At 39.6% G+C, this 72,089-nt stretch overlaps 1 protein-coding gene across 1 annotated transcript; it reads right to left on the reverse strand.

The window, feature by feature from the left end:
* Positions 1–8,767: 8,767 nt before the first annotated feature.
* On the reverse strand, positions 8,768–54,627 carry LOC128666808 (F-box only protein 27). Its single transcript, XM_053721603.1, has 6 exons — positions 54,558–54,627; positions 50,990–51,411; positions 34,765–34,876; positions 34,588–34,683; positions 16,649–16,787; positions 8,768–9,091 (listed from the first exon to the last, which is right to left on the reverse strand). The coding sequence occupies exons 2-6, from the start codon at positions 51,378–51,380 to the stop codon at positions 8,867–8,869; spliced, it is 963 nt and encodes a 320-aa protein (XP_053577578.1). The 5' UTR covers positions 51,381–51,411; positions 54,558–54,627; the 3' UTR covers positions 8,768–8,866.
* Between the last annotated feature and the right edge of the window lie 17,462 nt (positions 54,628–72,089).

Here is a 72,089-nt window from a genome sequence, read left to right on the forward strand (position 1 = left end):
GGGTACATTTAGTGTACAAAAAAAATATAAAAACTTTTTTTTAATAACGTTATTTTATTTAATAAAAGTCTTTAGAAAGTGTAATTACACACATAGGACAGGTGAGGCGCTGCCTCACCTGCCTCCTATGACTGCACGTCACTGATATATATATATTACAGTAAATGAGCACATACACTGAACTGCACAGGATTCACAGGACAACACAAGTAGTCACGTTTTTCAGACAAAGAGCTAATGTACCACACAACACCAGTCCCATATCTTACACAATCCAACATTAACATAGTTTAGATAGTAGTGTATATCCCAACCAACAGCAAACATCACAGACCACCCTGTATTCACAGGGTAAATATGGGCATTCAGGTTCTAATATCAAGAACTGATGCTCCTGACAATTACATCATATATTTTTCACTATTAAATCAGTACAGTCAATCTAAGCTTGGACTTAAATTCCTTACATCATATATCTGTGTCAAAATTTTATTCCCAATTGTTAGTATGAAAAGTGTATAACAATAGCCAAAAATACATCATTATAAATGGCACTTCAGTATCCTGTATGAATTGTGAAAGCATACCAATACAACGTTTAATCTATTGGAATTTTATTACATGCATACAATTTGAATGAAGATGTCCAACACTAACAGTGAAATTTGACACTCCAAACCAACAATTATCAGTTGTTTATACACACATATATACAGACTTCTCACTTCCAATTGATGAATCGGAATTTATATTCATTAATATGCTAAACGTGAGATAAATACAAAACCTGGGAATATTTGACAAGATTAAAGTGAATCTATGACAACCAAGAAACAAACGGATACAAACTGTAGGGAATATTAGAACTAGAGTATATATCCCAACTGATTTATACAGTGTAAGCCAATTGAATACGATGACTCGCTTGTCATTTTAGACTGTTTCCATCTGTAAGAAAATGTCCCCCTTTTTTAAGGATGTTTTGGGTATAGACTGTTTCCATCTTTAAGATACCGTCTTATTTATGAATATATTTATTCTGTAAATGTAAACTTGATAACCGAAGTACAGCCTAAATTACATCTGATTTTTCAAATCAATAGGCACAATCCAAGTGGGTAATAATACCCCTATGCGAATCCTCTTGCAGGTAACCTATACAATGCAACACCGTATCACAATTTGATAATAGGATGGCTCTGATTGGCTCCAGATTGAATGTGGAGGTGGAGCTAAGGTGATAAACACCCGTGGACGCCACTTAGACGGCGAAACATGTCGGGGGAGGGTGTTAAACTCTTTCAACCCTCATTTAATTTTAATGTGCATTAGAACTTAGATCATAAAAACTATAATTTTGTATTTAACTAAAACCAATGTGAGATAGCAGTAATACTCTAGCACAACCCAATAACAATTCCAACAACTGTTAGAGACGCCGAGTCTGATTCAGTTATAAGTACACAAACAGCGGTGAACAGTGTAAACTGTGAGCCGGATATATTTACTTTTTGTATCAGAGTGAACAACAGTTGTGGGAACTCTGTAATAATTTTATTGTATACGTTAATGTATCTATACTACTAGTATGTTAATAATTACTGAACCAGCCGTAACAACCAGTTATATTTACAACAAATTAGTTTGTATACCAAGCTGTAAAATCATTACTGCAGCAGCACAGATGTATTCTCGAGCCAAGCTCTTGCAATATAGTTTATAGATCTAATTCAGAGTGTATGATTATAATTTGAAGGGCAAGTCAAATCCTGGTAAACATACTGTAAAACTAATTCACAAAGCAACAGCTATACCTGATACGGTAACAACACAAATAGCTGATAAGCAATTCCAGCCTCAACTTTATACTTTATTAGATACATCAAAGTAATATTTAAGTGGTTAAAAAAGGCAGTGTATTTGTCAATATTTACTTAATGAGACTAATATTAATAGCCGCTTGAAATACTTGTGAACTTGCAATACGCAACCATTAGGAAAATCCATCATTCTCAAGCAGTGTGCACCAACAGTACATTTCAGTATCTATCGAATTTTTCTAACATTTACCAATATGTACTAACCGTGCAATCATCACAAGCAAGTTATTGATGCATAGTCATTTAATCCCAGTGATGTATACATCATCGTAATACCTCATGAATCTTTTTGAATTATAAGAACTAAATCTGCTATATTAATAGTTTATAATACATAATTACAATTGCTGCAAGGTATTTTGGATAAATTCCAGCTAACCATTAAATGTACTTCGTTATTGAGCAGTACATTTAAATATTCACATTATGAGCATCTGACAAGAAACCTATGTGATACTATTTATATATTACAGTATAGCATTTAGGTAATGCGATTTCAATAAATAAATCGTTCTATCAATACCAGCTATTAGGAATAAACTGTGAACTAACAGGTATTGACTTGAATATGGGTCTATGTAAATATTTTCACATAAGTTTAACTAAGTGGCCTTATAGAGGGAATGATGACATCCCAAGCATCTAGCATTCAATAATATATAATTACAATTACTGGAAGGGAATATCCATAATCCTTTCTGTATTTGCTCAGCAGCTGTATACATATATTGTTTATACGCATTTAATCTACAATTTCTATACTTACTAGATCCATTTAAAATATTTTAGATTGTTACAGCCAACTATTGGGGGCGTCTACATTGTTTTTCCAATGACATATTCAAATCCATGAACAATGTTAATTACACAATAATCAGGACTGATTATATAGATCAGTTTCCGGTTAAATCACGCTATATAATTGTTACCTATATCATAGATGTTTAGGTCCTATTCTAACATTGGACCTTTTATTGTGTTGGAAAATTACAACTAGACAGTAGAACTTCTAGCATTGGGATAATCTAAATTCTCACTAATCTAAACACTCTAATGTGTTTTTAATATTTATGTTGTTTGTGTTCCAAGATTTTAATATAAACCAATAAATGTTAAATTTTAACCCATCACCTTATCACATCTCCAGATAAAGATGTTATATTCATTATAAGTCAAAGGGAGTGTGAAGTGCTATCTAAATGCAACTTTTTGCCAAATTCTCTTTTTTTGACAAACCTACCTCCTTCCTTCTAACCCGTGTCACTAACTGTCTTTCTCACATCTCATCTTGGATGTCCTCTCACTACCTTAAGATAAATCTCTCCAAAACTGAACTCCTTATTTTTCCCCCTTCTTCCAATGTCTCCACCCCCAAAATTTCTATAACTGTTGATAATTCCATCATTACCCCTACCCCGCACACCCGATGTCTTGGGGTCACACTTGACTCAGATCTTTCCTTCACTCCTCACATCCAGTCCTTGGCTAAAGCCTGCCGCTTCCACCTTAAAAACATTGCTAAAATTAGACATTTCCTTACACAAGATACAACCAAGATTTTAATCCACTCTCTCATCCTTTCCCGCCTCGACTACTGCAATTCCGTCCTCTCTGGTCTACCTAGCTGCCGCATAGCTCCTTTACAATCCATTATGAATGCCTCTGCCAGGCTCATCTTCCTTACGCGTCGCTCTTCATCTGTTGCACCTCTCTGCCAATCCCTTCACTGGCTTCCTCTTGCCTCTAGGATTAGACATAAAATCCTCACCCTGACATATAAAGCTCTCAACTGCACTGCTCCCCCCTACATCTCAGAACTTGTCTCTAGAGACTCTCCCTCCCGTCCCCTTCGATCAGCTCAGGATCTCCTCCTCTCTTGTTACTTCCTCACATTCACGTTTACAGGACTTCTCCAGACTGGCCCCCATCTTGTGGAATTCCCTGCCTCGCTCCATAAGACTCTCCCCTAGTTTTAACAGCTTCAAGCATTCCCGAAAAACTCTACTATTCAGGGATGCTTACAACCAACACTAACCTTTCCTAACGCCATTGCTTTCCCATTGAACCCCTTAGATTGTAAGCCTATGGGCCCAGCTGTTTACAGATCACTTCATAAGAGCCGACTACAACAGTGAAACTCTCGGCAGGGCCCTCTACCCACTTGACCCCTACAAAAGCTATCCTGTACACCGACTATGTTTACAGCGCTGCGGAATCTGTTGGCGCTCTACAAATACCTGATAATAATAATAATATTGTTTTTTTAAGGGAGATGCCCTTGTGTGTTTTAAAGAGATACTCATTAAATAGTATGCTAGATTTATTTTTATTTCTGTATTAGTCTCATTTTACTATCAATATACTCACCTTATATATATATATATATATATATATATATATATATATATATATATATATATATATATATATATATTCACTACAACACCAATATTTGTGGTATTTTAAATACATATAGACCTGTGCGTGTTAGCGCTGTCACTTACTTTTGAACTTAGTTTTTCACTCAGATTTACTTGGAAGGGGTTAATCTTTAGTGACAGCAAGGTCCACTCCTCCCTATACTCACCTTGGGCGCTTTACCTGTAGACTTGCTATTTTAAGGTAAAATCATTTTCTTTTTTACATAGAGATGTTCAGGTGATATTTTCTAGTCAAGCCTTTTACAGCTATGCTGCATCACTAAATTTAAACATTTGGGTATCATGTCCCTTTAAGTGTGCAATAGCATTATATCTAAAAAACAAAACAATGTACATAACTTAATTAAAAAATACTTTATTGCTAAAAAATGCTATCATCTGAGCCTTTAGTCAGTCATAATCTTTTTGATGATGGTGTGTGTGTGTGTGTGTGTCTGTGTATGTATATATATATATATATATATATATATATATATATACACACACACTGTAGGTGTATATATGTATATTCATGCGTATTTATCTGTTTATGTGTGTATATATGTATATTCATATGTATTTATTTGGTTTATATGTGTATTCATGTGTATATCTTTTTATGTGTGTATATATGTATATTCGTGTGTATTTATCTGTTTATGTGTGTATATATGTATATTCATGTGTATTTATCTGTTTATGCGTGTATATATGTATATTCATATGTATTTATCTGGTTTATATGTGTATTCATGAGTATATCTGTTTATGTGTGTATATATGTATATTCATGTGTATTTATCTGTTTATGTGTGTATATATGTATATTCATGTGTATTTATCTGTTTATGCGTGTATATATGTATATTCATATGTATTTATCTGGTTTATATGTGTATTCATGAGTATATCTGTTTATGTGTGTATATATGTACATTCATATGTATTTATCTGGTTTATATGTGTATATTTATATGTATTTATCTGGTTTATATGTGTATATATGTATATTGATGTGTATTTATCTGTTTATGTGTGTATATATATATATGTATATTCATGAGTATTTATCTGTTTATTATTATTATACTTTATTTATAAAGTGCCATCATATTCTGCAGCGCTGTCCATGGATACAGATCATAAAAAAAAAAAAAAAGGTTGAAACTTCTAAGACTAACAGACAGGACAGAATTTATACACACATACAGGAGGAATTGAGGGCTCTATTCCCGTGGGAACTTACAATCTAGAAGGGTAGGAGGTTGGGAAACATGAGGTGAGGACTGCAAGATTGAGAAAGATGTTAATGCAGAGTTAGAGGAGGGAAATGTTGTTAGGTAAGAGAAATATTATTAAGTTGGGTGGTAGGCTTCTCTGAACAGAAAAGTCTTCAGAAAGTATTTAAAGGAAGACAGATTTGGGCAAAGCCTGACAGCACGAGGGAGAGTGTTCCAGAGGGTAGGTGCTGCATGACAGAAGTCCTGCAGTCTAGCATGAGAGGAGGTGATAGTCGCAGATGCAAGGAGCAGGTCATTGTTGGATCTTAGTGGGCGGGCTGGAGTATACTTGTTGATTAGAGAGGATAGGTAGAGGGGGAGCGGTGTTGGTGAAAGCTTTGTATGCAAGGGTGAGAATTTTGAATTTAATTCTGCTGTGTATGGGGATTCATGTGTATTTATCTGGTTTATATGTGTATATATGTGTATTTATCTATTTATGTGTGTACTAGTCCTAAAGCCCGTTCACACGGGCCATTTTTTGCAGTACAGCGGTCCCCACCCCTTGCGCTCTCTCCCCCTCTCTTTTGAGCTCTCTCTTTCTCCCCCTCTCTTTTGCGCTCTCCCCCCTCTCTTTCTCTCTCTCCTCTCTCTCAATCGCGCTGGCCAAGCCCCCTTCACGCCCGGCCATGCCCTTTTCACAGCCATTCACGTCCGGTCACGCCCCCTTCATGCCGGTCACGCCCCCGCTCACGTCCAGCCACGCCCTCTTCTGCCGAAAGATGACTGAATCAGCTAGGGAGTAGGACTCAAAGGCCAGGTGTGTTTGTCCTCGTGCTGTCTCTACTGCGTATGACAGCTTCGGACAAACACACTTGGCCTTTTATATAATAGGATATATGTATATTCATGTGTATTTATCTGTTTATATGTGTATATATGTATATTCATGTGTATTTATCTGTTTATATGTGTATATATGTATATTCATGTGTATTTATCTGTTTATGTGTGTATATATGTATATTCATGTGCATTTATCTGGTTTATATGTGTATATTCATGTGCATTTATCTGGTTAATATGTGTGTATATATGTATATCTGTTTATGTGTGTATATTTGTATATTCATGTGTATTTATCTGTTTATATGTGCATATATGTATATTCATGTGTATTTATCTGTTTATGTGTGCTTATATGTATATTCATTTGTATTTATCGATTTATATGTGTATATATGTATATTCATGTGTATTTATCTGTTTATATGTGTATATTCATGTGTATTTATCTGTTTATATGTGTATATATGTATATTCATGTGTATGTATCTGGTTTATATATGTATATTCATGTGTATTTATCTGTTTATATGTGTGTATATGTATATTCATTTGTATTTATCGATTTATATGTGTATATATGTATATTCATGTGTATTTATCTGTTTATATGTGTATATTCATGTGTATTTATCTGTTTATATGTATATTCATGTGTATGTATCTGGTTTATATATGTATATTCATGTGTATTTATCTGTTTATATGTGTATATATGTATATTCATGTGTTTATCTGTTTATGTGTGTATATATGTATATTCATGAGACAAATTCAGTACAGGACTGAACAAGGAATGTACATGAATAGCACTCAACAACTTAAACTAGAATACGTCTGTGTAGGACGCAGGATAGAAATGACCTATGCAAAGAACAAACTGTCTGCATAGAGGCGTTTTAAAACTTAACTTTTATTATGTATTAAAAGCAGATGAAGTGAATACTTAACTTTTATTATGTATTAAAAGCAGATGAAGTGAATACACTTCATCTGCTTTTAATACATAATAAAAGTTAAGTTTTAAAACGCCTCTATGCAGACAGTTTGTTCTTTGCATAGGTCATTTCTATCCTGCGTCCTACACAGACGTATTCTAGTTTAAGTTGTTGAGTGCTATTCATGTACATTCCTTGTTCAGTCCTGTACTGAATTTGTCTCGTATATCTCTCTCTATATATGTACAGCACCCGCCCTTTAGTTACTGATTATGGTACCCCCTATTTATGGGGTTGATTGTAATTAACTAGGGCAATAATCTTCGTAGTGCCATCGTCACTTTCCTTTCCCTTGTATCATATGTATATTCATGTGTATTTATCTGTTTATGTGTGTATATATGTATATTCATGTGTATTTATCCGTTTATGTGTGTATATATGTATATTCATGTGCATTTATCTGTTTATGTGTGTATATATGTATATTCATGTGCATTTATCTGGTTTATATGTGTAAATATGTATATTCATGTGTATTTATCTGTTTATTTGTGTATATTTGTATATTCATGTGTATGTATCTGTTTATATGTGTATATATGTATATTGATGTGTATTTATCTGGTTTATATGTGTAAATATGTATAATCATGTGCATTTATCTGGTTTATGTGTGTATATATGTATATTCATGTACATTTATCTAGTTTATGTGTGTATATATGTATATTCATGTGCATTTATCTGGTTTATATGTGTAAATATGTATATTCATGTGCATTTATCCGGTTTATGTGTGTATATATGCATATTCATGTGTATTTATCTGTTTATGTGTGTATATTTGTATATTCATGTGTATGTATCTGTTTATATGTGCATATATGTATATTCATGTGTATGTATCTGTTTATATGTGCTTATATGTATATTCATGTGTATTTATCGGTTTATGTGTATATATATGTTGGAAAATGGAGCTTGACACAAGGCTGCCACAAACCTTCAATTTGTAAAAAGAGCAATATCTGTGAAGTGCAATAAAGCGAGGTATGCATTTATATACACAAAAATCAAAAACTTTTTTTTTACTCTTTTTTTGTTTTTGTTAAAAAAATGTTTCTATACTAGGAAATAATCTGTTGTTAATGCCGGTGGGGCATGTCACATCCAACAATTAAACAGAAAGGGTTCAAACAGAACTCTGGAGCAGAAATGCTGATTCTAAACTGAACATGGGCTTGTGAACCAATCAGGGAAGGCATATATAAATAAAGACCAATCACAGGTCGTGTTCAGCTCAGGAATGGAAGTGCATTGCTGCTACAGAGCAAACTTTAAATAGTACACTTCCATATGCATTGTATACATTTTTAGTGAGAGAGGTTTTTTTTTTTGTCCCATTGATACAGAAACTAGTTCTTAGCTCTTTCTTCGCGTCACATGAAGACTTTACCATATCACTCTTAAGAATGAGTCCATTGATTGTCCATGAAATATCCTCTATAAAGAACAAGTCAGATTTTACCTGTGGTGGAAAACCATTGTTAGTGAACAATTTAATCACTTGAATGGAAATGTAATCGGTGCCGGCGATCAAAACTACTCCGAATCATTGTTTGCGACTCTGATCGGAAAGCATGTGTCCTGTTACACTTAATTGTTACAGAGGAGTTTGTGATACGTGCGCCGTAGTTGCCCTTCCAGAACTGGGTGTCTTTTCCTCTATGGGTAAAGCGCACAAAATGGACACCACGTCCATAAGTACGGAATACATGGCAGACCTGTAGTAAATGAGAAACATGGCATTAATAAAACAAATACATCACTAAATAGCTTCTGTAATGCCAACTCTGAAAATATATTTCACTTTGATCTGCATATATTATGAAATCACAAAGTGCAGTTACAGTAAGAAATATACTTAATAAAATACCCCCTTTTTAAATTTATATCTTAGTCTTAGTTGATGAATGAAGCATTATTAAATATGAAAAAAAAAATATGTATCTAATTCTATATAGAAGCTCTTATTCTCTAAGATTGCCATTATGTACCAAAATGATCACACCCACCCTGGCAAGGACAGACCTTACTCTATGCTCTATTAAAAAAAAAGGTGTTGACCCATGAAGCCTTGGCGAGTTTCCTCCCATAAAGAGTAATGAACTTCTCTAGAATTGAGAATCTCGCAATGGAGAGCACCAGTCATTGCTAATATTTTTAAGCAAATACAAATCAAACTGCATTGCTTTATACTTAGTTTACCTTGCATTTGATTCTAGTTTCATATACATGTTTTTCTACCTGTATAAGTATATTGCTTTATGGTTTTTTTATGACAAATTCTCCAGCACACATTTGGCAAGATAAAACAGCGAGAACCAAAAGAGTAAAATAAATGATAGAATATTATAAGACAACTTCAGGCACCCCCAAGAAATACCCCTGTTCAGCCCACTCACTAAGGATGCAACACTCATTTTACTTAAGAAAATTAAAGTGGTATGCTTCAATATTTCTGCTTCTTTGGAACTATTGTTATAACATATTATATAAAAACAATTTCATGTACTGAGTATATTAATTATGATTTTATTTTCCTGCATACTTTACATAATAACTTTATTGAATTATTTTGCTGAAATATTTTAATATGCATTTGAATGAGTACTATTAATACAATTTTATTGTGTACTTTGTGATTTTTATCGTCAATAAAAAATAATAATAAAGAACTATAATATTGAGCACTATACTGTAATGTGTCTCTCTTTTGCAGAAATGTTAGTGAATACCCTTAATACATACACAGCTCTCAAGATAAAATTTGCCTTAGTGGAGAGCTGTAGAGAATTGTACCCCAATTCTCTATATAAAAACTGAATATGGTTTATGAATTTTTGTAAGGATATTTTACTGCCTATTTAAAATGTATTGCTTTGAATGAAACAGAAGCACTTAAAGGGCCATGATACCCAAATGTTTAAGCACTTGAAAGTGATGCAGCATAGTTATAAAAAGCTGACTAGAAAATATCACCTGAACATCTCTATGTAAAAAAGGAAGATATTTTACTTCAAAATTCCTAATTATTCACACCCCACTGTAAAGAGACTTTAAGCAGCCAATCAGGATGCTAGTCCCAGGACAAGCTAGGGAGTGTGGCTCTGTCATGTGCTGCCACAGTCATGTTATTTTTCTATTTAGTTTAAGTTCTATCAAATCTCATGAGATTTTACTGAAATTTTATTTGTGTTTTTTTTTTTTTCAAACTTGCAGTGAGACAGAAGCTGAAGTATAACTGTTTACACAGCACTTACGCTGGTGAGCTGAGTAAATTGTGAAGTAAAATATCTTCCTTTTTTACATAGAGACGCTCAGGTTATATTTTTATGTCAGCTTTTTACAGTTATGCGGTATCAGTTTCAAGTTAATTAGCATATGCGTATTATGTCCCTTTAAATCTTTTTGGTATCCTTTATTGAAGCAGCAGCAATGTTTTATGTCCCAAATAAGTGTTCAATATGAAAAATGTAAACTACTTGCATATTTCAGTGTCTGGGTGATAATAAAAAAATGAAGAAAATTTACATAAATTTATTTTTCAGATCAGGGTGTGATTTTTACTTATCCTTAAAGGGATAGTCTAGTGAAAATTAAACATTCCTGATTTAGATAGGGCATGCCATTTTAAACAACTTTCCAATTTACTTTTATCATCAAATTTGCTTTGACCTCTTGGTATTCTTTGTTGAAAGCTAAACCTAGGTAGGCTCATATACTAATTTCTAAGCCCTTGAAGGCCGCCTCTTATCTCAATGCATTTCTAGACAGCGTTAGTTCATGTGTGCCATATAGATAACATTGTTCTCACTCCTGTGGAGTTATTCGAGTCAGCACTGATTGGCTAAAATCCAAGTCTGTCAAAAGAACTGAGATAAAGGGGTAGTCTGCAGAGGCTTAGATACAAGGTAATCACAGAGGTAAAAAGTATATTTATATAACCATGTTGGTTATGCAAAACTGGTGAATCGGTTACCTGATAATTTTCTTTTCTTCAGATGGGGAGAGTCCACAGCTGCATTCATTACTTTTGGGAATTCAGAGCCTGGCCACCAGGAGGATGCAAAGACACCCCAGCCAAAGGCTTAAATACCTCCCTCACTTCCCTCATCCCCCAGTCATTCTGCCGAGGGAACAAGGAACAGTAGGAAAAATAGGGTGAAAAATGTGCCAGAAGAACAAAAATTACAGCCACCCCATATAAAAAAGGTGGGCGGGGATCTGTGGACTCTCCCCGTCTGAAGAAAAGAAAATTATCAGGTAAGCATAATTTAAGTTTTTCTTCATAAACGGGGAGAGTCCACAGTCGCATTCATTACTTTTAGGAAAACAATACCCAAGCTATAGAGGACACTGAATGCAAAACCGGCGGGTACAAAAGATGGCCCATTCTGAGGGCACCATAGCCTGAAAACACCCAAACTCCGAAAAAAAAATGCTTCACCAGAAGCAGAAGGGACAAAAAAAGGAAAAGGCACAAGTAACTGCCCAACAGTTAGAACCAGCAAGGTCCTTGCTAGAGACCGCTTAGAATCACTAGACTTGACCGAGCCCAAAAGCCTCTGAGGAGACAAAGTCCCGCAGGCTCTCAGCCTGCAAATAAACTCACCTCCGCCCAGAAGGAAGGGAAACATCCACATTCTCCCTGAAGGGAAGAAGAGAGTAACCAATGATTTAACAGGCAAAACAGACGAAAAAACCCTACCCCCCTTGCAGAACAAAGGAGGAAAATCCCAGACCCCTATCTGCATGGATTCCAAGGGACTAAAGTAAAGCCCTGAAAAACTAAAGGGAGAAAGGTAGAAACCCTCCCCTACGCAGAGTGCTAACTCGCACCCAGGATAAAGCAACCGAAAGACAAACTGTCCCCGGGAGCCGTGAAAAAACAGCATCAGAATATCTGAATATACTCCTATGAAAGCCATAGGCTACCTGCTGCAAAGGTGGTCTAAGCGAACACAAGTCGCCAACCCTAGCTACCAAGCTAGTAAACTGCACAGGACCGTCTTCCGAAAAGAAAACTCCAAAGTAATGCAGAACAACACTTTCCCAAGAAAAGCAGGAAAGGAAAGCATAGTACCACAACCAGCAGAGAAAAAACTACCTGCTGAGGAGGGATCCACCGCAAAGCATCCCACCTAAGAAAGGCTCACAAGATCTATCCATGATCCCTGACCCTTACTCCGGGAAATGGACCCAGCTCCAAAATCGACTGGCAATGTCCGAAAAGACAAAGGTACTAAAAATTCCCCAAATCACCAAGACCTTCAGGAAGGAAAATGGAGGGGATCCAGCCCCCCAAAAAAGATTTTGTGTTCAAGAACCTAGTCGCAGCTCCCTTCCCGATGACTAAGGACACTCCCAAAAGGAGACCTTCAACTGAAACTACAGTAATGGCATGTCACAAGAAATCCAACCCTTCACCTGAAATCTTGCATGCAAGGCAGGGGGGACAACCCCACTGAAAAGAGGAAGAAAAGGAACACCGAACACCAGGTGGAATGCCAAGTCCACCCCAAAGGGAGGGGAATAAAAACAGAACAGCTCACCCGCACACAGGTATGGAGTGTAAAGCTGTAGATGGACTCAAAAGTTCAAGTACCGAATGAAAGAACCATCCGGCTACTAGGGTCGGCCCAGCAGAAATGTCCAATTCTCTGAAAAGAGAGAGAAAAATCCGCCCGTAGGAACAGAAGATGTCCCGGAACCGGGAAACTGGGCCGTCCCAAACCAGTCCTAAGGGATCTGGATACAGAACCCCAATATGTCCAGTCAAAGACAAGGAACAAAAAAACCCAGACACCCGGAACCCGCTTTAAACAAACTAACAACACCTGAGGAACCATCGGGTTACCCCATCCGGAGCAGACCTTATATCACAGGCGATGCAATCACGGTCATATCCAAGGCACCTTGGACACTGAACTCTCACGTAAGTATCCCAGACACAGAGTGCTTTAAAGACCACAGCGGGATTCAAACTCCCAACCTAAAGGGTGCTAGGCAATGATGAAAGCCACACAGCTAAAGGCTCTAGGGACAACACCCACTAAGTCCAGAGACTAAGGTAAACGTACAAGAGAACAGAGCTCAAACCTAAAAAATCTGGATTGAGAAGATAACAATAGTCTCAAAGATCCTCTCAGGATCAACTTCCCGGAAGCACCTACAGCTCAAGGATTTACAAATGAACGAGCATTCTAACCCCTGGCGGATGAAAACACAAAACGCCTAAGCAGGGGCAAACACGCAAAAAAAAGGAGACAACATAATCTGCCAAGCTCCAAAATTATGGGAGCAGACAAGATTCCCGAAAGTAGAAAAAAAAAAAAAAAAGACCCTAACTTCCTGAAACCGATTACCAGAAGGCCAGCCCCAAGGAAAGGGGACAAAAGGCCCAATTCAGCCTCGATCTGAAGGAAGAGGTATCGTCATCAAGGAAACAGAGTCCAAGAGGACAATCCCACAGGAAGCCTCAAAGGAGGAGACGAGTAAACGCCACCAGAACCTGGCACCACAGATTTCCATGGAATCCTCTATACCTCCGACCCACTATGGGAAGGAGAAAAAAAGCTCTAGCACCTGGACCAAAATAACCCAGGAGCCTACAGAGTATGCCTTAGCAGGATCCGAACCTTGGAAACCCCGCCGGCTAAGCATGGATAGGACAATTAGGACTGAGCATAATCCACTCTGATGCCCCCAGAAGAATAAACGAGAACCAGCCTGACATCTAGGAACGAAAGGTCACCTATAACTTGTAACGAAAAACAAGAAAACGAAACTCAAACAAGAGTGAGCCACTCGGCACCCCAACCGGACCAGCCAGGTATAACGGGCACCATGTGTCTGATATAGACCCCAAGGGACAGAAAACTAGTACCCAACCAGGACCAGCCTGATACATAGGGCACCCAAGAACTGTCCAAGGCCACAGAAAGTCGTAACCCTAGAAGGGAAAGACTAATTAAACAGACAAACAGTAGACATAACAATGTCCTAACTTTTCATGTAACTCCTGCAGAAGCGCCAATGCGACCACAAAATCGCTAGTATCAAATTCCAGAGAAGAAATGGTTTCCAAAAGGAAAAAATTATAACAGACAAGAGCTTTAAAAATTAAATAAAATACATCCTAACCGGATCAAAATAATAAAAAATAAAGAGGGCAACACCCGCAGGTTAACGCCCAAGAAGAACGGACACACTAACAGGACCAGCTGGTCAGAGATCCAATTCTCCCGAAGCTCAGAACTGGAATAAGATACCCCAAAGAAAAAGGTAAATTGGAGACAAAGAGATTAACTTCATCCCCCCCCACGTCTAACCCAGCTTGCTGTCCGGAACAGAAGACCGAGGACCCCTCAACCCATCAGGACTGGGATCCTCCAGCACCGCCAAAACATGCCACAGCAGGACACAAAGGCCCGCCAGTCCATAACGAAAAGACTTACCTCCATCGGGGCAACGGACGACCCTGACCCCGAGGATTGGGCCCCTGAAGCCTCAGAGGAAACCGCTTCCCCAGAGGGCTGATCTGACCCCGACGATCCCCCGCCTGATGAGCCCTGGTGAACAGAACACGGACAGTATCTCATCAACATCTCCTTTCCTGTTAGATATAAATGCGCCAATGCCATAAATATGGCCACGCAGAACCGTGCCGTAACCTCTGGAGGAAACAAGCCGCCTTCTGGAGAAGGGGTAACGGCATTAGGGATACCTGCTTGCGTAGCCAAAGAAGGTTCTAGGGCACTCGCCTCACGGGATATGGGGTCTCCAGGGGCGCATAGCTCGGCGGACTCAAAGTTCCCCGTTTCAGGAGAAAAGAGCATTCTAAAGCAACATGCGGAACATAACTGATGGGCATGGATTACCCAAGCTATTTCATACTCTTTCACAAGAAGTAGCATCTGACAAAAAAAGGCCGCTATGTTTGCGATATAGCCACGAGCCCAAGCAACACTACACATTAGCAGACAGAAATCAATGCCAATGCCATAAATATGGCCACGCAGAACCGTGCCGTAACCTCTGGAGGAAACAAGCCGCGTTCTGGAGAAGGGGTAACGGCATTAGGGATACCTGCTTGCGTAGCCAAAGAAGGTTCTAGGGCACTCGCCTCACGGGATATGGGGTCTCCAGGGGCGCATAGCTCGGCGGACTCAAAGTTCCCCGTTTCAGGAGAAAAGAGCACTCTAAAGCAACATGCGGAACATAACTGATGGGCATGGATTACCCAAGCTATTTCATACTCTTTCACAAGAAGTAGCATCTGAATCAGACATCCGTCTTCAAAAAATCAGAATCCTCCATAACTTGGATAGAAATTATGTATAGAAAAAATAAAAACGGCACTTTACAACTCCAATGGCCTAGTCACAAAGTACACCATGCAGGCCAGAAAAACCGCGCCAAGGCAACAAGGGCGTCGCGCAGCCTGACAAAAAAAGGCCGCTATGTTTGCGATATAGCCACGAGCCCAAGCAACACTACACATTAGCAGACAGAAATCACATAACAAACATGATTAAAGTACCCCCCCATTCAATAACCCCTCCTCAGGAGATATTAACCCTCGATTCCATAAGATAAAGGAGTCCCACTGAGACCCTGCTTCTTCATTTACATGACATTTCACAAATTGAAGTAAAATTAAACGATCTTACCGGAATCTACGGTGTGGAACAGGAACACGGCCTTTCAAGTGTGACAGATAGTAACCTTGCTTCTGACATGGACTTGAGTGAACAAAGCAGGCAGCGAAACTCGTCAACGCTGATTGCTAAGGAGCTGTTAATATGAGTCGGGATGGTTTCGCAGAAAGACTCTCTCTGCATCTCCGGACGCTAACTTTCATCCATGCTCTCACTGAGAGGCTGACAGGACTACTTAAAACTCCAGTCCCATTTCGGAGAGTACTACCCTCCATAAGAGACTATCTTTAATCTTCCGACACTTCTCTGCCAACCTCCTGTGACGAAAGGCAAAGAATAACTGGGGGATGAGGGGAGTGGGGGAGGTATTTAAGCCTTTGGCTGGGGTGTCTTTACCTCTTGGTGGCCAGGTTCTGAATTCCCAAAAGTAATGAATGCAGCCATGGACCCTCCCCGTTTATGAAGAAAAAAGGGATTATCTTTCTAAACAATAACAATCTTTGAGTAGACTGTCCGGCTAATGTGATCTGCAGAACAGATCTCAGGTGGTGTGTCACACTGTTTCAAAAGTATAACTAGCCAGTTTAGTAGTTTTTCCAGAGCTCTCACTCCCAGTACCTGTTTGTAGGTTGAGTCGTTCCACTGAGGAATAGGTTCCGGCCTTTGGGTGAATTCTGTTATAACAGTCACTCTGTCTCTGGCCAGAAGCTGCACTTGGATTTCATATATACAGCCACAGTCCTGCCGCCCTGCGTACCTTTAGAGATGTGCATTGGAGTAAAAAGTGAGATTCTCTAGTTATAGAAGAAATAGTGAATGGTTTGATTATATTCAATAGGCTTATTTTGAGAAATAATTCATATATATATTTGGTTAGTATTACAGTCGTGGGTATTCTATGACCTTATAACATTGTTCCTGGGTTAAATTTAAGAGGACAGTAAAGTCAAAATTAAAAGGGATACTGAACCTTATTTTTTTCTTTCATGATTCAGATAGAGCAGCAATTTTAAGCAACTTTCTAATTTACTCCTATTATCAATTTTCCTAGAGTAGAGGGGGGGAATTAGAGGGTAAGGGATATGATCTTGGAGGGGAGGGGCAGCTACACTACAGAAAAAATGTTTTTTTTTATTTAAAAAAAAAAAGAAAAATTATAGCAAATGGTACTGGCAGACAGCTGCCAGTACCTAAGATGGCAGAAATCAGTTATAGGGGGAAGGGTTACAGAGCTGTTGGGAGGGATCAGGGAAGGTAAAAGCACTGAAAAAATAATAATAATAAAAATTAAAAAAAAGTTAAACTGACCATTGGGGGGGGGGGGTCATTTAGCAGCCTAATTACCAAAAAGCAATGCCAAAGCCATATATGTCTGCTATTTCTGAACAAAGGGGATCACAGAGAAGCTTTTACAACCATTTGTGCCACGATTGCACAAGCAGAATGTAAATAATTTATGTGAGAAACCCAAAGTTTGTGGAAAAATTTACGATTTTTTCATTTGATCGCATTTGGCTGTGAAATGGTGGCATGAAATATACCAAAATGGGCCTAAATCAATACCTTGGGTTGTCTACTAAATAATAAAATATATTGTTTTGACAGGTAAATAAAAAAAAAAACACAACAAGGCTCTATTTCTATTTAAATGTAGTGATGGCAAAAATGCTAAAAATGCTTTGGACTTTTTGGGAAGTTTTAGTCTGAATTGCCCGGTCCTTAAGGGGTTAAAGCAGACTGCTCAGAGTTATCTAGCTCTTACTAACATTGTGAGGTGAATGAGGGTTGTAAGGGTTAAAGAAATATAAAAAAAGAAAATGCCAAGGACAATAAATTATAACCACTAAAGCGAGATTATAGTCCATTAAAAAAGGGCCTCAAAGAGCACTCTCTGAGCAGGTGCAGTGTCTAGCTGCATATCCGCGTATTCTCTGTATGTCTCATGTCCAGTAAAAGCTACTGCTAAAATAGCGTAGGAAAAGGGAACAAAACAGTGAATGGGCTCACGGAGACTAAAGGGCACCCAAAATAAATTACTGAAGTTTTTATTTAGCAAGTTGGGGTGGCTGATCCTATGGTAATTTTAGCTTTGTTTTGTAGCTGAACATGGGCAACAAAAAAAAACAGGTGAAGGAAGATGAAACAAAGAGGTGTAGCGTTACTAAGTTAAAGGGACATAATAATTAAACAAAATGACGTTCTAATTCGTAAGAACATGTCAATTTAAGACCAATGACCAAGCACTCGCAGAGCACAATTGGTCCCAAACAGAAACCGTCGCTGAAACAATCAGCAGCGCTACTTACACATCGATAAGTGCTGCTCATTGGCTCAGCAGTGGCTTCTTTTAAGACAATTATGGCCCTTTAAAAAAAAAAAAAAAAAAAATTATGCTTACCTGATAAATTTCCTTCTTTCCGGATATGGTGGGTCCACGGCTTGAGTAATTAATGTTGGGAATATCACTCCTGGCCAGCAGGAGGAGGCAAAGAGCCCCACAGTTAAACTGCCAAGTATTACTCCCTTACCCACAACCCCCAGTCATTCGACCGAAGGGAAATGGAGAAAAAGGAGTAACACAAGGTGTAGCGGTGGCTAAAGTTATAGTCAAAAGAACAACTATCTTAAACTAAAAGGGTGGGGCCGTGGACTCACCATATCCAGAAATAAATAAATGTATCAGGTAAGCATACATTTTGTTTTTCTTTCCTAAGATATGGTGAGTCCACGGCTTGAGTAATTACTTTTGGGAACCAATACCCAAGCTAGAGGACACAGATAAATAGGGAGGGACAAGACAGGCAGTCCTAAACAGAAGGCACCACCGCTTGAAGAACCTTTCTCCCAAAAGAAGCCTCTCCCGAGGAAAAAGTATCAAATTTGGAAAAAGTATGTAGAGAAGACCAAGTTGCAGCCTTGCAAATTTGTTCCACAGAAGCTTTATTTTTGAAAGCCCAAGAAAAGGAAATCACTCTTGTGGAATGAGCTGTAATTCTCTCAGGGGGCTGCTGTCCAGCAGTCTCATAAGCCAAACGAATTATACTTGTAACCAAAAAGAAAGAGTAGCAGCAGTAGCTTTCTGACCTTTACGTTTCCCAGAGAAACAGACAAAGAGGGCAGAGGACTGGCGAAAATCCTTAGTCGCCTGTAAGTAGAATTTAAGAGCATGTACAACATTCAAATTGTGACAAACGTTCTTTGGAAGTAGAAGGATTAGGACACAAAGAGGGAACTACAATCTCCTGATTGATATTTCTATTAGAAACAACCTTAGGAAGGAAACCTAACTTAGTACGAAGAACCGCCTTATCGGCATGAAAAATGAGATAAGGAGAATCACACTGCAGAGCTGAGAGTTCCGAGACTCTTCGAGCAGAGGTGATAGCAACAAGAAACAAAACCTTCCAAAATATTCTATGGAATGCAACGGCTAAAACTGAGCCAGCTGTAAAACTTTAAGAAGAAGGTTAAGGATCCAAGGAGGAGCAACAGACTTAAAGACAGGCCTGATTTTGACCAAGGCCTGACAAAAAGATTGCACATCTGACACATCTGCCAAACGTTTATGTAGTAAACTGATAAAGCAGAAATCTGACCCTTCTCCAGACCTTACTGAAGAAAAGATAAAATTCTAGGAATTCTAATTCTACTCTAAGAGTAGCCCTTGGATTCACACCAATAAAGATATTTACGCCATATCTTATGGTAAATCTTTCTAGTAACAGGCTTGCGAGCCTGAATCATGGTCTCAATGACTGGCCCAGAAACACCACTGTTAGAAACAATTAAGCGTTCAATCTCCAAGCAGTCAGCTTTAGAGAAACAGGATTTTGATGAAGGAAGGGACCCTGAATCAGGAGGTCCTTCCTCAGAGGTAGTCTCCAAGGTAGGAGAGATGACATCTCCACTAGGTCTGCAAACCAGATCCTGCGAGGCCGCGCATGGGCTATTAGAATCACTGACGCACTTGTGGAAGGAGAGCAAACAGAGGAAACAGGTATGCCAACCTGAAAACCCAAGGATCCGCCAGAGCATATATCTGAACAGCCTGTGGATCTCTTGACCTTGAACCGTACCTTGGAAGCTTGACGTTCTGACAAGACGCCATCAGATCTAACTCCACCACCCCCCCCCCATTTGAGGACTTAGCTGGAAAACACCTCTGGATGGAGTTCCCACTCCCCGGGATGAAAAGTCTGTCTGCTCAGAAAATCCGCTTCGCAATTGTCTACTCCTGGAATGTGGATGACAGATAGACAGCAACTAACCTCCTTCATGGCTAAGGAACTCAGAGTTCCTCCCTGGTGATTAATGTAAGCCACAGAGGTTATGTTGTCTGACTGGAACCTGATAAACTGGGCTAAATAAGTTCTTCAACATTTTACTGGAGATTACTGCTGATATAATAATAAATTATATTGTAAACCTAGAATATACTAACATTTTTATTGGAGGCACTGCTGAGATTATTGAACACATTCATACAATTTATTTGGACAGTCTGAGGCACATATTAAATATTTGAAAACTATATAGATAATTTGTCCAAACAAATCTTCAAGACCTTTATGCTTTCAAAGTACACATTCTGCTATTAAGATCTAAGCTGCCACAAAGTCTGGGATCTGTGTATTGAAAACTCAGCATGTACCAATTTGCACTGGAGTTTGAATGGTCACTTTTCCTGAAATTTGTCCCTTGGTTCAGACTTCTAGGCTCTGTTCTTTCTACAAGGGGGGTGGTGATCTGATAGGGAATATATATATATATATATATATATATATATATATATATATATATATATACACACACACACAGAAGCCAAGTTAAGTGCACTCACTGTAACCGTCCCAACTGCCAGGGTGCTGCGCAAAGATATGTAGTAGTAGCAATCCACCCACCAAGGGGAAGAAAAACGCTTCACTCTCCGGTCTTTTCCAAAAGGCTTTAATCCATATTCACAAGTAATCAGTCAAAAGACATCCCAAACGTTTTGATACCTACTGGTATCTTTTTCAATGGGTCTGAAAAAATTTCTGTGTCCCAAAAGCTTCTATCTTACCCCACACCACTCACCCTTTTATACCTCCCGGTGTTAGTGTGACTTCCGGTGTGCCGCGGCACCGCCCCCACATACGCGCGATATTCCAAACACTGAAGCGAGCAGGGAGACAACAACACAAGCGCATGGCTAATTAGCATAGCCCCACATGCACACTGACGGCCATCACGTCATTAGGCTTTCCCTTCACAAGTATCACGCATGCTGTGTGGCTTTTGGGACACAGGAATTTTTTCAGACCCATTGAAAAAGATACCAGTAGGTATCGAAACGTTTGGGATGTCTTTTGACTGATTACTTGTGAATATGGATTAAAGCCTTTTGGAAAAGACCGGAGAGTGAAGCGTTTTTCTTCCCCTTGGTGGATTGCTACTACTACATATCTTTACGCAGCACCCCAGCAGTTGGGACGATTACAGTGAGTGCACTTAACTTGGCTTCTGTGTATGATTATTTGAAGTTGCACCCTGCACAGTGTACTGCATACCTTTTGATCAATGTCATTGTGATTTTACTTCTTTTATTACCCAATTAATATCATTGCCTGCTTTTTGTCTCTGAGTGTTTTGTGCAGCTATACAAAATATTGATTTTGGCTGTATTGTTTTTATGAACTTAAAAAGGGACTTATCCTTGATCTATTCCAATACTGCATATGGGACATTACTAGGATTCTCACTGTATATTTAAAATTATAACCAGTGGCATTACACTATGGAGGCGTTGGGATCTACCCAAACCAATAAGTATAAAACTGGGGATGACAGTGTGAATAGAGAATCTTTTGTTTTTACTGAAGCTGACGCTGAACGTATTTTGGCGACCACTGACTTGCATGAGCTGAGGGGAGAAACACCTATTGATGTGTATCATAGATTGTTGAATTTGCAAAAAAGAGAGATAGACCACCATTTACACACTGTGTACTTATCCAATTACCACCGAAATAAGAACATACCACGGGGCTTTCGAATAAAAAATATTCCTACTATTGGTAGGTCTAACCCCGAATTTTGTAAAAAATGTTGTTCAATTTTGAACAAATGTTCGTACGATCTTATTTTACTGGTTATTGAAGAATCGAATAGGCTGCTACATCTGATTAGAATTGAGATAAATGAGGTCAAACTAATGAGCTACCAGACACTGATAGACGATACAGGTGAAGACTGGATAAAGAAGCTTCAGGGACAGGTTAACAAATATAGGAGTGACCTATTATCTTTTAAAAACAATAAACTAACTATTGTGGAAACAGACTATAGAGAAAAAAGAATCTATAGGTGGCTCTATGGGAGAGAGGATGTTAGATCTCAATTTAAACGTAGAAGACGTTTTAACAACAAAAATATATCTGATACAGTGGATAGCAGTGGGGGTGATACATCAGAGGGAGATGTTGCGGAAGCTAGTACATCAGGCAATAGTGAACACCCTTTAGGTGGAGTAACCGCAAGATCCTCCAAAAAAAAAAAAAAAACCCTTCCGGGGAAACGAAATGACATAGACCACACATTAGGAGGGGAGGATAAAAAGAAAAAAACAACCAAAAAGAAGTAGACATCATTTACAATCTCAGTGATAGACCTCTAAGTACTGATGAAACAAATCTGTTGAATAAAGGTCTGTCCTTTGTCCCGACACCTAGAGTGGATAAATTTCAAATGAATGTTGATATTTATAAACTACAGAGACAATTAAAAATTAAAGATTTTTTTAAGGACAAGGAACAGACCGCATTCAACAGATTTAAATCCCAGAGCAGTTTTGATCCAGTGAACCTTAACCCCTCTATTCAAAGTTTTTCCCGTATGATTAGTGACACATGTGAGCAAACTGAAGTGGGTAATATCTACCCCAATCTGTCCAAGGGAGAAAAATAGGCACTACGCAGCCTAAAGACAGATCACTCAATTATTATACATGCTGCAGATAAGGGGGGTTCAATTGTGATTCAAAACTATTCTGACTATAGGGAAGAAGCCTATAGACAACTTTCTGACAGTAAGGTTTATGTTAAACTTAGAGGTAACCCAATAAATTCCTTTAAAAAGCAGGGATGATCAATGAAAGTGAGCTGGACTTTATGACCACCTCCTTTCCGGTAATTCCGGTTTTATACCTTTTGCCTAAGGTGCATAAAACTCTGATTAAGCCTCCCTGTTGGTCACCATGGACGTGGACAGCCTGTACACTGTCATACCCCATGGTGGCGGTGTGCAGGCTGTCAGGTCTATGCTGAGTGAATCGTTGGCATATGCGGGACCACCCATTGAGTTCCTACTTGAATTACTCAAATTCTGTTTAGAAAAGAATTTCTTCAAATTTGAAAAAGATTTCTTTTTACAACTATCGGGGACTGCAATGGGTTCTAATATGGCTCCCGCATATGCCAACCTTTATATGTCTTGGTATGAGACCAAAGTGATGAACATCTTGAATGTGGATAAGATCAAGCTATATGTGATGTATATAGATGATGTATTCCTGGTATGGAGAGGGTCAGAAACATCATTGAAATATTGGATTGAGACCCTTAACATGATAAAGTCTACTATTCGCTTCAAATTTGCGTACAGTAATATTACCATTCCCTTTCTTGACCTAAACATCACAATCTATTCAGATAGTGAAGGATGTAAATTTTCTACATCGTTGTACTCGAAACCTACTGACAAGAACTCCCTACTATTATCTACTAGCTATCACCCAGAACATCAAAAGAGGGGAGTTGTCTCCTCTCAGCTCATGCGAGTAGCACGCAACAATACACTGAGAGAAACCAGAATTGTCCAAGAAGAGGAAATGAAGATTAAAGCTGAAACAACGTGGATATAAGGCAAAAAGATATTGAGCAGGAACATACTAAGTTATCACAATATGATCAAAAGACACTGTTGCAGCCACGAGATATAACAAAAGATGTGGATAATACCAAAAGCAATATAAACTTTGTTACAACATTTAATCCGTTATCACAAGCTCTGACGGAATCTGTGATAAAGAATTGGGAAATTGTGAAAACTGATAAGATGCTTCCCTTTGTACACACTACAACTCCAAGGATGGTCTACAAAAGGGCACCTAATTTAAAAGATATCTTGGTCCATAATGATCCGACAAGATGCTATGAGAAAGGCACGTGGTTGGATGCCAAGAGAAAATTAGGTTGCTATAGATGTGGAGACTGCACAACGTGCAATAGTATGCTCACTGGGATGTATTTCCATCATCCGCATACAGGGAGAAAATATAAAATCCTACACAGGTTATCCTGAATGAGCACACACGTGATCTACATATTGATGTGCCCATGTTCCTTGGTCTATGTGGGAAAAACCACCACGTTTCGTGAGAGGATGGCGAACCATCATCATGCCATCAGGACAGCTATAGATAAAAAGATTACGGATCAACCAGTTGCTCGTCATTTCCTCCAGGCAGGACATACACCTGCTAGCCTGAGGACAATGTTAATCGGTCATGTGCCCCCCTTGCGGAAAGGGGGGATAGAAATACGAAACTCCTACAAGTAGAAACTGCTTGGATCTACCGACTGGACACTGTGACCCCAAAAGGATTAAATGTGCAGCTAGACTATAATGTCTTTCTATAAAGAGGCTTCTATGATTGTTCGGTCTAGATTGTTTCTGGATTATCGATTTGACTTGGTCTGCAGCTACATCCAGATCACATGGGACCTTTATCCTTACAGATGGAGAAAATAGTGTATTGTTGCCATTTTCAGTGATTTCTACTATACTCCATTAGGCCCTGAAGAATGATTATGGTCTTTTTACATTTCCTGTTAATGTTTTCTTTACATTTCTATCTCTATATATTTATTTTTATTTTTTGATCTTTATTGATTATTCTTGATTGATTACACATTTTACTTATTTTTGCCTTTTAAATATTTCGTGTAATTTTTCTTTTTCTTTATTATTTTTTATTTTTTCATCTCTTTGTTTTTTATTATATTATTTTTTTATTTTATATATTTTTAATTTGTTTATTTTTTATGCACTTCTTTATATATTTACTTTGGTTATGCTAGTCATTTGGCTAATGTTACTATTGGCTATATACATGTGGCAAAATATAATGGGATTACTTCTGGCTACAGCAGAAAGAATCAAGTGAATAGTTCTTATACGGTATTGGATGTATTAAGGGATCCCCTTAGTGTTATTTTAACACTTTTCTTTAGACCCTGTTCTTTTAACATTTTATGGCTCTCCGGTGTGATCCGTCAGCACAACCACACAGCATGCGTGATACTTGTGAAGGGAAAGCCTAATGACATGATTGCCGTCAGTGTGCATGTGGGGCTATGCTAATTAGCTTATGTTGTTGATGTCCCCCTGCTCGCTTCAGTGTTTGGAATATCGCGCGTATGTGGGGGCGGTGCCGCGGCACCCCGTAAGTCGCACTAACACCGGGAGGTATAAAAGGGTGAGTGGTGTGGGGTAAGATAGAAGCTTTTGGGACACAGGAATTTTTTCAGACCCATTGAAAAAGATATGTTTGGGATGTCCTTTGACTGATTACTTGTGAATAAGGATTAAAGCCTATTGGAAAAGACCGGAGAGTGAAGCGTTTTTCTTCCCCTTGGTGGGTGGATTGTATGTATATATATATATATATATATATATATATATATATATATATATATATATATATATATATATATATATATATATATATATATATATATATATATATATATTAATTAATAACACTCACAGATATCCTGACAACCTCAGTCTCAGAAGAAGGAGTTATACTGTCCGAATCTGAGATTTCACCCACAGAAAGTCCCGATGTATCTTCCTCATCAGACTCATGAGAAAGGGCAACTTGGGAAGCAGAACTGGAGGACAGGCACCATACTTTCTGAATTTCTAGATTTCCTCTTGCGTTTTCACCTGTAATCGGGGAATGGCAGCTAATGCCGCAGATGCCGCTGAAGATACCTGGGCAACAATTTCTGCTTTTAAATAAACTCCCCTAGGAGTTATAGAGGAACCACAGGGCTGCATGTGACACCATTGAGGCTTGGGACGTAGCAAGAGAAAGCCAAGGTATTATTTTAACAGTATCATCCTGAGAGACATTAGGCTCAAAAATTTTACCTTTAGTTTGCAAAGTTTTCTTTACACATGAAGAACAAAATAGGAGCTGCAATTTGTGCATCTAAACATAATAAGCATGAATTCATGAGAGCAGGCTGTTGCTCCATATCAGGCATGTTGTGAAACAGTAAATAAACTTGTACAGATACGTTTAAAAGATTTTAATATTCAATTAAAATAAGCCAAGGAAAAAATACACTTTACATTTTATCCCAAATTAGGATCGATCCCCAGCCAAAATTATGTGAGAAAAGTTAAGGAAAAAAAAAAAATCAAATAAACTTCTAAAATACCCCTCAGGCAACCCCACACCTCAATTACTGAGGTACCATACCGCTACCAATCAAGACCAGATCACCCAGAAATATAGAAAAGCAACTTTTTTCCTCAGAAACGTTATGAAGTAAAGCCAGTCATGTGACCGCAACTGCGATGCTCAAATTACTGCTGCGACACAGAGAGGCACTAAAAATAGTAGCTTCCTGGTACACTGAATACCAGAAATATCCGTTTTATTAAAACCTGACAGTTTAAAATGTTGCATCGTTTTATTTTAAAGCAAAGGGGAAATTAATAAGCTGCTGAAATAGAACATTCATCCGTACTTTCAGTGTAAACTTGTATTGTTTTATCAAGTAAATATGTGTCAGAAAATAAAGCCTAATAAAAACATTTTACCCTTTCTGTTTAAAAGAGTTTAAATGTTAGTCTCACACATGCTACAGTGCCTGCTTCATGCCCCAGTGTAACCTATACAACAGGATTATCTATGTCCAATAAAAGTGTTTTTAATTTGTTAAGTGCATGGTCTCCCCAACTGGAAGAAAAAGCACTTACCTGCTCCGCTGTCCAGCATGTAGACAGTTACAAGGTATGAGAGGACACAGTTCTTGGAAAAGAAAGAACAGAGTAACCAACTCTGGCTTTCTAAACTAGGGCAGTAATTGTTAGGAAAACGCAGTAACTACCTCTTTATAAGTTCCTAACTGCTTTAAAGCCAACACTACCCGACTGCAAGCAATAACGTGGAATACGGCTATACCCCAAAACTTGCTTGTAGATGAAATCAAATTTTTTTTTTCAGACACCTAAACTTCACCTCCTCCATGTACCGAAGGCAAAGAGAATGACTGGGGGTTGTGGGTAAGGGAGTGATACTTAGCAGTTTAACTGTGGTGCTCTTTGCCTCCTCCTGCTGGCCACGAGTGAGATATTCCCAATAGTAATTACTTAAGCCTTGGACTCACCATATCTTAGGAAAGAAAAATATATAAAAAATTTAAATTCTGAGGCTTTAGCCCAGGCAAATATAATATTGGCTAACCAGATTATGCCTTCCACAGAGTTATTGCCCATATACCCTGCTTAAGAAACTTGCCTATAATAAGCAGTGTTCTCCCCAGGTCATATTTAATAATCACACCACACAGCTGATTTTATTGACCACCTGCTAAAATATAAGCCCAAAACTAAAGTTTTTTCAATGTTTGTAGCACAAATTATCATTAAAGGGACAGGATACCCAAATGTTAAAGCACTTGAAAGTGATGCAGCATAGCTGTAAAAAGCAGACTAGAAAATATTACACCAACTTTTCAATGTAAAAAAGGAAGTTAGTTTACCTCAAAATTTCCTAAGTAGCCACATCTCATTGTAAAGGGACTTTATGCAGCCAATCAGAATGCTAGTCCTGGGACTTGTGCATCTGGCATGTGCCGGCACAGTCATATTATATCTTAAGGAAGTTTACTAGGAAATCTCATAAGAGTTCAGTGAAATCTCATGAGATTACAGTAAAGTGTGACATCAGCACTGATGAAGCTGATTGGGTGTTTTTTTCCCCAACATGCAGCTGAGATTAGCTGAAGGATAACTCTACACCAAACACTTACTATTGTGTGCTGAAGAAAACTTCATTTTTTACATAGAGATGTTCACGTCATATTTTCTAGTCAGCTTTTTATAGTTAGACTGGATCACTTTCAAGTGATTTAGCATATTAGTATTATGTCCCTTTAAATACATTTATGTTAAATTATGCAATTAATCTGTTATTTGGATATCTTAAAGGGACACTAAACCCAAATGTTTTCTTTCATATGATTCAGATAGAGCAGCAAATTTTAAGCTACTTTTCTAGTTTACTCCTATTATCAATTTTTCTTTGTTCTCTTGGTATCTTTATTTGAAAAACAAAATTTATGCTTACCTGATAAATTTATTTATTTCTTGGCACGGTGAGTCCACGGATCATCCAATTACTATTGGGAATACCACTCCTGGCCAGCAGGAGGAGGCAAAGAGCACCACAGCAAAGCTGTTGTTAAATATCACCTCCCTTCCCTCCAACCCCAGTCATTCGACCGAAGTAAAAGGAGAGAAAGGAAGCAATAAGGTGCAGAGGTGCCTAAAGGTTTATAATATAACAAAAACCTGTCTTAAAAAAACAGGGCGGGCCGTGGACTCACTGTGTCAAGAAATAAATACATTTATCAGGTAAGCATACATTTTGTTTTCTTTCTAATGACACGGTGAGTCCACGGATCATCTAATTACTAATGGGATTCAATACCCAAGCTAGAGGACACAGATGATAAGGGAGGGACAAGACAGGGAACCTAAATGGAAGGCACCACTGCTTGAAGAACCTTTCTCTCAAAAGAAGCCTCAGCCGAGGCAAAAGTATAAAAATTTAGAAAATTTAGAAGTGTGTAGAGAAAATCTTCATTTTTGAATGCCCAGGAAGAGGAAACAGCCCTCGTAGAATGAGTTGTGACTCTCTCAGGAGGCTGCTGTCCAGCAGATTCATAGGCCAAGAAAATGATACTCTTCAGCCACAAAGAAAGAGAAGTAGCCATAGCTTTCTGACCCTTAAGTTTCCCAGAGAAAAACAACAAACAGAGCAGAAGACTGACGAAAATCCTTAGTCGTCTGTAAATAGTATTTCAACACACGCACTACATCTAGGTTGTGCAGCAGACGCTCCTTATGAGAAGAAGGGTTGGGGCACAAAGAAGGAAGCACAATGTTTTGATTAATGTTCCTGTCCGAAACCACCTTAGGAAGGAACCCTAACTTAGTACGCAGAACTACCTTATCAGAATGAAAAATAAGATAAGGGGAATCACACTGCAACGCCGAGAGTTCTGAGACTCTGCAAGCAGAAGAAATTGCAACAGGAAACAAAACTTTCCAAGATAACTTAATATCTAAGGAATGCATAGGCTCAAATGGAGCCTGTTGAAGAACTCTAATAAACAAGATTAAGACTCCAGGGAGGAGTAACAGGTTTGAACACAGGCCTAATTCTGACCAAGGAGTGAAAAAAAGATTGCAAGTCTGGTACATCCGCCAGATGTTTATGCAACAAAATAGACAAGACAGATATTTGACCCTTAAAGTACTCGCAGATAAACCCTTCTCCAGACCCTCCTGGAGAAAGGACAAAATACTAGGAATCCGAACTCTACTCCAAGAGTAGTCTCTGGATTCACACCAATGCAGATATTTACGCCATATCTTATGATAAATCTTTCTAGTCACAGGCTTACGATCTCAATGACTGACTCAGAAAAAACACACTTCGATAAAATTAAGCATTCAATCTCCAAGCAGTCAGCTTCAGAGAAACTAGATTTGGTGAAGGAAGGGCCCTTGAAGTAGAAGGTCATTCCTCAATAGAAGTCTCCAAGGTGGAAGAGATGAAATCTCCACTAGGTCTGCATACCAGATCCTGCGAGGCCACGCCGGTGCAATGAGGATCACCAAAGCCCTCTCCTGTTTGCTTCGAGCAATGACCCGAGGAAGGAGCGTGAACGGAGGAAATAGGTATGCTAGATTGAAATTCCAAGGGACTGCCAGAGCATCTATCAGTACAGCCTGAGGATCCCTTGACCTCGACCCGTACCTCGGCATTCTGATGAGATGCCATGAGATCCAGTTCCGTTTGTCCCCATTTGAGAATCAAGCTGGAAAACACTTCCGGATGGAGTTCCCACTCCCCCGGGTGAAAGGTCGGTCTGCTCAGAAAATCCGCTTCCCAATTGTCCACTCCTGGAATGTGGATCGCAGATAGACAGCAGTTGTGGGTCTCCGCCTACTGAATAATCTTGGCTACCTCTATCATGGCCAAGGAACTCCAAGTTCCTCCCTGATGGTTGATGTAAGTCACTGAAGTTATGTTGTCCAACTGGGACCTGATAAACCGGGCTGAAGCTGAGGCCAGAAGAGCACTGAAGAGTGCCCTCAGCTCTAAAATGTTTATGGGGAGAACAGACTCCTCCCAAGTCCATGTCCCCTGAGCCTTTAGAGAGCCCCAGACTGCTCCCCATCCCAGCAGGCTGGCGTCCATTGTCACAATCACCCAGGTGGGTCTGCGAAAGCAGGTTCCCTTGGAGAGATGTTCCTGAGACAACCACCAAAGAAAAGAATCTCGTCGCCTGATCCAGATGTAATCGCAGAGACAGATCCGCATAATCCCTGTTGTATTGTCTGAGCATGCATAACTGCAGAGGTCTGAGGTGGAAACGGGCAAATGGAATGATGGCAGCTACCTTAGACCAATTACCTCCATACATTGAGCCACTGACTGCCAAGGAGAGGACTGAAGCGCCCAACAAGAATTGAAGATCTTTGATTTTCTGACCTCTGTCAGAAATATTTTCATCGATAGGGAATCTATTATGTTCCCAAGAACACTACCCTTGTAGCTGGAATTAAGGAACTCTTTCCCAAATTCACCTTCCATCCGTGAGAGCGCAGGAAGGATAACAACATCTCCGTGTGGGAGTTCGCTAGTTGAAAGGATGGCGTCTGAACCAGAATGTCGTCCAGATAAGGCGCCACTGCAATTCCCCGCAACCGGAGCACCACCAACAGAGATCACAGGACTTTTGAAAAAATTCTGGGAGCTGTGGCAAGGCCGAATGGAAGAGCCACAAACTGGAAGTGTTTGTCTAGAAATATGAACCTCAGAAACTTGTGATGATCCCTGTGGATGGGAACATGCAGGTACGCATCCTTTAAATCTACTGTTGTCATGAATTGACCCTCTTGAACCAAGGGAAGAATGGAACGAATAGTTTCCATCTTGAAGGACGGTACTCTTAGGAACTTGTTTAGACTTTTGAGGTCTAGAATTGGTCTGAAAGTTCCCTCTTTTTTGGGAACCAAGAACAGATTGGAATAAAATCCCAGACCCTGTCCCTGCATTGGAATAGGAACTATCACTCCCAGGTCGGAAAGGTCTCGAACACAGTGTTAGAACGCCTCTCTTTATCTGGTCTACAGATAATCTTGAGAGCAGAAACCTGCCCCTAGGAGGAAAGGTCATGAACTCTAGTTTGTATCCCTGGGACACAATGTCCACCACCCAGGGATCCTGAACATCCCGAGCCCAAGCCTGAGCAAAGAAGGAAAGTCTGCCCCCCACAAGATCCGGTCCCGGATTGGGGGCAGACCCTTCATGCTGACTTTGAGTCAGTAGCGGGCTTCTTAAATTGCTTTCCCTTGTTCCATGACTGGTTGGACCTCCAGGAAGGCTTGGACTGTTCCTGCTTTGTAGAGGGAGAGGAAAGCTTACCCTTGAAGTTTCAAAAGGAATGAAAATTATTCTGACGTCCCTTCTGCTTATTCCTCTTATCCTGAGGGAGGAAATTACCCTTTACTCCCGTAATGTCGGAAATAATCTCAGCCAAGCCCGGCCCAAACAAGGTCTTACCCTTGTAGGTTATCGCCAAAAGCTTAGACTTAGACAACACATCCACATAATTCCACAGACCATGATTTCAACCATAAAGCTCTGCGGGCCAGTACTGCAAAACCAGAAATCTTTGCTCCCAAGTTAATAACCTGTAGGGAAGCATCCGTAATAAAGGAATTGGCCAACTTAAGAGCCTTGATCCTATCCTGGATTTCCTCAAAGGGAGTATCTGTGTGAATAGATTCAGACAACACATCAAACTAGTAAGCCGCCGCACTGGTGACGGTTGCAATACACACCACAGGTTGCCATTGTAAACCCTGGTGTACATACATCTTTTTAAGTAACCCTTCCAACGTCTTATCCATAGGATCCTTAAAAGGAACAGCTATTCTCTATGGGAATAGTGGTTCTCTTGGTTAAAGTGGAAACTTCCCCTTCCACCTTGGGGCCCGTCTGCCAAGACTCCTTGATAGAGTCAGCTATTGGAAACATCTTCTTAAAAATTGGGGATGGAGAAAAAGGGATACCAGGTCTCTCCCATTTGCAAGCAATAATCTCTGTAGCCCGGTCTGGTACCGGAAAGGCTTCCACCGTGGAAGGAACGTCAAAGTATTTGTTTAACTTACTTGACTTCTTAGGATTGACCACGACAGTCAGGTCAGAGTCTTCCAGAGTGGCCAAAACCTCCTTAAGTAACAACCGAGGTGTTCTAGCTTAAACCTGAAGGATAAAACTTCAGCATCAGTAGAAGGAATTACACTGTCTGAGTCTAAGACTTCACCCTCAGATGCTACCGAAGTATCTTCCTCCTCAGACTTCTGGGAGGAAACATTCGGAATAGCCAAGACTGTGTCAGAAACCTTACATTTCCTCTTGCGCTTTCCCTGTAGCATGGGAAAAGCAGACAGCGCATCAGTTACCACAGAGGATATGTGGGTAGCAATGTCATGCAAGGTAACCCGAACTGGAGTTTGAGAGGAAACGCAGGGCACTGCATGTGTGGACGATAATATTTGGGACCCTTGAAGAGAAAGCTGCAGCATATCTTGGACAGGGGACCACTGAACAGCATCCGCCTTAGCTAATGATGGCTTAGATTCAAAAAGCCTATCCCTGTAATGTAATGTTCTTTCATTACATGAGGGACAAAAATGGAATTGGGGGTTCCACATTAGAGTCAAAACACAAGCCACATGTAACATTTTGCAGGGCCTCTTGATCCATCTTAACTCAATTTATAAACAAAATAAACTCAACAACTTTATTTAAGTTTGAAAATATTAATACCAACAAAAAAAAAAAACGTTACTGTCACTTTAAATTTTAAAAGTAAAAATAATTTTTCTTTTATTCCTTGACTACCGCAAAAACAACAGTGTACAATAACCCTCAGGCAGCCTCCTCACCTCAGTACTCCTTGCTGAGGTGCCTACCTGTCCCCCTGTGAACCGGATTCCTCAAACTAGGATCCGGACTGAAGTCTAGCTGTTCAAAAAACGGCTTTGTATCACTTGTCACTGATTCCTTTAAGCAGATACGCAGTAACACACTCTGGATCGGAACGGCGCGCAACACTAATTGCCACCTCAGAAGCCCGCCCCTTCCTATTCGTGGGCGTAATCTAACTAGAAAGAAGCAATAGGATTGTTAGCGTCCCAAAATCAGGCTTAACTGAAAAAGTGCCACATTCATCAAGAAAATAAAATTAGGCACATACCTGAAGAACAATCTGCCCGGCAGCAGGGCAGCTCACATGGTATGAGGTGTCCTCTCCCTCACATGGACCCGTGGGAAAAATAAGAAAGACTGAATAATCCTAGCCAGGCTTTCCGGATAGGGCAGCAACAATTGTTTGGGAGGCGCAGTGAGGAATATACCCCACAAGTTTCCAACTGCTTAAAAGCCACCACTGCTCTACTGAAGAGACTGACATGGGCTACGGCTAAACCCCTGGAGGAAGCAGGACAATCTTGCTCTTCTTCAAAATAATAAAATCTTGATTGAAGAATCTTCTTTCAGACACCTAAACTTTACCACTTCCTTTCTTTTAACGTAGGCAAAGAGAATGATTGGGGTTGGAGGGAAGAGAGGTGATATTTAACACCTTTGCTGTAGTGCTCTTTGCCTCCTCCTGCTGGCCAGGAGTTGTATTCCCAATAGTAATTAGATAATCCGTGGACTCACCGTGTCATTAGAAAAAAAGCAGGAATTAAAGCTTAGGAGCCAGCCCATTTTTGGTTCAGTGCCTGGATGGCGCTTGCTTATTGGTGGGTACTTTAGCAACCAATCAGCAAGCGGTACCCAGGTGCAGAGCCAAAAATGCTCCGCCTCTTAAGCTTACATTACTGCTTTTTCAAATAAAGATAGCAGGAGAACAAAAAAAATTTGACAATGGGAGTAAATTAGAAAGTTGCTTAAAATTTTAAAAACAGAAAATGTTATAATATTGTAAAGTAATACACTGCGCCCACTTGACCACTTCATAAATGCCATTCAGATGGCAGCATTTTCTGAGAAGAACACTAAATAAGGACACCAGGGAAACATGGACTTATGAAATAGAAACACCAAATTTCTAAAGAACTAGGAACATTTGAAGGAATAAAGCAGAATACTCAAGTAGCCCCAACAAACACCCTTCAGAGAAGGTACCTACCAATCAGAGATACAGATCTCCGGCTGGTGTAGATCCAGGAATCCTTCATCTAGACCTTCCTTCAGCAGGTCTATAATCTGGGTTTTCTGGCACCAACTGTGAAGAGAGGAACACAAGGAATGAGACTTCTTTAAGTGTATGTAATGTGGTGAGTGCAACTGAAACACTGTCACTTACAAAAAAGATGTGACAAAGCAGGTCTGGCTTCCAGCACCCTGTAATATGCCATGGTTGTCCTCTACTACCCAACCGTCTCCACCGTTCACAAAATCCCAGTGCGTTAGTCCATCTGTAGAAGAAAAATAGGTCTAATGTGATGTACAGAATAGAAACCCACACTGCAGCTCTATTGTCCAACAATTCTTTCTCTTGTTAAGTGTATCCAGTCCACGGATCATCCATTACTTATGGAATATATTCTCCTTCCCAACAGGAAGCTGCAAGAGTCCACCCACAGCAAAGCTGCTATATAGCTCCTCCCCTAACTGCCATATTCAGTCATTCTCTTGCAAGCCTCAACATAGATAGGAGGTTGTGAGAGTCTGTGGTGCTTTCTACTTAGTTTATTCTTCAATCAAAAGTTTGTTATTTTTAAATGGCACCGGAGTGTGCTGTTTATCTCAGGCAGTATTTGGAAGAAGAATCTGCCTGCGTTTTTCTATGATCTTAGCAGACGTAACTAAGATCCATTTGCTGTTCTCACACATTCTGAGGAGTGAGGTACTTCAGAGGGGGAATGGCGTGCAGGTTTTCCTGCAGATAAGGTATGTGCAGTAAAATATTTTTCTAGGAATGGAATTGACTAAGAAAATACTGCTGATACCGAAGTAATGTAAGTAAAGCCTTAAATGCAGCGATAGCGACTGGTATCAGGCTTATTAATAGAGATACATACTCTTGTAAAAATGTGTTTTAAAACGTTTGCTGGCATGTTTAATCGTTTTTTAACATATGTTTGGTGATAAAACTTATTGGGGCCTAAGTTTTTTCCACATGGCTGGCTTAAATTTTGCATAGAAACAGTTTCCTGAGGCTTTCCACTGTTATAGTATAAAAGTTACAGTTGGTGCAGTTAAAATTACAAACAGTGACATTCAGCTTCCCTCAGCAGTCCCCTGCATGCTATAGGACATCTCTGAAGGGCTCAAAAGGGCTTCAAAAGTAGGAGCTGTTATGACTGTTTAAAACATATTTTTCGTTTTGTTAATCTGTTTTTTGTATTAAGGGGTTAATCATCCATTTGCAAGTGGGTGCAATGTTCTGCTAACTTGTTACATACACTGTAAAAATTTTGTTAGTTTAACTGCCTTTTTTCACTGTTATTTCAAATTTTGGCAAAATTTGTTTCTCTTAAAGGCACAGTAACGTTTTATATATTTGCTTGTTAACTTGATTTAAAGTGTTTTCCAAGCTTTCTAGTCTCATTATTAGTCTGTTCTAACATGTCTGACATAGAGGAAGCTCTGTGTTCATTATGTTTTAAAGCCATGATGGAACCCCATCTTAGAATGTGTACCAGATGTACTGATTTCATGTTAAACAATAAAGATCATTTTTTGTCTTTAAAAACATTATCACCAGAGGATTCTGTCGTGGGGGTAGTTATGCCGACTAACTCTCCCCACGTGTCAGACCTTTTGACTCCCGCTTTAGGGACTCACGCTCAAATGGCGCCAAGTACATCAAGGGCACCCATAGCGTTTCTTTACCAGGGGATTCTATCGAGGGGAAAGTTATGCAGACTAACTCTCCCCACGTGTCAGACCCTTCGACTCCCGCTTCAGGGACTCACGCTCAAATGGCGCCAAGTACATCAAGGGCGCCCATAGCGTTTATTTTACAAGACATGGCAAAGGTGGTGAATAATATTCTGGCAGCAGTATTAGTCAGACTACCTGAAATTAAAGGAAAGCAGTTAGCTCTGGGGGTAGATACAGAGCATACAGACGCTTTAAGAACCATGTATGATACTATCTCACAATATGCTTAGTCTGTGGGTGATTTTTTTTTTTTTTTTGACTCAGGGAAGATGATTTAACCTGATTCTGATATTTCTACATTTAAAATTTATGCTTGAGAACCTCCACTTGTTGCTCAGGGAGGCTTTGGCTGCTCTGAATGAATGTGTACAATCGCAGGGCCAGAGAAATTGTGTAGACTGGATAAATAATATGCAGTGCCGGTGTGTACTGATGTTTTTCCAATACCTAAAGAGGTTTACTAAAAATTTTTTTTAATAAGGAATGGGATAGACCAGGTGTGCCGTTCTCTTCCCCTCCTATTTTTTAGAAGAATGTTTTCTAATAGTTACCACCACACGGGACTTCTGGCAGACAGTTCCTAAGGTGGAGAGAAGAGTTTCTACTCTAGCTAAGCGTACCACTACCTCTGACGAGGACAGTTGTGCTTTTTAGATCCAATGGATAAAAAATGTTTATTCAACAGGGTTTTATCCTGCAGCCCCTTGCATACATTGCTTCTGTCACTGCTGCTGCGGCGTTCTGGGTTGAGTCTCTTGATGAGGCTTTACAGTTAAGCGACTCCATTGGATGAATATATTTGACAAGCTTATGCTAGCCAATTCCTTTGTTTTCTGATGCCTTGTTCATTTGACTAGACTAACGGCTAAGAATTCTGTTTTTTACTATACTGGCGCGCAGAGCGCTATGGCTTATATCATGGTCAGCTGTCGTGACTTTAATAAATAAGCTACTTAACTTCCCTTCAAGGGGCAGACCCTATTCGGGCCTGGTTTGAAGGAGATTATTGCTTATATCACTGGAGGAAAAGGTCATGCCCTTCCTCAGGATAGGTCTAAATCAAGGGCAAAAAAAAAAAAAAAAAAAAAAAGTCTAATTTTCATACCTTTTAAAAACTTCAGGGCAGGTGTGGCATCCTCTTCCTCTAAGGCAAAACAAGAGGGAATTTTTGCTCAGTCCAAGGCGGTCTGGAGACAATCGGACCTGGAACAAAGATAAGCAGGCCAAGGAGCCTGCTGCTGCCTCTAAGGCAGCATGAAGGAACGGACACCTATCCGGTAACGGATCCTATAGGGGGCAGACTTTCATTCTTTGCCCAGGCGTGGGCAAGAGATGCCCAGGATCCCTAGGCATTGGAATTTATATCCCAGAGATATCTTCTGGATTTCAAAGATTCCCCCCCAAAAAAAGGGGAGATTTCGCCTTTCACAATTATCTGCAAACCAGATAAAGAAGGAGGCATTCTTACATTGTGTACGAGATCCATCCAGTTCCAAGAGAGGAACAGGGACAGAGTTTTTACTCAAATCTGTTTGTGGTTCCCAAGGAGAGGGAACCTTCAGACCTATTTTGGATCTAAAGATCTTAAACAAATTCCTCAGAATTCCGTCTTTTAAGATGGAAACTATTCGTACCATCTTAACTATGATCCAGGAGAGTCAATAGAGGACTACAATGGATTTGAAGGATGCTTATCCTCACATTGTGATGCATAAAGATCACCATCGTTTTTCAGGTTTGCCTTTCTAGACAGGCATTACCAGTTTGTAGCTCTTTCCTTTGGGATATCTACAGCCCCAAGAATCTTTATGGAGGTTCTGGGGTCGCTTTGGCGGTCCTTAGACCGCGGGGCATAGAAGTGGCCCCTTATTTAGACGACATCCTGATACAGGCGTCAAACATCCAAATTGCCCAGTCTCATACGGACGTAGTACTGGCATTTCTGAGATCACATGGGTGGAAAGTGAACAAGGAAAGAGTTCTCTATCCCCAATCTCAAGGGTTTCCCTCCTAGGGACTCTGATAGATTCTGTAGAAATGAAAATTTACCTGACGGAGTCCAGGTTGTCAAAGTTTCTAAATTTCTGCCGTGTTTTTTTTTTTTTTTCTTTTTTTTTTTTCATCCCATCCGCGCCCTTCGGTGGCTCAGTACATGAATGAAATCGGCTTAATGGTAGCGGCAAGGGACATAGTACCGTTTGCACGTCTACATTTCAGACCGCTACAACTATGCATGCTCAGTCAGAGGAACGGGGATTACACAGATTTGTCCCCCTATTAAACCTGGACCAAGAGACCAGAGATTCTCTTCTCTGGTGACTATGTCGGGTCCATCTGTCCAAGGGTATGACCTTCCGCAGGTCAGATGGGACAATTGTTACAATAGATGCCAGCCTTTTAGGTTGGGATGCAGTCTGGAACTCCCTGAAGGCTCAGGGATAGTGGACTTAGGAAGAGACCCTCCTTCTAATAAATATTCTGGAACTGGGAGTGATATTCCATGCTCTTCAGACTTGGCCTCAGTTAGCAACTCTGAGGTACATCATACTCAGTCGGACAATATACACGACTGTGGCTTACATCAGCCATCAAGGGGGAACAGAAGTTCCCTAGCGATGTTAGAAGTCTTACAATAATTCACTGGACAGAGACTCACTCTTGTCTATCAGCTATCCATATCCCAGGTGTTTCCTCCGGAGGTCAAGACCAAGCAGGAGAGGGCTTTGGTGTTTTTGACAGCGCCTGCGTAGCCACGCAGGACCTGGTATGCAGATCTGGTGGACATGTCATCCTTTCCATCATGGTCTCTGCTTCAGAGACAGGTCCCTCTACCTCAGGGTCCTTTCAACCATCTAAATAGAATCAATCTGAGATGGACTGCCTGGAGACTGAACGCTTGATGTTATCAAAGCATGGCTTCTCCGAGTCAGTCATTGATACCTTAATACAGACATGAAAGCCTGTCTCTAGGAAAATTGAACATAGATATGGTGTAAATATCTGATTGTTATGAATCCAAGGGTTACTCATGGAGTAAAGTCTGGATTCCCAGGATATTATCTTTTCTCCAAGATGTTTTTGAGAAAAGGGTTGTCAGCTAATTCCTTAAAAGGGGACAGATTTTTACTCTGTCTATTTTTTTGCACAAGCGTCTGGCAGGTATTCTAGACGTTCAGGCATTTGGTCAGGCTTTGGTTAGATCCAAGCCTGTGTTTTAAAACTGTTGCTCCGCCATGGAGCTTAAACCTGATTCTTAAGGTTCTTCAAGAAGTTCCGTTTGAACCTTTTTTGTTCCATAGATATCAATCTTTATCTTGGAAAGTTCCTTTTGGGTAGCCAATTCCTCGACTCGTAGAGTCTCCAAGTTATCTGTGTTACAATGTGATTCTCCTTATCTGGTCCTTCGTACGGATAAGGTAGTCCTGCGTACCAACCTGGGTTTTTTCCTAAGGTGGTATCTAACAAGTACATCACTCAAGAGATAGTTGTTCCATGCTTGTATCCTAATCCTTCCTCAAAGAAGGAACGTCTATTACACAATATTGGACGTGGTTTGTGCTTTAAAGTTTTACTTACAAGCTACTACAGTTTTCATCAAACGTTCACCTTGTTTGTTGTCTATTCTAGACAGAGGAGAGGTCAAAAGACTTCAGCAGCCTCTCTGTCTTTTTGGTTAAAAAGCATAATTCATTTAGCTTATGAGACTGCTGGACAGCAGCCTCCTGAAGGGATTACAGCTCATTCTACTAGAGCTGTGGTTTTCACTTGGGCCTTTTTTAAATGTGGCTTCTGTTGAACAGATTTACAAGACGGAGTCTTGGTCTGCGCTTCATACTTTTCAAATTTAACAAATTTGATACCTTGCTTCTTCGGAGGCTATTTTTGGGAGAAAGGGTTTTTTACAGGCAGTGGTAACTTCCGTTTAAGTACCTGCCTTGTCCCTCCCATCATCCGTGTACTTTAGCTTTGGTATTGGTATTCCATAAGTAATGGATGATCCGTGGACTGGATACACTTAACAAGAGAAAACATAATTTATGCTTACCTGATAAATTTATTTCTCTTGTAGTGTATCCAGTCCACGGCCCGCCCTGTCACTTTAAGGCAGGTAATTTTTTCATTTGAACTACAGTCACCACTGCACCCTATGGTTTTTCCTTTCTCTGCATGTTTTCGGTCGAATGACTGAATATGGCAGTTAGGGGAGGAGCTATATAGCAGCTTTGCTGTGGGTGGACTCTTGCAGCTTCCTGTTGGGAAGGAGAATATATTCCATAAGTAATGGATGATCCGTGGACTGGATACACTACAAGAGAAATAAATTTATCAGGTAAGCATAAATTATGTTTTTCCTGTCTACTGGCCCTGGGAATTGTCATCTTTTACTATGTACTGACCTCAGTGTTCTCCCCAGGAGTTATTTAAAGGGACAGTAAAGTCATAATTAGACATCCATGATTTAGACAGAGCATACAATTTTTTTTTTATTATAATTTCACTTTTATTGAGGTTTAATATAATAAGTTGTACATAAGCAAAAAAAAAAGAAAAGCAAAAAGATAAGTCAGGAACATGACAATAACATTTTGATACAAGTCACTTAAATTTATTGCATCATAGAAAAAAGAAAATAACTTGACATGTCTCATTATAAAAATAATAACTCATGTTGCCATGTTACATTGATTGTGTTTGCTAACACATATAATTTATGTTAAACCTCTTTTCTATTTCATTAGTTGGATATCCTTTAATGAAAGCTGACCATTTCAGAAAGAATTTTCTTATGTCTTCCTCGTTATCAATATTAGTATCTCTTTGCTCGATCATACATTGTTTCTTCAAACAATTTTTTACCTCAGAAATTGAGGGAATCTTTGAAGACTTCCAATGCTTAAGAATCAAATATCTGACAGCTAATATTGTGAGAATAATTAATTTTTCCTGAGGTTGTTGCCGTGCTTCCAGTTGAACACAGAAAATAATCTGTGTCAAAGTGAGTGCCAGAGGAGCAGCCATCAGATTTTGTATTAAGCCAAAATTCGACTTTGTACCAAAATTGGCGTATTTTTGGACAATTCCATAGCATATGGACCAAGTCTGCTGCAACCAGGGAACACTTTGGACAGACCTTAAATTCCGAATTGTGTATTTTATAACCTAGAGCTGGGGTAAAGTATGTTCTATGTAAGTTTTTAAGATGTGCTTCCCTCCAGGTAGCAGAAAGAGTGGCCAGAGAAACTCGATTTATTGACCTCTGTACGCTATTTGACTCTACCAATCCTGAGGGAATTAGCCTGGACCATGTCGTTGCTATATGTTCCAGTAGAGAAGTTCCTTTTTTAGCGTTAAGAAGTGCATAGGAAGGAGTAATTGACATACGTCCAGCTTTTATCAGAATCAGCCACTTCTCCAGTTTTCCTAGGGTCCATGACCAGTCTGTGTTCCTATTAATCTCTAATCCATAATGTCTAAGTTGCAAATATGCAAAAAAATCCTTGTGTGATAAGTTAAATTCATTTTTCAAGTGTTCAAATGTTTTTATAACGTTTGAATCGTTTTTAAATATTTGTTTAACTTTTACCAGTCCTAAATGGGACCAAGAGAGCATACAATTTTAATCAACTTTCCAATTTACTTCTATTCTTTAATTTGCTTCCTTCTCTTGTTATTCTTTGCTGAAAGGTTTATCTAGAAACCAGTAGTGCTCCTTCAACAAATGATACCAAGAGAATGAAACAAATTTGATAATAGAAGTAAATTGGAAAGTTGTTTAAAATTGTATGCTCTACCTAAATCATGAAAGAAAATTTTTGAGTTTCATGTCCCTTAAATGAGCACAACACCTAGCTAACATGTAAGCCAATATTAAAGGGACAGTAAACACCAGAATTTTTGTTTTTTAAAAAGAAAGATAATCCCTTTATTGCCCGTTCCCCAGTTTTGCATAACCAACACAGTTATAATAATACACGTTTTACCTCTGTAATTATCTTGTATCTAAGCTTCTGCTGACAGCACCCTTATTTCAGTTCTTTTGACAGACTTGCAGTTTAGCCAATCAGTGCTCACTCCTAGGTCACTTTACGTGCATGAGCTCAATGTTATCTATATGAAACATGTGAACTAATGCCCTCTAGTGGTCAAAATGTATTCAGATTAGAGGCAGTCTTCAAGGTCTAAGAAATTAGCATATGAACCTCCTAGGTTTAGCTTTCAACTAAGAATACCAAGAGAACAAAGCAAAATTGGTGATAAAAGTAAATTGGGAAGTTGTTTAAAATTGCATGCTCTATTTAAATCATGAAAAAAAAATTTGGACTTGACTGTCCCTTTAAGCTAAAATAAGAGATTATTATGTTTTTAAAGTTTGATGCACAAAATATCACTTAAAGTGATGGTAAACTCTCCCCTTTTAAAATCAGATCCGGAATGTTAGTGATATTTTAGAAGTAGTTTAATTCATCAGTTGTAATGAAGTTGCGCTATAACTTACTTTTTAAGATAGATATAAAATTTGAATTTCCTGGGCTCCATCGCCCATTTCAAAAGTCCATTTTTCTATGAGTTAAAGGCTTGAATTGTTCTCCAATCAGTGCTCTCCCCATATGGCACTTGTGTTGTAGCTAGAGCGCTGATTGAACAACAATTCAAACCGTTAGCTCATAGAAAAAATGACTTTTGAAGTGGGCGGCGAAGCGCGGGGAATTAGAATATCATATCTATATTAAAAAGCTATAGCGCATCTTCATTACAACTAATTAATTAAACCCCATCTAAAATATAACTAACATTCCAGATCTGATTTTAAAAAGCGGAGAGTTTACCATGACTTTAATCACTGTCACGTGTGGTGTTCCCCAAGGTTCCATTCTCGGCCCCCTACTATTCACATTATTTATAAATGATCTGCCTAATGTCTGCAAATCCTCAACTGTACACATGTACGCAGATGACACAGTAATCTATGCAAGCAAATCCGATCTGCCGCAGCTTGAGGCAGTGCTCCAAGACCAGTTCACAGAGGTAGAAAAGTGGATCTCAAAAAACAAACTCTTCCTAAACACTAACAAAACTGTCACAACGATCTTTGGAACGGGACCTAAATTACACAAACTACAAAATTCCCATCTACGCATTAAAACAAAATCAAATTGGGGGGCGGAGCCAGCTCTGAGTCTGAATGGACGCACAATCACATAGCTCCTGTTATCTATCATTAAAAATTATATACTAGACTGTTTAACTCAACTGAATCGATCCTTATAGGCTACCTCATAGCTCAGGGATCTTTACGGAGCAGCCTGAAGATTGTGGGACAATAATTATCTATAGCTAGCTGGCAAGATCTTGTGGCACAATTATCCAGGGTCCCTGAAGGCAGCCATCTTTTAACTCCACAAGGAAACTCACGCAGGAGAGAGGAGTAACTTGCAGCACTTCTTAACAACAATTTGCCACACAATTTGAGCTTTTCTACTCAACATATCTGGCAGCATGTATACTGCACCTTCTTACCGCTCGTGAATTGAGCATTGACACCGCTCCAGTTGAGAAATGATGGACCGTGAATGAAAAGGGGCGCAACTGAATCCGCAGCGATAGTCCCTTACTTAGACCACGTCAGTTCAGCTGTCAACCCGCTACAAAAACAAGCGATCTTTAATAAGCGACATCACTTGCAAAACCAGCATGATGAATTGTGGGGAACAAGTAACTTCCGCGATATTTGCGGACATCAAGGAACATCTCAAGATTTTGGCTGCAGAAACGGAAGCATTCTTTGCCCATAGCCGCATTGCCCCTGTGGTAACTAAATATGCGCCATTTACCCAGAAGCCTCAAGAGAAGAACTCGCTCTTACAGGTGCGCAGCCCTGAGCCTCCAGACACCAGGCATCACATCTCTCACAGAACCGCTTGTACAGGCATGTTAAATCTAGCAGATGGGAACTACAATATCCACCCCCTCTTGCTTATAACTAACACCAAAGTATTAACTCTGACTGAGCCCTTACACATCCTCAGGCTGTCTGACTGGATAGCATGTACATCGCATTGCTGTGGCCTCCATGACAAACACACATCGTTGCCAGTGACTAGAACAATCACTAGTGGAAACGGTCCCGCAATAAAGAGATTTGATGTACTCCTGACTAACGAACTGATTTGCTCCCTAAATCGAAACTCTCCTGAAGTATGTGTCATACAGACTGGGGTTGGCTAGGCTGTATGTGGTCCATATCGTCTAGGACTCTCCTTGACAAGTATTTCATTCCCATGCTGTTTTTTTTTTTTTTTTTTTTATATATCATCTCTGATCCCACCGTATGTACTTTATTGTCCTCAGAAGTGTCGCTGCATATGATGAGGTTTTTCTGATATTTTAGAGACACTTAATGATTTTGCAGGACTCTAATTATAGTCACCTAACTACCAGTTAACACTACTGCCTATAAGTTACATAGTGAATTTGAGATAGCTCCTGTTATGGCTCTTTCTATTGCAATGCTTTTATATACCGTAAGTTAGATGTCCACTTTGCATCACTATTATTTATTAATAGCATTCAATGCTGTGCAGCATGTAGTGGGGAGAGGTATCATCCGGTCATTGTCTGTGAAATATATATAAGCTGGAGCTTATATACCTATAGGGTTAATTCCTTAACCTAATGACATAACTCTGTTATCTTTGATACAGTCTATATGTCTTATAATATGCAACAGTACCTCAACCTATTGCGGTTTATTACTCTAGCTAGTATTTTTACTTGCCTACTATATCTCAAGGAGCATCCCTTGTTCCCCTGTTTTATTACCATAGTCACGACCCAATGTTATACTTTTGTAACTACATAAAGAGAGGTGTTTGCTTTGTTAACCTACATTAGTTATTGCCCTGAGTAAACTTTTTATCTAGTAATCTATTGAAAAGCTAACTACTGACACCTACCACTTGAAATAACCACTCCTGTATTCTCAACTTACATATCTAGGTGTAGTATAGCCCAATGTCAATATGTATTCGCCTCTAGATAATACAGAACAATACCAGGTGTCAATGTTTTGCTATGACCCATCTCTATTGTTTTGTCTTCTCTTCAAGAGTATATGGTTTAACTGTTATATGTTTTTATTGTTTGAAAGGGACTATATGATTTACCTTTGCAGCTGCAATTCTTTAGTGTTAGCTAAGTTTAGTGCTCCTTGTACATTTAAACTGACTTACACACCTTGTTTACCCATTTACTGCCAAGATATGTAGGCAGGACTCTTATAAACCCCTCAGGTATCAACTGTTTATTGCTTGATCCCTTTATCTCTATATGCTCTTCACCTGAGGCTGACTTTATATATTTTCAAGACTTATCCTTGTTGTTAATGTCATGTGCAACTAAGTACTCTGAGTTGATATCAGTAGCTAAGCAACCTTATATGTATGGATCTAAAATGTGAGTTTATATGCTATTTTCATAAGTACTATTAGTATGTCAATTGTATCTGTTAGTTAGCTCATATATATATTTAAAAGTTTGTTGCTTGTTACATAGTTTGGAGTTCTGAATATCTAGTAATATTCACTATCATATTTAGCTTCATGTAATAACCGAGGGATTATCTCTTACTAGACATCTGTAACTGGCATGCACTGTTTCTGTATAGAAGGGTACTACTAGCCCATGATATTTCCAATGGGACCTCAATGATTATACCCTTCATTTCTATGCTTGACAGCTTAGAGGCCCAAGAGTATCTACTTGCCTGACAGCCTAACTGGCTCCGCCCTCCTCCCCCCTCCCCCCTTTTAACTCACTTCGAGCGGCTCTTGCCCACTGCTTTTCCCCTCCCCAAAACCCATAAAGCCAACCCCCGCCATGCCTCAATATTTCTCCGATAAACATTCTAATATATGTTTTACTAATGCAACGCGGGGTGCATCTTTAATTTTCATATTATACAAAAATACAAAACTGAAGTCTCAGTTTAGATAGTCCAAATTCCTTGTTAATATTTTAAATACAGGGGCTTGAAGTGTCCCTCCCATTTATTTTTACTAACTAGTCAACCCTATTGCTCTTCCATATCTATAGCCGATTTGGGCTCCATCACTCTGATAATAACTGCCATCATGTACGACTTTTTACACTCATAAATGTATAGTAGGTTGGCATAATGTATATTGGTTGACTAGGCGATAGTATCGTAATAGCACTGTATACCTTTTATTTGTCATTGTATTTGGATGTATCTCCTTTGTTACATTTGTTTATGACTTCAATAAAAAAAAAAAAAAAAAAAAAAAAAAATCAAATTGCACACTGACCGCAGTCCAGTCTTTGAAATACCTGGGTATGTTGTTAGACCCCAATCTATCTTTTGGCCTCCACATAGAAAAACTTGCATCTAAACTCTATCCAAAACTAGGTGCCCCGTACAAAAACAAATCCTGCCTCAGCCCTACAGTAAAGGAAAAGATTGTACAGCAAATGCTGATGCCTATCATAGATTACAGAGATGTAGTATATGCACCTGCACCGCAAACTCACCTTAATAAACTTAATACACTGTATAACTCGTTCTGCCGCTTTGTGCTACAATGTAACAACAGGACCCACCATTGTGACATGCTAAAAGAACTAAACTGGCTGACGCTGGAATCCAGGCGCACCCTCCATCTTTCCTGCCTTGTGTTTAAGAGCTTTTCTGGGAAGCTCCCACCCTACCTGAACAGAATGCTCTCCCCGGCTGTTCCCACCTCCTATAACCTCCGATCCAGTACCAGCACATTATTTAGCTTGCCTCCATACAAAAAGAAAGCAGCTCGATCCTCCTTTTCCTACAGAGCACCACAATTATGGAACGACCTCCCGCACACTTTCAAACCTTTCCCAAGCCTAAAATCTTTTAAGAGATCCCTCTCTGCATATCTCAAAACAGAATGCACCTGTCATGGTTGATTATATATTTCCTACCTATTCTATGTTAAATTTTGCAAATATTATGTAAAAAAAATTAGTTTTTTGTATTTTTTTTTTTTAAATATTTTTTTATTGAGGTTAAATAAAGCGATACAAATAAAGACACCCATGAACAAAAATTCCAATAAAGCATACAAACTTAAGATAAAGGTACAGTAGAGATGTGAGTCTATTACAGTTCTAGACATAAATTCTGTAGATCTTTGGAGCAGTGTGGACATTATGCTTACAGGGCTTATGATGTAGTCAGCTATTCTACCATCCAGTGATAGGATAAGCCAGTCTACCTCACAGAGCTAGTAGAAGGGAATTATAGTCTAAAATAAACTAACTTAGCATGTCCAAAAGGCTGTTATATAGGGTGAAGTGAAACCTCTTTTTTATATTCTGAAAATAAATAAACATGGTCCCCGTTTTGCAATGGGAGATATGAACTAGTTTAACTAGGAGAGAAATAAGAAATAGAGGCAAAAGGGGGAGTTAGCAGTATGGATGATGGGGGAAGGGTATGTCAGCGGGCAAGAGCCGCTCAAGCTGGGACAAGGGGAGGGGGGGGGCGGAGCCAGTAGTGATGTTAGGGTAGAGGGCAATTAAAGGGTACAGTGATTGTGAGTAGTACCGAATTTAACCTTTAAGATAGCATAGTAAGAGATATCCAGAGATAGATACCACATAATATATCAGTGCCCTCACAGTTAAAGTACCCATAGGATGATGATAAACTGAGACACTGAGTACAGGTGGATACGGGGTATTTTCATACCATACAACACTCTAGTAAATTTATCATTAGGCATGAGAAGGGTAAGCTAACCGGATAAGCCAGTATATAGTCAGATTCCTCTCTTGAAATGTAGGGTTACAAAGGGTATATGCTGCAATCTATTGTGGATCGGGACGAGCCATATATAAAAACATTACCCAATCCACTGAAGTATTGTCTGAGATACAGACCGCTAGAGGACACTATATTCCTAAACATGTAGTCACAGAATAAGTAGATGGACTCAGCATATTAGTACAGCCATAAAGCACTGTGATGTATAATACTTTCCTTTTTTAAGCAAAGGGTATAATAATCTGTTATATTAGTATGAGCTCTGGAGGACCCAAGTTATAATCAGTGACATGCTATAGTAAAATAGTGGTGAGCGTAATAACCTGTACTGACTCGTTGCACTTATTCCACTAGAGGACTATAGTTTGTCAATTCCTAACATTTCTAAGTGTAGCAATACTGTTCTGTTAGTATATAAATAAGGAGCCCATCTGAATTTAAGGGGGTGTCAATAGGGTAGGGAGAGGGACAGCAAACCACACATAGAAAATCCTGTGTGACAGAATAAAACTTAGTGAAGCTAGCCTACTAGTGAGGGGAAGCCACCCAGAGCACAAATTCTATTGCTCATGGGGAGATAGCTATTCTAAAAGGGTATATAGAGTTAAAGATTATATCCCCTGGAACCTTGTAGGCCAATTAACAGCTTTAGGAGTAAGAAGAAGTCAGAGCATGATATATCAACTTAACTGGGTCATTATTTATAGTGGGAAAACTACCTGCACAAGGTTGAAGTAGACCTGCTTTTAATGCAATATCGTGCTAGGCTTATGGTAAATAAAATAGGATATTAGAAGTGCACTGTGTGGCTTGTAGAGAGATGCACTGCTCGGCAGTAAGGGTGTGATAGCACCGTGAGCTATATGCTTAATGATAGAAAATGGTGCCACTGCCTGTGAACAAGCGTATAATTTTAGACAGTGCGTCACAGGAAAAAGTGGAGGAACATAAAACATAACAATGAGTCTCTCATATGTATAACAGATATCCAATGTCCAGTGTCCTTCACATTTTACAAAATATATTAATGAGATCCAATACATTAACAAGTACAGGGTAAGGCTTTCTACTATTGTGTGAATTATAAAGGGGATAGTCTTATAGACTAAGAAACATAAACAATGGCAACAAATAAACTGTTAAGCACAAATCATATAACATTTTTAGCCCGAGAGCTATAGATATAAATTGCCAATTTAAATGTCTAACATGCAGGGCTGGAGGACAAGTCCAGAGTCGGACAAAATGGCGCCTCTATGTGAAAATGGGAGAAGCTAGCCTATCCCCTTTCGCATCAGCTCCCGTACACTGCATATGTCCGAAATCCTAGCCTGGAGCTTATAGATATCACCAAGGGGCGTCTTAACTGCAGCGTTCCTTCCTGAGTGTAGAGAATACACATAGTGAACAAGATGTAAGCGAGTGCTCTGGGAGGCAATGAGAGCACACAAGTCCTGGTCTGATTTGTCCTTGTGTCTGGGCTGCTTGCGGTATAGTGAGTATGCAGACCCATTGCGAGCACCGCTAGATTGTTTTCCAGGCCAGAAGTGAGTTTCAGCCCCTCGCTCTGGGTGTCGGGCTCCCTCCTTGTTATAGGGCTCCTCTGTAGGAGGAGATAAGCAAGTAGCTGTTGAGTACCAGAGATCGGTGCACTCCTCCTGAGTGAGGGTAAATGTAGTTGCGTCTACTCCGGCTCCCGCTCTGGCCGGCCGCTCCAGAGCAGAAGCCGGAAAAACCACAGGGGAGTCACAAGTGCCCATAGGCTGCTGGGAAAGTGCAGCAAGGTCCTGCACAATCGGATCCGCTGCCATGTCCTGCTGGTACATACCTCTGACCGGAGAGGGAAAAGTATTAGAATCCATCTCATGTATGTCGGGGGTTGTCTCCGACATCAGCGCAATACACTGTGAGAGCATGCTGAACTGCTTATCCATGCGGGAGCTCAGCATAGCAAAGGCTTCCACAATCATGAAGTCCATCTTCCCAGCTCAATACGGTATCAGGTCAGGCTCTAGAATGTGGTCGGCTGTGTCCGTAGAAAAGTCTTATGTTTCCTATGTTAAAATATTATTTCAGGGCTATTTAAAAGCTATTTGAAAGGTTGTTAGAGCAGGAGCTCTCAGAGCCTGCGTCTGCTCGGATCGGTAGCTGGCTCCGCCCCCCAGTTTTTTGTATTTTATTGTACCCTATTGTATCAATGCAATGTTTTATGGACCAAGGACATACTTCAAAACGAGAGAAATCTCAATGTATCCTTCCTGGTAAAATATTTTATAAATAAAATAAAATTTATGTTAAATTATTCAATTCATTTGTGCTTCTGATAGCGTAGCAACATTTATAAACAACAGAGAAAATGTATATTACAAAGCAGTATACTGTCCTCATCCAGCTAGTTCATAAACCCACCATATTGACAACATTTTATGTGAAAAAAACACTGTAAGACAACATTTTCCATGATTCAGATAGAGCAGCGATTTTAAGTAACTTTCTAATTTACTCCTATTATCAATTTTTCTTCATTCTCTTGGTATCTTTATTTGAAAGAGCAGGAACGTAAGCTTAGAAGACGGCCCATTTTTGGTTCCGCACCCTGGATCGCGCTTGCCGGTTGGTGGCTACATTTAGTGAACCAAAGATGGGCCGGCTCGTTAACTTACATTCCTGCTTTTTCAAATAAAGATACCACGAGAAAGAAGAAGAATTGACAATAGGAGAAAAATTTGAAAGTAGCTTAAAACTGCTGCTCTATCTGAAGCACGACAGACAAAATTTGGGTTCAGTGTCCCTTTAATTCCGCTACTTACAATCTCATCCTTACCTTCCCCGCAGGGATTACGTATAAGATTTCGGGAGAGTGGCTCCTTCAAGCAAAATCTTTGCCAGTTGATTCTCGGATACACATGAGCAGCTTGCAGAATCTCGGCCTTCCTCTCTCGTTCACACTTAATCCTCCATAAGGTGGGAGAGTCCACCAGACCCTTCCATCTGCGGCTCACCAGCCGACAGCGCATTATCAAGTCCCTGGGTGGCAAGAAGCTGAGAATCACTCGGAGCAGATCATCAGGAAGAGGTTCCAGGTCCATTAAAAACAACACCTGCCGTAACCATGATGCACCCCTGATGACTTGCTGTGAACTTGATGCACCCCTGATGACTGGCTGTGAACTTAATGCACCCCTGATGACTGGCTGTGAACTTGATGCACCCATGGTGACTTACTCCACTGAGCGTTGCAATGTCCTACAGGGAGATAGGAAAACAATAAGTCCTGTGTAGCCTCTGAACAAGAAACTTACAGAAACTCAAATTTGTATTTCATGATTTAGATAGAGCAGCAATTTTAAGCAATTTTCTAATTTATTTCTATTATCAAAATGTTCTTCGTTCTCTTGCTATCTTTATTTGAAAAAGTAGGAATGAAAGCTTAGGAGCCGAACCATTTTTGGTTCAGCCCCCTACATTTCGCCCACAATCAGCAAGCGCTACCTAGGTACTGAACCAAAAATGGTCCGGCTCCTAAGCTTTACATTCCTGCTTTTCCAAATAAAGATACCAAGAGAACAAAGACAATTTGATAATAGGAATAAATTAGAAAGTTGCTAAAAAAAATTGTAAGCTCGGAGTCATAAATTAAAAAATTATGGGTTTAGTGCCCCTTTAACTACATTCCTGATATACAGACACACATAGCATTGTTTAACCACTTACACAATACATGATCCATAGAGCAGTGGTTGACCCCTTACATGATAAACTGACCTACAGAGCAGTTATTAACCCCCTTCCCTGATATGCAGACCCACAGAAAAGAGATGAACCCTTTCCCTGATAGAATACTTACAGAGCAGTGATTAACCCCTTCTCTGATATGCAGACCCACAAAGGGATAATTAACCCTTTGATACTGCTGAATAAAAAGTAAAATAACAAAACAGAAATACAAATGTCTCTTATATTACATGGAAAACAGCAGCGTACAGCCAGACGATCAGAAAATGAGACACTTAACAGGAAGTGTGTCTCTATTAGATGTTACACCAGAAATTCAAGCTAGGTAAGATGAGTGTCAAACAATGAAAAAACACACACCATTGACAGCTCTCTGAGCAAGCATGGGGTTAAATTCTGGCGCACGGCACTCACAGCATGTGTGTGTGTGTAAGTCCATAAAAAACAGCAATAACTTTTACTATATTCAAAGTATATGGCAAAAATACTTATATTTAAAGGGACACTAAACCCAAATTATTTCTTTAATGATTCAGATAGAACATGCAATTTTAAAGGGACACTCAATCAAAATTAAACTTTCATTATTCAGATAGAGCATGCCATTTTAAACAACTTTCCAATTTACTTCCATTATCTAAACGTGCACAGTCTTTTTATATTTAAACTTTTTGAGTCACCAGCTCCTACTGAGCATGTGCAAGAATAAGTGTGTATGCATTTGTGAATGGCTGATTGCTGTCACATGGTAGGTGTATGCATTTGTGAATGGCTGATGGCTGTCACATGGTACAGGGGGAGTGGAAAAAGACATAACTTAAAATTGTCAGAAAAAAAATCTACTACTCATTTGGAGTTTAGACTAAGTGCTATTGCATTGTCTTGTTATCGTGCATTTGTTGATTATGCAAATCTACTGTGTTGACTGGTCCTTTAAGCAACTTTATAATTTACTCCTATCATCAATTTTTCTTCATTCTCTTGCTATCTTTATTTAAAGGGACAGTCTAGGCCAAAATAAACTTTCATGATTCAGATAGGGCATGTAATGTTAAACAAATTTCCAATTTACTTTTATCACCAGTTTTGCTTTGTTTTCTTGGTATTCTTAGTTGAAAGCTTAACCTAGGAAGTTCATATGCTAATTTCTTAGACCTTGAAGGCCACCTCTTTTCAGAATGCATTTTAACAGTTTTCACCACTAGAGGGTGTTAGTTCATGTATTTCATATAGATAACACTGTGCTCGTGCACGTAAAGTTATCTGGGAGCAGGCACTGATTGGCTAAACTGCAAGTCTGTCAAAAGAACTGAAATAAAGGGGCAATTTGCAGAGGCTTAGATACAAGATAATCACAGAGGTTAAAAGTATATTAATATAACTGTGTTGGTTATGCAAAACTGGGGAATGGGTAATAAAGGGATTACCTTGTATCTAAGCCTCTGGAGACTGCCCCCTTATTTCAGTTCTTTTGACAGACTTGCATTTTTAGCCAATCAGTGCTTGCTCCTAGGAGCTTCACGTGCCTGAGCTCAATGTTATCTATATGAAACACATGAACTAACGCCCTCTAGTGGTAAAAACTGTTAAAATGCATTCTGAAAAGAGGTGGCCTTCAAGGTCTAAGAAATTAGCATATGAACCTCCTAGATTTAGCTTTCAACTAAGAATACCAAGAGAACAAAGCAAAATTGGTAATAAAAGTAAATTGGAAAGTTATTTAAAATTACATGCCCTATTTAAATCATGAACGTTTTTTTTTAACTTAATTGTCCCTTTAAGAGCTTAAGAACCTGAGTTATGCTTGCTTATTGGTTTGCTAAATGTAGCCACCAATAAGCAAGCGCCATCCAGGGTGCTGAACCTAAAATGGGCAGGCTCCTAAGCTTTAAATTCATGCTTTCTAGATAAAGATAGCAAGAGAACGAAGAAAAATTTATAAAAGGAGTAAATTAGAAAGTTGCTTAAAATTGCATGCTCTATCTGAATCATGAAAGAAAAAAATGTGGGTTTAGTGTCCCTTTAAAAATAAAAATGCTCCACCATGTGGATTTAATTTTTGAGCTTTTTAATCCTTTAAATGGACATTATTATTATTATTAATTATTATCCGTTATTTGTAGTCTATATGTGACAATTAACCCCTTCTCAAACACACAACAGTGAGTAGTATGGCCTTCCAGGACACCCAGCTCTGTAACCACTGACCCCTTCCCTGACAAAAAGCAGTAACCATTAACCCTTTACAGGACACCCAGCTGTAGCCACGGACCCATTCCCTGACACAAAGCAGTCACCATTAACCCTTTACAGGACACCCAGTTGTAACCACTGACCCCTTCCCTGACAAAAAGCAGTCACCATTAACCCTTTACAGGACACCCAGCTGTAGCCACGGACCCCTTCCCTGACAAAAAGCAGTCACCATTAACCCTTTCCAGGACAAACAGCTGCAGTCACTGACCCGTTCCCTAACAGTAGTGACCATTAACCCTTTCTAAAACACACAACATTTATCCCTTCACAGATACATAGCTGTAACCTGCGTCCCTTCCTTGACACGCAACCCTGACAAATAGCCTCTTTCCCTGACACACAGCAGTGACCATTAACTGTGATAAACTACTGTGATCGTTAACCCTTCCCCTGACACACACCGGTAAATACATCTGCATCAGCGCTGTCACGGGAAGACTGGCGGAAGTGAAGCTAAGAAAGTCACACATGCGCCATGTGATTACAGTGATCACATGGTGTTTATAGCCCAATAGTATCCAATATGCGCTCCTAGTAAAGTAACGGGTCGGGGAACTTGCATGTTAATGTTCTATAGAAAACTCATCAGAAGTCTATTCACTTATAGAACAAGCTGCCGATTACTAAATACACAGAACAACATGCGGGGACCATTACTAAATACCCAGAACAACATGCGGGGACCCCATGATTACTATATACCCAGAACAACATGCGGGGACCCCATGATTACTATATACCCAGAACAACATGCGGGGACCCCATGACTACTATATACCCAGAACGACATGCGGGGACCCCATGATTACTATATACCCTGAACAACATACGGGGACCATGATTACTATATATACCCAGAACATGCGGAGACCATAAGTATACCCAGAACAACATGCTGGGACCATAAGTACTATATACCCAAAATAACATGCTGGGACCACAAGTACTATATATCCAGAAGAACATGCTGGGGCCATAATTACTATATATACAGAAGAAACATGCTGGGGCCATAATTACTATATATACAGAAGAAACATGCTGGTACCATGAGTACTAAACACCCAGAACATCATGCGGGGACCCCATGATTACTATATACCCAGAACAACATGCGGGGACCCCATGATTACTATATACCCAGAACGACATGCGGGGACCCCATGATTACTAAATACCCAGAACAACATGCGGGGACCCCATGATTACTATATACCCAGAATAACATGCGGGGACCCCATGATTACTATATACCCAGAACGACATGCGGGGACCCCATGATTACTATATACCCAGAATAACATGCGGGGACCCCATGATTACTATATACCCAGAACAACATACGGGGACCATGATTACTATATATACCCAGAACATGCGGAGACCATAAGTACTATATACCCAGAACATCATGCTGGGACCATAAGTACTATATACCCAAAATAACATGCTGGGACCATAAGTACTATATACCCAAAATAACATGCTGGGACCATAAGTACTATATACCCAAAATAACATGCTGGGACCACAAGTACTATATATCCAGAAGAACATGCTGGGGCCATAATTACTATATATACAGAAGAAACATGCTGGTACCATGAGTACTAAACACCCAGAACATCATGCGGGGACCCCATGATTACTATATACCCAGAACAACATGCGGGGACCCCATGATTACTATATACCCAGAACGACATGCGGGGACCCCATGATTACTAAATACCCAGAACAACATGCGGGGACCCCATGATTACTATATACCCAGAATAACATGCGGGGACCCCATGATTACTATATACCCAGAACGACATGCGGGGACCCCATGATTACTATATACCCAGAATAACATGCGGGGACCCCATGATTACTATATACCCTGAACAACATACGGGGACCATGATTACTATATATACCCAGAACATGCGGAGACCATAAGTACTATATACCCAGAACATCATGCTGGGACCATAAGTACTATATACCCAAAATAACATGCTGGGACCATAAGTACTATATACCCAAAATAACATGCTGGGACCATAAGTACTATATACCCAAAATAACATGCTGGGACCACAAGTACTATATATCCAGAAGAACATGCTGGGGCCATAATTACTATATATACAGAAGAAACATGCTGGTACCATGAGTACTAAACACCCAGAACATCATGTTGGGACCATAAGTAGTAGTACTATATATATATCCATAGTTGCCAACAGTCCCTGATTTCCAGGGACAGTCCCTGGATTTTGTTGTATGTCCCTGGATTTTTTTTGTCCCTGGAAATGTCCCTGAAAATCTCCTTTGCACGACATTTGTCGTTTGCATATATATACACACACACACATATACAGATAGATAGATGATAAATAGATATAGTGTATTATTTAAATATAATTCATTCCTAATGGAATATTGTTATTATTATTGAATGGGTTCACATATTATTTGTCTTTCTAAATTTTATGCAGTGTTGTAAAAATAACCATATGCCCAGAATGTGTTCCAGAGACTGGGTAGGTGTAAGAGCTTGGTGCTGTAATCTGTATAATAAACTATGGATAAGTCTAAATTATACTATTATTTTCAAATGGGTGTGTTTTGATTGCAGAACTGAGTGGGCGGAGCAGTTGAACAGTAGGTCGTCAATACTCCAGTAACCCGCTTGCTTGCTCTGCTGCAAAGTGTCCCTGGAATTTTTTTTTAAATGTTGGCAACTATGTATATCCAGAACATGCTGGGACCATGAGTACTATATATCCAGAAGAACAAGGTGGGACCATAAGTACTATACCCAGAAAAACATGCTGGGACCATAAGTACTATATATCCAGAAGAACATGCTGGGACCATAAGTACTATATATCCAGAAGAACATACTGGGACCATAAGTACTATATATCCAGAAGAACATACTGGGACCATAAGTACTATATATCCAGAAGAAACATGCTGGGACCATAAGTACTATATATCCAGAAGAAACATGCTGGGACCATGAGTACTAAATACCTAGAACATCATGTTGGGACCATAAGTACTATATACCCAGAAGAAACATGCTGGGACCATAAGTACTATATACCCAGAACAACATGCTGGGACCATAAGTACTATATACCCAGAACAACATGGTGAGACCATAAGTACTATATACCCAGAACAACATGGTGAGACCATAAGTACTATATATCCAGAAGAACATGCTGGGACCATAAGTACTATATACCCAGAAGAAACATGCTGGGACCATAAGTACTATATACCCAGAAGAAACATGCTGGGACCATAAGTACTATATATCCAGAACATCATGCTGGGACCATAAGTACTATATATCCAGAAGAACATGCTGGGACCATAAGTACTATATATCCAGAACATCATGCTGGGACCATAAGTACTATATATCCAGAAGAACATGCTGGGACCATAAGTACTATATACCCAGAAGAAACATGCTGGGACCATAAGTACTATATACCCAGAACATCATGCTGGGACCATAAGTACTATATATCCAGAACATCATGCTGGGACCATAAGTACTATATACCCAGAACATCATGCTGGGACCATAAGTACTATATATCCATAAGAACATGCTGGGACCATAAGTACTATATATCCAGAAGAACATGCTGGGGCCATAAGTACTATATATCCAGAAGAAACATGCTGGGACCATAAGTACTATATATCCAGAAGAAACATGCTGGGACCATGAGTACTAAATACCCAGAACATCATGTTGGGACCATAAGTACTATATACCCAGAAGAAACAAGCTGGGACCATAAGTACTATATATCCAGAAGAACATTCTGGGACCATAAGTACTATATATCCAGAAGTACTATATACCCAGAAGAAACATGCTGGGACCATAAGTACTATATATCCAGAAGAACATGCTGGGACCATAAGTACTATATACCCAGAAGAAACATGCTGGGACCATAAGTACTATATATCCAGAACATCATGCTGGGACCATAAGTACTATATACCCAGAACATCATGCTGGGACCATAAGTACTATATATCCATAAGAACATGCTGGGACCATAAGTACTATATACCCAGAACATCATGCTGGGACCACAAGTACTATAAAGCCAGAAGAAACATGCTGGGACCATAACTACTACAGTATATACATAGAACATAATGCTGGAACCATGAGTACTATATACCCAGAACATCATGCTCGGACCATGAATACTATATACCCAGAACATCATGCTGGGACCATAAGTACTATAAAGCCCGAAGAAATATGCTTGGATCATGATTACTTTATACCCAGAACAACATGCGGGGGCGATTACTATATACCCATAACAACATGCGGGGGCGATTACTATATACCCAGAACAACATGCAGGGACGATTACTATATACCCAGAACAACATGCAGGGACGATTACTATATACCCAGAACAACATGCGGGGACGATTACTATATACCCAGAACAACATGTGGAGGCCATTACTATATACCCAGAACATCATGTTGGGACCATAAGTACTATATATCCAGAACATGCTGGGACCATGAGTACTATATATCCAGAAGAACATGGTGGGACCATAAGTACTATACCCAGAACATCATGCTGGGACCATGAGTACTATATATCCAGAAGAACATGCTGGGACCAAAAGTACTATATACCCAGAACATCATGCTGGGACCATAAGTATTATATATCCAGAAGAACATGCTGGGACCATAAGTACTATATGCCCAGAAGAAACATGCTGGGACCATAAGTACTATATACCCAGAAGAAACATGCTGGGACCATAAGTACTATATACCCAGAACATCATGCTGGGACCATAAGTACTATATACCCAGAACATCATGCTGGGAACACAAGTACTATATATCCAGAAGAACATGATGGGACCATAAGTACTATATACCCAGAAGAAACATGCTGGGACCATAAGTACTATAAACCCAAAACATCATGCTGGGACCACAAGTACTATAAAGCCAGAAGAAACATGCTGGGACCATAACTACTATATACCTAGAACATAATGCTGGAACCATGAGTACTATATACCCAGAACATCATGCTGGGACCATGAATACTATATACCCAGAACATCTTGCTGGGACTACGAGTACTATATACCCAGAACATATTGCTGGGACTACGAGTACTATATACCCAGAACATCATGCTGGGACTACGAGTACTATATACCCAGAACATCATGCTGGGACCATAAGTACTATAAAGCCAGAAGAAACATGCTGGTGTCGTGCCGCTCTAGCTGTTGCTAGGGACGCGGCACCTGCTGTCTGCTCATTTCCTGGGAAGGATTCGGCTCCTCTCTGCGTGCGGCGGTGATGTCATCGCCGCACGCTTCCCCATCCAGAAGCCGGACAGGATCTCCTGTGGTGCGAATCCAGCGCCTATGTAAGTAACTTCAGTCCTACCTATCACTGCCCAAGTATAGGTGTTACATACTGTTCTCCTGGGTGTTATTGATTCTTCTGCTGGATTGATATAATGCTGCTGAACTCTACTTGTCTGACCACTCTGCTTGTTAAACCTATTGCTCTGGATTGCCTTAAGGGACACTAAACCCAATTTTTTTCTTTTGTGATTCAGATGGAGCATGAAATTTTAAGCAACTTTCTAATTTACTCCTATTATCATATTTTCTTCATTCTTTTGGTATCTTTATTTGAATTACAAGAATTTAAGTTTAGATGCCAACCCATTTTTGGTGAACAACCTGGGTTGTCCTTGCTGATTGGTAGATAAATTCATCCACCAATAAAAAGTGCGGTCCAGAGTACTCAACCAAAAGAAAAGCTTAGATGCCTTCATTTTCAAATAAAGATAGCAAAAATACGGCGAAAAATTGATAATAGGAGTAAATTAGAAAGTTGCTTAAAATTGCATGCTCTATCTGAATCACGAAATAAAAAATTTGGGTTCAGTGTTTTTTTACTGTTGCCAAACCCTGCCTGCCTCACCATCCTAGTGGTTTACCTCTGGACTGCCTTACTATTGCCAAACCCTGCCTGCCTGACCATCCTAGTGGTTTGCCTCTGGACTGCCTTGCTGTTGACAGGTCCTGCCTATCTGACCTTTCTGGTGGTTTGCCCCTGAACTACCTTTCTCTGGTTTCCTGCCTGTTGCCGCCGGGGACTGTCCTGCCTGTGGTGAGTGCCACTTACCTCATCTTACAAACCTTCTTTGCTCTTGGATATTCCCTATCATTCCGTCTCGACGCCGGGATATCAAGATTACTGGCCGAGTTCGGTCTGATAGAGGAGTATCCCAGAAGAATTACATCATACTTGGGCCATGGAACCAGATGAGGTGGCACAAGCAGTTTATCTTCAGGGACAGATGTTGGGAACCCATACCACACAGTTCCAGAATATGGATTCCAAGCTAGAGGCTATAACCGCTCAACTCTCTTTACTAGTTACAGCAAGAAATACCGCTCCTGTTGTTGTAGCAGCTAGCACTGCGGCTTCTTACTCTGCTTCTGGAAGTATACCCCGGATACCATTGCCTGACAAATATGAAGGTACTACAGATTGCACGAGTTTTCTTAACCAATGCAGGCTGCACTTCCGCAATGATCCTCACACCTTTCAGTCTCACCAGTCAAGGGTCACCTTTATCATTTCCTTACTGAAAGACAAGGCCCTAGCCTGGTCCTCTCCCCTTTTGGAACAGAACGCTCCACTCCTGCATGATGCTGATACTTTCATTTCTCCATTATCTTCTGTGTTTGGAACTTCTGGCCGTACCTCTGCTGCAGAATTTTCTCTCCTGGACCTCCGCCAGGGCAATAGAACTGTGACACAATTCGCCATCGAGTTTCGCATCTTGGCACTTGAAACCACTTGGGATGGCAGTGCTCTCAAGACAGCATTTAGGAGGAGTCTCCATGAACGCATCAAAGATTAACTCACTTATCGTGATGTTGCTTCTTCTTTGGATGACTTTATAACGCTTTGTATCAGTCTGGACCCTCGCTTCCAGGAGAAATTTTTAAGCAACTTTCTAATTTACTCCTATTATCAATTTTTCTTTGTTCTCTAGCTATCTTTATTTGAAACGCAGGAATGTAAAGCTTAGGAGCAGGTCCATTTTGGGTTCAGCACCCTGGATATCGCTTGCTTATTGGTGGCTACATTTAGAACTGATCCACCACCACCCTGATGTGCAGGGGGCGGCATTGCACAAGCATTTCACCAGAAATGCTTGTGCCTATGCTGTCGGCATTTATCGATGTCGGGCAGATCATGTCCGCCCGACATTTGATAAATCTACCCCATAGTCTGGTAGGTATGCAGGGAGCTAGACACGTTCACCCTCAACGAATAAGATATTGTAATGCAATAATAAAATACTCTTAATTGTTAAAGGGGCATGAAACCCAAATGTTTCTATCATTATTCAGATAGAACATGCAATTTTAAACAACTTTCTAACGTCTATTAAAGGAGGTAAGCTCAGGAGCGTTCACGTGTCTGGAGCGATATATGGAAGCAGGTTTGCAAGAGTCTTATCCATTTGCAAGAGCACTAGATATCAGCACTAATTCCTGCCATGTAGTGCTTCAGACACCTATCTCTTCAACAAACAATTTATTGGGAACAAAATATATTTGATAACAGAAATTAATTGGAAGCTTTTTTTTTTTTAATTGTATGCTCTGTCTGAATCACACAAGGAACATTGGGGCATATGTATCAAGCTCCGAATGGAGCTTGATGCCCCGTGTTTCTGGCGAGCCTGCAGACTCGCCAGAAACAGCAGTTATGAAGCAGCGGTCACAAAGACCGCTGCTCCATAACCTGTCCGCCTGCTCTGAGCAGGGGACACACATCGCCGGAAATTAACCCGATCGAGTACGATCGGGTTGATTGACACCCCCCTGCTGGCGGCCGATTGTGAGCTGCTGGCGCAATGCTGAATACGGCAAGCGCATTGCTCGCCGTATTCAGCGAGGTCTGGCGGACCTGATCCGCACTGGCGGATCAGGTCCGCCAGCCCTTGATAAATATCAGCGGTAAGTTTACAGTAATAATAAAGTGCCCATGTTTTTTTTTTGTTTTGTTTTTTCCATGTTTTTAAGAGTATTTTTAAATACTGGGCGTTAAGTCATTAAACTTTACAATCACTTTAAAACTATTACTCTAAAGGCAGGAATTTTTTTTGTGAAAGTGGGAAAGGCTTAACAATTTCAACATATATATATATATATATATATATATATATATATATATATATATATAAATAAATAAGAAAAAACTAATAATACATTGAGTGTAAGAGGTAGCCTCTACTGCGCATGTCACACTACGATATAACTGATTTTTTTTTTTTTTTAATTGTAAAATAACTAATTTTTTTAGATGATGTCTTGAGTTTTTACAAAAATACATTCAGCCATGTCAGCTGTAGCGCTTTCTAAAAATTATTGTTTTTTTCCTATTTATATTTAAGGGTTAACTCTAGGATTTACCATCACTTTAAATTACGTAAAAAAGACCAATTCACATGAAATGTAGCAGTTTTGTAGTCACATAAACTTTGTTTAAATGTGTGCTGCTGTCTTATATCAGTAGCACTAACTACTACTTTAAAACTTACAACCTTTAAAACTTACTTTGAGATGATATATTGAAATGATAAATCGTATATATAAAAAAAGTCTGCAATATACTTTAATTATTTATTTTCTCCCCTTTTCCTGCAATTCCATTCTGACCTTGTGAGCTTTTCAGTTCTTGTTAGAAATGGAAGTGCGGAACACTGTTATATCCCACAGAGCCATTGGCTGCACACTCTAGTGACCTATTTATAACTGACCCCGATTGGCCATAGCAGAGAAGGTAACCTAAGTTACAACATGGCAGCTCCCTTTGTTTTATAGACACTAAAACCTTACACTTATTTTGTCAATATTTAAACTGCTGACAAAACTTTAAAAAATGCATCTACTTGTTATTCTCAGACTAATCTTTTCTTTCAATGCATCATTCTATCAAGCATTTATTTAGTATGTAATGTCCCTTTAATTGTCCTGACGAAGTTTCTCATAAGACATAGTGAACAAAAGGATTTTTGTTAACACATTCCAAGTGACCCCCTTAATGAATATTGGGCAAAACCAAATAAACAAAATTCGTTACAAACAATCCAAAACAATTTTTTTATCTGTGCACGTCTAATATTCATTATATATTCACAATACCCTTTCTAATTTTCTGCAACACAAATCTAAATCTGTGTGAATGATACACATATACAGGAACACACATTTTATTATTTTATTTTTATATATGATTATAAATAAACGATTATAAGTTAAACCAATGATAGCCAACTTCCTAGCATGAGGGTTGTAGATCAATATTAAAGTGATGGTAAACTTTACTTTTTAAAATCAAGTCTGGAATTTAAAGTGATGGTAAAGTTACCTTAAAGTTACCTTAAATCAAGCATAGCATTATGTTTTCAAATTCAATATAAGTTTCATTCATCATTTTATTTATGGGATCATATAAATCAAGTTATCACCTTTTATAATGCATTTTCTAAACATCCTCAAATTCAACCCATATATATATATATATTTATTTATTTTTTTGTCTTTTGATCACGTTTTTTTCTGCTCCAAATGAAATTTTGGCCGCCAGGCGGCTGTCACTCCGCGTTATCCACCCCTTTAATCATCTGCGCATGCGCTATTGAATTGGTTTAGAGATTGCTAAGCATGCACACTCCCGCAAAGCGCATGCGTATTACTTCCATTTAGGAAATAAGGATCGTCGATTAGCACATGCGCATTTAGATACAGAATCGTGAACGCACATAGAGAGCGGGTGGGACCGCTGAAGACGTCACAAAGTTCAGAACACGGAAGTAGAGATTGGGAGGAGTCGGGAGCTAAGCAGTAGGAATTTTAAATATATTTTTTGGGGATAAATATAGAATTTATAACAAAAAAAATAAATAAATAAAAAAAAAAAAAAAAAAGCGACTACATTACGGTTATATGGATAAATGATAAGTTGTCTTGAACACATGGTAACTTTACCTTCACTTTAAGCAATATTTTAGATGGACTTTAATTGATCACTTCTAATGAAGATGTGCTGTAACTTTTCAATCTAGCCTTGCACTCTAATACCCTGTGCCTTGGCCACCTACTTCAAAACAATTTTTTTTTTGGTGAGCCAATTGTTTTGACTGTTCTCCAATTGGTGCTCTAGCCGTACGGCACTATTATTTTGTAGCTAGATTGCCGATTGGAGAACAGCTGAGACCGTTAGCTCACCGAAAAAATATTACTTTTGAAGGCAGTGGCTGGAGCGCGGGGTATTAGAATGGCACAGTTAGATTAAAAGTCATCTTCTTTAGACGTGATCCATTAAAGTCTAAAATATTGATTAGATTTCAGACCTGATTTTAAAACATGTAAAGTTAATCATCACTTTAAAGGGATACTCAAGTCAAAATAAACTTTTATGATTCAGATAGAGCAGCAGTTTTAAGACACTTTCCAATTTACTTCCATTATCAAATTTTGCTCAGTCTTTTTATATTCACACTTTCTGGAGATCAGGATCCTACTGAGCATGTGCACAAACTCACAGGGTATATGTATACTAGTCTGTGATTGGCTGATTTCTGTCACATGATACAGGGGGCTGGAAAATGGGAGAAAAAAAAATGCCAGAAAAAAAATAAATCTACTGCTTATTTGAAATTCAGAGTAGGTGTTATTGCCTTGTCGTTTTATTACGTACTTATTAATTATACAATTCTACTGCATTGAATGGTCCGTTAAGGGCCACATATAGATTTGTGGCTGTTAAAAATGTTCAGTGTTACAAAGCTAGATTTAGGTGAGGTTGCAGGGTACCCTCTGACTGCTGCTCTTTCATCCAGAGAGATTTTTTTGAGTTGTGGTTACCCCAGAGCATACAATTTTAGTTCTGCTTTTCCCTAGGGCCACAAAACCATGGCGCAGATTGTTGAAATGTACAGTGAGTGCAAGTATCTTCCATTGCTATTATCACTACCTACTAGCACCCTGGCAGATGACATGGGAATGAGTGCGCACATCTCTGCTACTACATATATATACATATTAATTTATATTAAAAAAATTTCCTAGTTATATTTAAGGGTTAACGCTAGGATTTACCATCACTTTAAATTACGTAAAAAAGGCTTGACCAATTCACCTGAAATTTAGCAGTTTTGTAGTCACATAAACTTTGTTTAAATGTGTGCTGCTGGCTTATATTAGTAGCACTAACTACCCAAAAATAATAATAATAATAATAATAATTTAAATGGACAGTAAAGTCAAAATTAAACTTACATTTTTTAGATAGAGCATGATATTTTAAACAACTTTCCAATGTACTTCTATTTTCAATTTTGCTTAGCTTCACGGTATCCATAGTTAAAGAGTAATCTTAGACAAGCTCGGGAGCATGCACGTGTCTTACGCCATCTGGTAGCAATGTTTACAACATGGTTTATATCAGTGTTATACATAGTTACAAACACTGCTGCTATAGACATGTACACGTAGCTCCTATCAGTCTACCTAGGTTTAGTCTTTTAACAAAGGATACCAAGAGAACAAAGCAAATTTGATAAAAGAAGTAAAAATTGGAAAGTAGTTTAAAACTGAATGCCCTATCACACTGGTTTTCAAACCTATTATCAAGCCTCCCTAACAGGCCAGATTGAGGATTACCTTGGGTGAGAGCAGGTACAGAACCATGGTTACTAATCAGCTGATTATTTCACCTGTGCTCTAGTTCAGATATCCTCAAAATCAAGCCCGTTAGGCAGGCCTGAAGACAGGTTTGAAAACCAGTGCCCTATTGAAATCATGAAAGTTTAAAGGGACAGTCAAGTCCAAAAAAACTTTCATGATTCAAATAGGGCATGTCATTTTAAACAACTTTCTAATTTACTTTTATCACCAATTTTGCTTTGTTCTCTTGGTATTCTTAGTTAAAAGGTAAGCCTAGGAGGTTCATATGCGAATTTCTTAGACCTTGAAGGCCACCTCTACTCTAAATGCATTTTGATAGTTTTTCACCACTAGAGGGCGTTAGTTCATGTGTTTCATATAGATAACATTGAGCTCATGCACGTGAATTAGCAAGGAGTGAGCACTGATTGGCTAAAATGCAAGTCTGTCGAAAGAACTAAAATAAGGGGGCAGTGTGCAGAGGCTTAGATATAAGGTAATCACAGAGGTAAAATGTGTATAATTATAATTGTGTTGGTTATGCCAAACTGGGGAATGGGTAATTAAGGAATTCTCTTTCTTTTAACCCCTTAACGACTGAGGACGTGCAGGGTACGTCCTCAGAAAAAAGGCAGTTAATGCCTGAGAACGTACCCTGCACGTCCTCAGTGTGGAAAGCAGCTGGAAGCGATCCTGCTCGCTTCCAGCTGCTTTCCGGTTATTGCAGTGATGCCTCGATATGGAGGCATCCTGCAATAACGTTTTTAAGTAATCCGGTGCAGAGAGAGCCACTCTGTGGCCCTCTCTGCACCGGAGATCGGTGGCTACCTGCGTTGGTGGGTGGGAGCCGGACCGGGAGGCGGGTGGCGGCCATCGATGGCCATGTGGATGTGAAGGGGGGCGGGATCGTGGGCGGGGGTGGCTGGGGGCGCGCACGGGCGCGCGCGCGCGTGCACGGGAGGGTGGGGGCGGGCGCGTGCACGGGGAGGGAGCGGGTGGGAACCGCTACACTACAGAAAATGGGAAATAAAAAATATATCAAATATGTCAAACAAAAATGTAAACAATAAGCAAGGTGGTGGGGGTTAGTCTGTGGGGGGTGGGGGGGGGGGGGGAAAGCTACACTACAGAAAAAAAAACAAAAAAAAACAAAAAAAAAAGCATTTTTTTATTGTAAACTGGGTACTGGCAGACAGCTGCCAGTACCCAAGATGGCCCCCAATAAGGCAGAGGGGAGGGTTAGAGAGCGGTTTTGGGGGGGATCAGGGAGGTTGGGGGCTAAGGGGGGGATCCTACACAGTAGCATATGTAAATATGCTAAAAAAAATTCATTTTTTTTTTTAAAAACCCTTTTATTTTAGTACTGGCAGACTTTCTGCCAGTACTTAAGATGGCGGGGACAATTGTGGGGTGGGGGAGGGAAGGGAGCTGTTTGGGAGGGATCAGGGGGTGGGATGTGTCAGATGGGAGGCTGATCTCTACACTAAAGCTAAAATTAACCCTGCAAGCTCACTACAAACTCCCTAATTAACCCTTTCACTGCTAGCCATAATACACGTGTGAGGCGCAACAGGATTTAGTGGCCTTCTAATTACCAGAAAGCAACGCCAAAGTCATATATGTCTGCTATTTCTGAACAAAGGGGATCCCAGACAAGCATTTACAACCATTTGTGCCATAATTGCACAAGCTGTTTGTAAATGATTTCAGTGAGAAACCTAAAATTGTGAAAAATTTTACGTTTTTTTTAATTTGATCGCATTTGGCGGTGAAATGGTGGCATGAAATATACCAAAATGTGCCTAGATCAATACTTGGGGTTGTCTACTACACTACACTAAAGCTAAAATTAACCCTACAAGCTCCCTAAAAGCTCCCTAATTAACCCCTTAACTGCTGGGCATGATACACTTGTGGTGCGCAGTGGCATTTAGCGGCCTTCTAATTACCAAAAAGCAACGCCAAAGCCATATATGTGTGCTATTTCTGAACAAAGGGGATCCCAGAGAAGAATTTACAACCATTTATGCCATAATTGCACAAGCTGTTTGTAAATGATTTCAGTGAGAAACCTAAAGTTTGTGAAAAAATTTGTGAAAAAGTGAACAATTTTTTGTATTTGATCGCATTTGGCGGTGAAATGGTGGTATGAAATATACCAAAATTGGCCTAGATCAATACTTTGGGATGTCTACAAAAAAAAAATATATACATGTCAAGGGATATTCAGGGATTCCTGAAAGATATCAGTGTTCTAATGTAACTAGCGCTAATTTTGGAAAAAAATGGTTTGGAAATAGCAAAGTGCTACTTATATTTATGGCCCTATAACTTGCAAAAAAAGCAAAGAACATGTAAACATTGGGTATTTCTAAACTCAGGACAAAATTTAGAAACTATTTAGCATGGGTGTTTTTTGGTGGTTTTAGATATGTAACAGATTTTGGGGGTCAAAGTTAGAAAAAGTGTGTTTTTTTCCATTTTTCCTCATATTTTATCATTTTTTTTATAGTAAATTATAAGATATGATGAAAATAATGGTATCTTTAGAAAGTCCATTTAATGGCGAGAAAAACGGTATATAATATGTGTGGGTACAGTAAATGAGTAAGAAGAAAATTACAGCTAAACACAAACACCGCAAAAATGTAAAAATAGCCTTGGTCCCAAACGGACAGAAAATGGAAAAGTGCTCTGGTCACTAAGGGGTTAAAACAACAAAAATTCTGGTGCTGACTGTCCCTTTAATTTGACTAGACTGTTCCTTTAAGTGCTCGAGTGCATTACAAAATAGTGCTGAAAACGTTTGCACTTTTGGAGACCTGTCATAAAGTGTTACTTGAAAATATGCATAAAGACATACACAAATATTAAAATACAGCGACGCACTTATTTTTATACTTATTACATGTAAGAGAAAGGTTTAGCGCACCTTTTGGTTTAGTGCGCAAGTGATAGCCATAATCATTTTTTTACCATGCTCCCATGAAAGTCTATTATGTGAGGAATTTAGCGCCCCCGTGCTATCCAAAAGCCAGATGTTAGCGCACTCTATACTTTCACTCAAGCAATAAAAAATATTTTTAACTTGTATGAGCACAAAAATAAAAGCGCTTTTGGTTTAACTCAAGCGATATTAGAGCGCAATAGTGCGAATATTTTTGCCATACACTTGTAATTTAGTAATCTAGTGTTTTGACATTTATTTCCTTGGAAAGGGGACTTTTTACTTGGTGGCGTTTGCTTTTTGCAGCTTTGATATTAGTTTTGTTGGGGCTTTTTAATTGAAGAGTATGGGGTAGATTTACCATTGTGCGGACGGACATGATTCGCTGTAGCGTATCATGTCCGCCGCACATCGATAAATGCGGACAGCGTTATCATTGCACAAGCAGCTCTGTTGAACTGCTTGTGCAATGCCGCCCCCTGCGGATTCACGGCCAATCGGACGCTAGCAGGGGGTGTCAATAAACCCGATCGTATATGATCGGGCTGATTGCTGTCCTCCACCTCAGAGGTGGCGTACGAGTTAAGGAGCAGCGGTCTTAAAACCGCTGCTTCTTAACTCCTGTTTCCGGTGAGTCTAAAGGCTTGCGCGGAAACAGATGCATCGGGGGCAATACGGCAGTTAATAAATCGGCCCCTATGTTTTTATTACCACAGAAGATACATAAATATTTATTTGAGCCAATGTTTTTAAACTCATTGATGTAAAAACTGCTGCTATATAGTAAGTTTAATAGAAGTAAATTGAAAAGTTTTTTTTTTAAAATAAAGTTATGGCCATTTTTACAGGGGCAGGCACGCCTCTCATGAGTGTTGGAGGGATGAGAAATTTGCATTTAAATCCCCCCTACCATAGCTTCACTAATAAGGAAATCCCTGCAGCTACGGGGACTTTCTTGTTCCCGGTGATGTCATTAAGGCAAGTGTCACGGACACCAGACTGCCAAGGCTACCCCCCACCCCCCTACTGCCCAGCTCACTCCCTTTTACAACAGATTTGGCCTTCTCAGGGCTTATGGGAGCTCCCAGACCATATATAAAGAACCATAAACAAAATTAAAAAGAAACATAAAATAAAGAAAACATATTGACAATAGCCCATAGCACAATCAAAATCACCACAGTTTTATAGATACTGGGCATAACCTTCCTTTTATACATTTCTATAGCAAATTCCTCCCTTGACACATTAAGCCTCTTTTGGGCCCAAGAAGATTCATATAAACTAGAGGAGGATAGTTGGTATTTAAAGTGGTCGCTTTTGGACCTGAGTGATGAATATTAGCAACTGATATTGCCTATATGACTTGCGAGGAGATAAATGAAGAGTACTGGTGCGGGCAAAGATTATGGTAAAATGTAAAAAGGACACTACTATACCGCCATAAGAGCTAAGCAGTACACATTATTGTGAACAGTAAAAGCTATGCTTATAATGAGGTTAGCAAGTAGTATTTGGTATGAAGATAAAGACTAGCATATAATTAACTGTAAGGGGTTCACTAGCAAGTAGATATTGGCTTGGAAGGTCAGTAGCAACATTTTAGGTAGCGAGGACAGAGTACAGATGCTGGCAGCCATATGCATAAAGGGTATAGATTATATGGCTCAGTGTTGGAATAGTCTTGAAATTACTGGTTAGCTAGTTAAGAAGGTCAAAAAGTAGTGTCTGGTATGGTGCTGGGACCTCTAAATAGGGCAGGGGTACGGAAGGGCTGACACAATTCTCAGATAAAGAGAGGTACCTCTTTAGTCAGATTTACATTTCCTCCTAGATTCTAGATATGCGTTAATGCATTGCATCGGGGAAAATTGTAAGGGAACTAGTAGATGAGTACTATTTGGTCACTCAATATGCCACCCTGGTATAGACCTTGGCAAGATTTTTGACCTGCTGTCTCGGCCGCAGACAACAGGCTCACTGGATGGGACTTAGTGACGTAATCAGACCCCAAAGCAGCATGAGTAACCTCATTTACCTACGGCACTAGCGACCTAAAAGAGCTAGAAGATATACATGGAATATAGAGATTTATAGAATATACCAATCCCACTTTAGAGGGAAGTAACTCCTTCCCTAGAACCCAGCATTATGAATATAACTTTACAATAATAATACAGATCTATCCTAGGAGTAACAAACCCCATCTATACATAGCCATTTAACTAGCAGTATTGATGGCTTGAAAAATATGTGAGTGTATAGGGACTATCAGCATAGTTAAATAAGTAAATACATAGTACAGGCAGATCAAAACTGTGTAGTTAATTAAGATTGTGAATTAGACTAAGGCATAGAATGAACAAAGAACCCTAGAACCCCAGTCCATAACAGCATACTGATCAGAGTGAAATAAAGGAGTCCGACAAACATCCGGCATGTAATCCATCATTAAAGTAAACTGGACCCTATATAAATTAGATTTCTTCCAATAAGTAGAAGCAGTCATAGCAGTTAGGTCTCAGCGGATAGATGGGACAAGGTGCGGCTAATTACAATCCGTTTTTAGGACGGCCAAGTTACTACCAAACTTGCAGTATTGATCCTACTCCAGATCCCTAAGTAAAGAGGTTTAGCCAATCCCAGACTTTCTCCGTTCCGGTATGACCCCTGGCTGATTGGTAAAGGGGGTCTGTACAGGATTCTGTCTCTGGTGAACACCACAACTGTCTTCTACAGTGAGGGTCCTCAGAACCATCAGACCAAGAGACCCAAATCGTTTGCGTGTCAACGGTGGGGTCAGGTAGTCATTGCTGTCCAGCAAACAGTTCCGGGATTGAGGGTTTTCGGAGAGATCTTCAGGTAACGCCAGTCTGCTGTTCTTCATATCGCATTTTAGCAGAGAGCTTCCCTGCACTGCATCGCGTGGGTTAGCCATGTGACTTTCATCAGAGTTGTGTGGCTCCGGGGGTGAGGTCAGTACACATAGCGTCCCCTGCTCAGATGGTGGGTTTAGTAAGTAGCACTCACCAATTAACTTATGGAGTCTCTGATAGTGATGCTCAAGCAGCGCAAATATTGCTGTTTCTAGGGCCTTTCTGTCCATGGTGATTTCTGTTAAGTGTTGCGGTGGATTTTGGCAAATACCAATAAAAATGTGCAACGGAGTAAAGTGTCCTTTTCTAAGCACAAAGCC

The sequence above is a fragment of the Bombina bombina genome, chromosome 7, assembly GCF_027579735.1.
Source record: "Bombina bombina isolate aBomBom1 chromosome 7, aBomBom1.pri, whole genome shotgun sequence".
Lineage (NCBI taxonomy): Eukaryota > Metazoa > Chordata > Amphibia > Anura > Bombinatoridae > Bombina > Bombina bombina.

Coding starts and splice junctions, on each gene's coding strand:
- LOC128666808 (XM_053721603.1), bottom strand. CDS start 51,380: ATGGGTGCATCAAGTTCACAGCCAGTCATCAGGGGTGCATTAAGTTCA. Junction 34,877..50,989: donor ACGTAATCCCTGCGGGGAAG/GTAAGGATGAGA, acceptor TTTCTTCTACAG/ATGGACTAACGCACTGGGAT. Junction 34,684..34,764: donor TGCTTTGTCACATCTTTTTT/GTAAGTGACAGT, acceptor CTCTCTTCACAG/TTGGTGCCAGAAAACCCAGA.